This window comes from Bufo gargarizans, unplaced genomic scaffold (assembly GCF_014858855.1).
Source record: "Bufo gargarizans isolate SCDJY-AF-19 unplaced genomic scaffold, ASM1485885v1 original_scaffold_1538_pilon, whole genome shotgun sequence".
NCBI lineage: Eukaryota > Metazoa > Chordata > Amphibia > Anura > Bufonidae > Bufo > Bufo gargarizans.
The window spans coordinates 1-56,877 of record NW_025334404.1 but is presented as its reverse complement, the minus strand read 5'-3'; the positions used below and the strand labels follow the sequence as shown (position 1 = coordinate 56,877).

General features: G+C 45.6%; 1 protein-coding gene and 1 long non-coding RNA gene across 2 annotated transcripts; both read left to right on the top strand.

The window, feature by feature from the left end:
- Positions 1-1,995: 1,995 nt before the first annotated feature.
- On the top strand, positions 1,996-3,035 carry LOC122923382. The gene is made up of 3 exons (XR_006387280.1): positions 1,996-2,134; positions 2,218-2,327; positions 2,982-3,035. It is a non-coding gene; the product is annotated as an uncharacterized LOC122923382 (long non-coding RNA).
- A 46,252-nt stretch (positions 3,036-49,287) lies between these two features.
- Positions 49,288-56,644, top strand: LOC122923383 (zinc finger protein 260-like). Its single transcript, XM_044274179.1, has 3 exons — positions 49,288-49,303; positions 51,652-51,772; positions 54,648-56,644. Exons 2-3 carry the CDS (start codon positions 51,652-51,654, stop codon positions 56,399-56,401), a joined length of 1,875 nt encoding a protein of 624 aa, XP_044130114.1. The 5' UTR covers positions 49,288-49,303; the 3' UTR covers positions 56,402-56,644.
- Positions 56,645-56,877: the final 233 nt, after the last annotated feature.

The following is a 56,877-nucleotide window of genomic DNA, read 5'->3' as shown; positions in this document are numbered from 1 at the left end:
AGACTATGGACTCTATTACTGTAAGAGCAGTGAGACTATGGACTCTATTACTGTAAGAGCAGTGAGACTATGGACTCTATACTGTAAGAGCAGTGAGACTATGGACTCTGTACGTAAGAGCAGTGAGACTGTGGACTCTATACTGTAAGAGCAGTGAGACTATGGACTCTATACTGTAAGAGCAGTGAGACTATGGACTCTATACTGTAAGAGCGGTGAGACTATGGACTCTATACTGTAAGCAGTGAGACTATGGACTCTTTACTGTAAGAGCAGTGAGACTATGGACTCTGTACTGTAAGAGCATGAGACTATGGACTCTGTACTGTAAGAGCAGTGAGATTATGGACTCTATACTGTAAGAGCAGTGAGACTATGGACTCTTTACTGTAAGAGCAGTGAGACTATGGACTCTATACTGTAAGAGCAGTGAGACTATGGACTCTATACTGTAAGCAGTGAGACTATGGACTCTTTACTGTAAGAGCGTGAGACTATGGACTCTATACTGTAAGAGCGGTGAGACTATGGACTCTGTACTGTAAGAGCAGTGAGACTATGGACTCTGTACTGTAAGAGCAGTGAGATTATGGACTCTATACTGTAAGAGCAGTGAGACTATGGACTCTTTACTGTAAGAGTAGTGAGACTATGGACTCTATACTGTAAGAGCAGTGAGACTATGGACTCTATACTGTAAGAGCAGTGAGACTATGGACTCTATACTGTAAGAGCGGTGAGACTATGGACTCTATACTGTAAGAGCAGTGAGACTATGGACTCTTTACTGTAAGAGCAGTGAGACTATGGACTCTATACTGTAAGAGCGGTGAGACTGTGGACTCTATACTGTAAGAGCAGTGAGACTATGGACTCTATACTGTAAGAGCAGTGAGACTATGGACTCTATACTGTAAGAGCAGTGAGACTATGGACTCTATACTGTAAGAGCAGTGAGACTATGGACTCTGTACTGTAAGAGCAGTGAGACTATGGACTCTGTACTGTAAGAGCAGTGAGATTATGGACTCTATACTGTAAGAGCAGTGAGACTATGGACTCTTTACTGTAAGAGTAGTGAGACTATGGACTCTATACTGTAAGAGCAGTGAGACTATGGACTCTATACTGTAAGAGCAGTGAGACTATGGACTCTATACTGTAAGAGCGGTGAGACTATGGACTCTATACTGTAAGAGCAGTGAGACTATGGACTCTTTACTGTAAGAGCAGTGAGACTATGGACTCTATACTGTAAGAGCAGTGAGACTATGGACTCTATACTGTAAGAGCGGTGAGACTGTGGACTCTATACTGTAAGAGCAGTGAGACTATGGACTCTATACTGTAAGAGCAGTGAGACTATGGACTCTGTACTGTAAGAGCAGTGAGACTATGGGCTCTATACTGTAAGAGCAGTGAGACTATGGACTCTATACTGTAAGAGCAGTGAGACTATGGACTCTATACTGTAAGAGCAGTGAGACTATGGACTCTTTACGGTAAGAGCAGTGAGACTATGGACTCTTTACTGTAAGAGCAGTGAGACTATGGACTCTGTACTGTAAGAGCAGTGAGACTATGGACTCTATACTGTAAGAGCAGTGAGACTATGGACTCTATACTGTAAGAGCAGTGAGACTATGGACTCTATACTGTAAGAGCGGTGAGACTATGGACTCTGTACTGTAAGAGCAGTGAGACTATGGACTCTATACTGTAAGAGCAGTGAGACTATGGACTCTATACTGTAAGAGCAGTGAGACTATGGACTCTTTACTGTAAGAGCAGTGAGACTATGGACTCTATACTGTAAGAGCAGTGAGACTATGGACTCTATACTGTAAGAGCAGTGAGACTATGGACTCTATACTGTAAGAGCAGTGAGACTATGGACTCTATACTGTAAGAGCAGTGAGACTATGGACTCTTTACTGTAAGAGCAGTGAGACTTGAGATGATTTTTCCCTATCTCTCACTGTTTTTCCACAGGATTACACATTAGTGGACTTCTGTTACTCCCATCTTCCATCTCCATGAGTCAGGTGGGTGGAGCTGGACCCCTCATCCTCTGGTACATGAGCAGAAGATCCTAGGAGTCCCCCACAAGATCACTGAGCTGCTGACTGGAGAGGTGACACTGCTGGGAATGATGGGAGGATCTCCAGTAACAGCACTGGGGGGATCTGGGTGATGATGGTGTCCTTGTGTTGTCAGGTTCCTGTAAGGTGTCAGGATGTCCATGGCGAAGTGGGAGTATATAGATGGACACAAGGATCGGTATGAGGACGCCATGATGGAGGACCACCGACCCCTCACATTAACGGGTAAGAGGAGTCTATATATGTATATGGGCACAGGCTGGCACTGGGGGGGTGTTATTACCCCCATGTGTATAATGTACACAGATTAATACTTCTATACTGTAATGTATGGAGATGACACGGTATAACAGGTCACTCCCCTTTCTGGTAATGTTATTGGTTATCATGTATTTATAAGATAGTGTGGGCAAGAACTGGGGCCATTCAATCAAAATGAAGAAGACGGGGCTACTAGAGGAAGCAGGAGCATTGAGTGGCTTGGCCACACCCTCAGTGCACTTAACACCTCATGGTATTGCGCTCACCAGTATTACTGAATTTACTGACTGTATTGGACGTGTCTGAGTTGGCAGTTCTCCTGCTGTTTTCTCTCTGGTTCCCTCCTTCATGATGTCATTGGACCCCCATCCTAGGACATAACTTCTACACTGAGGAAAGAGGGAAAGCCAAGTCTCTGGATGGAAGAGCAGCTCCACGCCTGGAGTTTCCATGTGGGTGACTGGATTAGCTTGGGGTTCAGCTGGTGAGGAGCAGAACGTTGTTATCTAGGCCCCAATCGCTAAACCTAGAAGTGAAGGAGCTGAGAGAAGTGTCTGATCCATAGACAGATCTACAGGAGGCCATGTATTCAGTCACTGTGTGCTTGTGTCTCCACAGATGGATCCAGGAGGAGAAATCCCCCCGAGAGATGTCCCCGTCCTCTGTATTCCCAGGACTGTCCAGAGGAGAAGTTCCCAGAGAACCATCAGGTAGATGGAGCTGAGCCCTATACACATCTATATAGGGGGTCCTGCAGTCATGGAGGGGTCATAGATTGTGGGGGTCTCTTATGTGGATCTGTTAGATGTCCCACCTGTCTGCTGTATTGTTACAGATGACAAATCAGGGGGAAGATGTGACTGATATTAAAGTGGAGGATGAAGAAGAGCGGATGATGGGCGATCCCCCTTGTAAGAGTGAGGTGGAGGAGGACCTTGCAGTCCATGTGACCACAGGTATGTGATACTGGATGGAGAAGGTGGATTCAGAGGTCCCATCTTGGAGCTACACTAAGGCTGAGGATGGAGGCAATTATCAGGAATGAATGTTTGTCCGATCGCCTGTTCCTGATAATTGCCCGGTGTAAAGGTGCTGCAGTCACTCCTTTGTGGTATAATCGTATATTCATCCGGCGCCTATTAACGTCATTTATCGGCCGCACATCTCTCTGTGTAAACCGGGGGCAGTGCTGAGAAATAGTGCTGCTCAGAGTCGGACTGGCCTGTCTAGGGCCCAGCAGTTAAATCTATTTTGGGGGCCCACCATACAGATACATCCAAATATTACCTGCTCACAGAGCAGCAAGACGCTACAAGATGATTGGGGTCCTTGCAGCAACTTTGAGAAGGCAGGTCCCTGTGAAAGAAGGACACTGGATGTCCTGTCTCTGGACCTAGAAGACATCTCAGCCACATGAACGATTCCCTAATAAACTGGGGAGTTTCCTAAATATGACGCCCAGTTTATTATATGAACTTAGGCTGGTTGAGGTGCGGCGCTCTGCCCATCTATATGTAGTGCAGTAAGTATGTACCACTGGGGCAGAAGGGGCCCGGCCTGCTCAGGGGCCCACTGGGGGATTCACATATACCCCTGTTGGCCAGTCCAAGCCTGATAGAGCTGTGTGGGGAGGAATGGTCGTAGTTTTAGAGAGCTCAGGTTCTGCCGGAACTTCACGGTGACTCGGTTCACAGCGGAGATTCTGTCTTGTCTTTGCATCTTTTATCGTTTTTCTCAATCTCTTGGACACACAGACGCGTTGGTAATCTCCGAGTGACAATGACATGCAGAGCAGTGGGTGACCGTGGTAACAAGCAATGGCGGATTATAATCGGGGCGTTTGGGTCGCCAGCCCCGGCCCAGTGTCAATGAGGGGCCCATTGCCAACCCAAACGCCCCAGTGCCATTACATATTTACATTCTCATTTATCACTATGGCAGCTGTGAGAGTTATAGTCCATGTATAAAGTAGTATAAAGTAATATACTCACCATAGGAAATGATACTGCTCAGTGTTAGCTTTGCACCGAGGTTGAACGTTCTCATACTTCCCTGTCTCTTGGCATGTTAACCTGAGAATGGCCCCCGAAGGCCGTCTGTGATTGTGCTATACTTGCATTATCTACTGAGGGGTTACACAATAGTGAAGGCTGAAAAGCCGCAATGTCGACAAATCGATTTCTCCAGAAGGTCTCGACGTGTTTTTCAAGGATAATTATCCCAAGTGTCCGGTGCACAAGTCCAAAGGAGGCCCGTGTTTGGGAACATGAACTTTTACCTTGATTACTGTCCAAATGACATAAATCCTAGTTACATAATGATGAGATGTATTATCTGCTCCTAATTATCCAATCATAGATATTGTAACCACCCTGGAGACCCCCAGTTACTCCCATAATAATAAAGGTTTGGAGATGGTCCTCAGATCTCCTCAGATACAACTCATATGATTGTGTCTGTGCTATCGGACGATATAATTAATTAATATTGATTACCTTGTACCTGAACATTTTCTGGAGGCCCCAGCGAGAGATCCAACCAGCCGGTCTAGGACTGAACCACAGGGGAGCAGCACCCACGGATTGGGGAACGCACTCGCTGCTTTGTGGGCTGTGCCTCAGGATCAGTCCGACGCCTTGCCGGTTTCGGATATCCTTCAGGTAGAAGGTGATTAATTGGATATATTTATGTCGATGTATTTGACTGATTTAAAGTGTTATTATACTATACATGATTCTGCTACTTACCTGCTCAAACTGTAGAAAGCGTGTGTTTGATGATACGAATTTAGTTTTGTACTCTGGTGTCCTGTGAAGAGTTAACTGAACTCGGGGGGGGGGGGGGGCTGCTTTTGGAGTAGGCAGAACACGTGTGTCTTCTAAAGTACTAACATACTATCCAGTAACTTACTATACATAGTAACATACTATCCAGTAACTTACTATACATAGTAACATACTATCCGGTAACTTACTGTGCATAGTAACATACTATCCAGTAACTTACTATACATAGTAACATACTATCCAGTAACTTACTGTGCATAGTAACATACTATCCAGTAACTTACAATACATAGTAACATACTATCCTGTAACTTACTATACATAGTAACATACTATCCGGTAACTTACTATACATAGTAACATACTATCCTGTAACTTACTATACATAGTAACATACTATCCAGTAACTTACTATACATAGTAACATACTATCCGGTAACTTACAATACATAGTAACATACTATCCTGTAACTTACTATACATAGTAACATACTATCCGGTAACTTACTATACATAGTAACATACTATCCTGTAACTTACTATACATAGTAACATACTATCCAGTAACTTACTATACATAGTAACATACTATCCGGTAACTTACAATACATAGTAACATACTATCCGGTAACTTACAATACATAGTAACATACTATCCTGTAACTTACTATACATAGTAACATACTATCCTGTAACTTACAATACATAATAACATACTATCCAGTAACTTACTGTGCATAGTAACATACGATCCAGTAACTTACTATACATAGTAACATACTATCCTGTAACTTACTGAGCATTGTAACATACTATCCGGTAACTTACTGTGCATAGTAACATACTATCCGGTAACTTACTATACATAGTAACATACTATCCGGTAACTTACAATACATAATAACATACTATCCAGTAACTTACTGTGCATAGTAACATGCTATCCGGTAACTTACTGTGCATAGTAACATACTATCCGGTAACTTACAATACATAATAACATACTATCCAGTAACTTACTGTGCATAGTAACATACTATCCAGTAACTTACTATACATAGTAACATACTATCCGGTAACTTACTGAGCATAGTAACATACTATCCGGTAACTTACTATACATAGTAACATACTATCCGGTAACTTACTATACATAGTAACATACTATCCGGTAACTTACTGAGCATAGTAACATACTATCCGGTAACTTACAATACATAATAACATACTATCCAGTAACTTACTGTGCATAGTAACATACTATCCAGTAACTTACTATACATAGTAACATACTATCCGGTAACTTACTGAGCATAGTAACATACTATCCGGTAACTTACTATACATAGTAACATACTATCCGGTAACTTACTATACATAGTAACATACTATCCAGTAACTTACTGTGCATAGTAACATACTATCCAGTAACTTACTGTGCATAGTAACATACTATCCGGTAACTTACAATACATAATAACATACTATCCAGTAACTTACTGTGCATAGTAACATACTATCCAGTAACTTACTATACATAGTAACATACTATCCGGTAACTTACTGAGCATAGTAACATACTATCCGGTAACTTACTATACATAGTAACATACTATCCGGTAACTTACTATACATAGTAACATACTATCCAGTAACTTACTGTGCATAGTAACATACTATCCAGTAACTTACTGTGCATAGTAACATACTATACATAGTAACATACTATCCAGTAACTTACTATACATAGTAACTGTGACGAAACCAACCTCGCCACGGTGTTTTGGAGGGGGCTGTTTGCCAGCCTCCTGCCCCAGGATTACGGCCCTTTAAGATACTTTTACTAACTTTTAAACCCCTGAACCTATTCAAGTGAATTTTGGATAGGTTTGTCCGCAAATTATACTGGTTAAATTGATATAAGTATATGTATGTGGGAGTCTTTTGAAGACATTGACTTTGGGAGCACAGAAGAGTTTAGATTTTGGGACATTACTGACTACAGGTGGGACTTGCACAATTGGCCTACAACTTGTGGGGTGAGGGCAGATCTCACCTTTCTGGTCCAAAGGGAGTGGGAGCTGGAGCAAGATTATCAACAGTTGCTTCGCTCCATTCAAGCCCAGCACAAGATACAAGACAGTTGGATACCAGGCCCAGACCTGCAGCCCTACCCCTGGCAAGTCACAGCTGAGGTATCCCCTACTTCCTCACCAACTGTGGAGGTAGGGGACTGTGACGCTTTGCGATCCACAGCGATACTAGGAAATCACAAATGCGCCATATTTCTCAATCACAAAGACAAAAGAGCCTCCACTAAGAATCTTCTCTTTCACTAAAGGAGTAACTCACAGATCAGAGGTACAATTAGCACCTTCTTGCTAAAGAATCTTCCTGCCCCATGCCAGGTTTAAGTACCCATCAATCTGGTATTCTCTTGACAGAACCTCATAAACCTGGTCTCTCTGCAGCCATAGTGTCTCCAATACCAGCAGGGGTCTCACACCTTTAGCCTGGGCAGCGAGCTTCAGAAGAAAAGGACAGATCCTTATCACACAGCTGGCTGGTACAGGAGGGAAAATGACCTGAAAGTCACCTCCAATCCATAAACTTCATATTCTTCCCATATTTTCCTAATATTTTATGGGTTATGGAAATGGGAAAGGAACCATCTTTTCAGAGATGGTTTTGGTTCTCCTAACCCACCTTCTAGGAAACCCGCGGACAAATAAGAGATTCCCGCTCTGAGATATAAAGGTTCTCGGGCACCCTGTATTATCTTCTAGTCGTATTTGTTATCAGATGATGCGTAAAATTGTACTGATTATCAATATCTACTATATTTCTTGATTGGACTTACGGGATATGGAGAAATGGGCAAAGCAAAGATGCTGCCAGGTTTTCTCCCTATGGGGCAAAGGACTGCCCCTGTTCCAATTACCCAAGGCTGGACCTGAACGTGTCATAACCACTCCCCGCTTCAGAGGAGGTAAAAACAGTGACACACTCAGGTCCTGCGTCCTTCATCTACCATCTGACGTCGTCTAACATCCCGACCGCCCGCAGGGACACAGGCACACCCCCCATCTTGGATTATTATTTCAAAGACTTTGCCTATTACTGGACACTACCACGGTAATTCTGAACTTACAGACATTCTATTCCCTTCCACCTCTTACCTATTTCTATCCAAACCAATCTGTTCACCGGCCGGTATATTTATCTGTCAGCTTTAATATATATATTTTTGTGTGTAGTTTTAGAATAAAAACTAACGATTTCATCGTTCCAGTTTTGCCCTTGTTACTTGATGACCTGATCTATGCTAAGAACGCTGTCCTCCGAAGACATCCTACCAAATTGTGTTATTCTTATAAATTGTTAATGTACTAGCTAGGTTGCAAATAACCGTTTCGTCCCTTTAGGATTAGCTAGCCGGGGTCTCTTCGCCCCGATTCAATACGAAGAGTGGTGGCAGCAAATTAATTTGATTTCCAGCGTGAAATCAGTAATTTTATTTTTACCGATTGTACATACAATCGTGATTGCATCCTGTCTGGGCCCACCAACCAATCTTACACGTCTTCTGTGCTCACAGTGGATTCGCCTTCAGGAGTCTCTAGTGGAGACCTGTATGGCAACTGTGGCATAGTACGACGGGATTGGCGGGTGGTCGTCACATTGTTGGCAGCTAGTCGGATAGCAGAACCCAAAACCAGGCAGAAGTCAGCTTTTGGGAGATCAGAGCACAAAGAACTGACAAGTGCAGCTTTTTGTGCAATCATAACAATAGGACAGCGGTTACTTAGTATCCTGTCCTGCGGAACTTGTGTTCCGGGCGCAAAACGGTGCACATTGATAGGAATAGATTGGTTTACATTTTCCACCTTTTCCTTGCTATATCCTATTCTTTTCCTCTTCTTTTCTGAATGTCTGATTCAGTTCCAAATTACCTAAGTTGGTCTGTCGCCGACTTACAAGCCGTGTGTGAGTCGCAAGGCATTGCCATTCTGAACAAAAATCGATCACAGCTGATCAAAGCTTTGACGGAGAGAGACGGCCAAGCGATGGAGGATTCCAATCCCGTGCGGGAGGCTTCGCTGCCCCTTCATTCAACGTCACCCAGCACCGCCAGCTATGGGAGTGCTGATGTTGCTACTTCAGCTCCGGGTGATGCAGGTACCCAGGATAACAGCATGTCCACAGCTCCTGCTAACCCTCAGCAAGGAACAAGCAGCTCTGGACTGAACTTCACTGCCTTGGGCCCTATGAGCCAGCAGTTGTTACCAGGCCTGACTGGCGCGGATTTACGTTTTTACCTGGAGATGCAGCTCGAAATAGAGGAGCGACAGCAGCAGTTCCAGCTTCAGAGAGAAGCGCTGCAGCACCAGCGTGCACCAGAACTGGCCCAAGTGAGGTCGTCCTCTCCTAACACTCCTGCTGCAGGAGGCATTCCTCTACCCGGGGTCCCCAAAGCAAGGTTTCCAGTTATGGAGAAAAACGGGGACATTGATTTATATTTACGCTCGTTTGAGAGAGCGTGCCGCCAGTTCTGCATCCCTGAGGATCAGTGGGCTCTACACCTGACGCCTCAGCTGACTGGTAAAGCGCTGGATGCTTTTGCGGAACTACCCACAGACCAAGATTGCGATTATCAGACTATCAAGGAGGCCATAATTGCTAAGTTCCAATTAACCCCTGAGGTTTACCGGAGAAAGTTCCGTGCCATCCAGAAAGGATCCACAGACTCTTACGCGGATGTGGCTAGCCGCTTAGGCACCACATTCCGCCAATGGACTAGAATTCTTAAAGAAAAGACTTATGCTACCCTTGAGGATTTGATGATCCATGACCAACTCCTTGCAATATGCCCTACAGATGTGAGACAGTTTGTGCTGGAGCGCAAGCCCCAGTCTGTGAAAGAAGCTGCTGAGCTGGCAGACATGTTTGTCGCAACCCGGGTACCGGACATTCGCAAACCTGTGATGACGGACATCCGCAGGCCGGTGGTATCAGACATCCGCAAACCCCTGGTACCTGACAGCCGCAAAACTCCAGTACCCAACCAGGACAGAGCCATGTCCCAGAACTGGAGAGAAGGCAGGCCCACTGGCCCTGTGAACCGTGAGACAACCAGGCCCTGGTGTGAGCTGTGTCGCAGGCCCGGTCACACCAAGCAAACCTGTTACGCAGGGAAGCCGGCCCAACCTCCTAGCATCGCGACGACGCCAAGCCCTAAGGGGGCCAACGCTTCCTCACCTACCTCATCTGCTGTATTGCTGGTCGGAGGACCCGAGGTGCACCGCGGATCCCAGAATCACCAGCCTGTCACTGTGAACGGCCAGACTGTCATCGGATTCCGTGATACCGGTGCAGATGTAACCTTGGTCCGTTCACATCTTGTTACGGAGAAGGATATCCTTCCAGGAAAGTACCTCGCTCTGACCGGAGTTGGGGGCACTCGCACTCATGTGGCCCAAGCCCAAGTCACCATTGATTGGGGAATGGGACGGCAAAAGCGGGTTGTTGGGGTCCTGGATGATATTCCTGTTGCCACAGTGCTTGGCACTGATTTGGGCACCCTTGTTTCCCATTACGAATACCCTGCAAGCACGCAGGAGGCCCAAGCAGGACTCCCTGACCAAAACCAGGTACTGTACAGCCCTTTGGGGAAACAGGGAGACGGGGACACCTTGCCTGCTATTTCTACTGTCCCTAACGCACCTAGGGAGGTATCAGATTTAAATGTACAAGCAACCGAATGTCATTTGCCTACTTCTGCACCTGTCATTGCTGATCCGAATGCGTGTGTTAGTGTTAGCAATGGTGATATAAATGATGCTGTACCTGTTCTGGCCATTACACGTTCTATGGCCAGCCGCCTGAACTCAGAACCGACCGAAGGGACCCCCTCGGGCGATTCTGACCCTCAGGTGGATAACAATGCGAGAAAGACCTTTTCATGTGATGATGATGATGATTGTGTCACTGCGCTGGTAGACGCTTCCAGTGTCGCCAGTAACCTGGGCTCAGATGGGGCTGCGGGGACAGAACCAGCCGTCCCTCCACCCACCTCTGACCCCAGCATTGAAGGTAACTCTCCACAGCTGACCTCATACGTCACTGGTCAGCTGGAGGAGACCGGTGGCGCTGCATTCGTGCAGGCCTTAAAGGGTGACCCTAGTCTGGGGGCACTTAGGGCCCGAGCCGGCCAGCCCCCAGGTGAGGGCACTCCATATAAAATCTATTGGTAGAACGACCGACTGTACTGTGAAGCTGTACAGCCTACAAAAGGTGGCGCAGGTGAGAACACGAGACAGCTGGTACTCCCTAGGGAATTTCGGGCACAGGTGCTCAAAGCAGCCCACGACATTCCACTTGCAGGACATTTGGGTATCAGAAAGACCCACAAACGTGTTCAGAACCATTTTTACTGGCCCACGATGGGAACGGACATAACGAAGTACTGCCGATCGTGTACCACTTGCCAGAGGGTTAAGAAGGCTGGAGGACCCCGCAAAGCTCCGTTGCAGCCACTGCCCGTGATCACAGAGCCCTTCCAGAGAGTGGCAGTGGATATAATTGGTCCCCTTCCCATTCCTAGCAGTTCTGGCAAGCGCTACATCTTAACGGTCGTGGACTATGCCACCCGTTACCCAGAGGCGGTAGCACTGTCTTCCCTTAGGTCGGCCACGGTGGCAGATGCCTTGATCGGGATTTTCTCGCGTGTAGGTTTCCCCGCCGAGATGATCTCTGATCAGGGCTCCTGCTTCATGTCGGAGCTAATGGAAGCCCTCTGTGAGAGGATGCAAATCAAGCACACCACTTCCAGTGCGTATCACCCGCAAACCAGCGGCCTTTGCGAACGTTTCAACGGAACGTTAAAGCAAATGCTGGCCACGTTTGTGGAATCGCAGGGGAAGGACTGGGAGCGGCACCTGCCTCATTTGCTGTTCGCTTACAGAGAAGTGCCACAGGAGTCCACTGGGTTCTCGCCCTTTGAACTCCTATATGGACGAGACGTTCGAGGGCCCTTAAAACTGATTCGGGAGACCTGGGAGGGAAAAGGTGACCCCTCAGAAGTCTCTGTGGTTGAATATGTCCTAAAATTTCGGGACAAGATGGAGTCCCTCATGACCATAGTGACGGGAAACCTTGCAAAGGCACAGGCCAAACAGAAGGCTTGGTATGATCAGCATGCCAGAGAGCGGTCATACGCAGCAGGTCAGAAGGTATACGCCCTACTCCCTGTCAGGCAGAACAAATTGCAGGCTGCCTGGGACGGGCCATACCCCATTCTGAAACAGGTGAACCCAGTCACTTACCTAGTGAGTCTCGGGGGTAAGCGACAGAAACTGTTCCACGTGAACATGTTAAAAGCACATGAGGAGAGAGAGCAGTATGTGTTAGCAGTGTGTAGCCAGCTAGAACCCGAAGAGCCAGATCCACTGATAGACTTGCTAGCAGAGCTACGAGACGTGGCAGATGATTGGAACATCAACCCCCACCTCTCGTACCCACAGAAGCTTCAGCTCACCACTCTCCTGAGTGCGCACAGCGCCACATTCTCAGGCATCCCTGGCCAAACCAACCTAGCAGCTCACCGAGTTGATACAGGGACCCACAAGCCCTTACGGCAGGGCCCCTATCGCACCTCACCCGAAGTGCAGGCTGAAATCAAACGAGAGATTGATGAGATGCTACAGTTAATGGTCATCCAGAAATCCTCTAGTCCATGGGCCGCCCCGGTTGTTTTAGTCCCCAAAAAGGACAAGACAACCCGGTTCTGTGTCGACTATCGGAGACTGAATGACATCACCATAACCGATGCGTATCCCATGCCTCGAATTGATGAATTGCTGGATCAGCTGGCGTCCGCCAGCTATCTAACAATCATGGACTTGAGCCGTGGATACTGGCAGATTCCGCTTGCGCCAGAGGCGAGAGCGAAATCCGCATTCATCACCCCTTTTGGCCTCTATGAGTTTACTCGTATGCCCTTTGGGATGAAGAATGCGCCCGCCACCTTTCAGCGGGCCATGAATGAACTGTTGGAAGGAATGCAAGGTTATGCCCTAGCCTATCTGGACGATATAGCCATATATAGTCCAACCTGGGAAGATCACCTTGATCATCTGTCACAGGTATTGGGAAGACTGTCCGCTGCCAATCTGACCATTAAGCCCAACAAATGTCAGATTGCCATGACAGAGGTTCAGTACTTAGGACACAGAGTAGGCAGCCAGTCCCTGAAACCTCAGATAGGGAAGGTCGATGCCATTGTAGCATGGCCACGGCCTAACACCAAAAAACAAATACAGGCATTTCTGGGAACGGCAGGGTACTATAGGAAGTTTGTTCCATCCTATAGTACTCTGGCTAAACCGCTGACCGATGCAACGGGCAAAAAACAACCCAACACGGTCACATGGAACTCGGAACTAGAACAGGCATTTCAGGCCCTGAAGGAAGCGCTAGCTAGCGCTCCTGTCCTTCAAGCTCCCGACTTCTCCCGTCAGTTCCTAGTACAAACTGACGCCTCAGACCACGGTCTGGGAGCCGTCCTTAGTCAGGTGGACGCAACCGGGAATGAGCACCCTGTCCTCTACCTGAGCCGAAAACTACTCCCGCGGGAAACCGCATACTGCACCACTGAGAAAGAGTGCCTAGCGATCGTATGGGCCCTACAGAAACTACAATCGTACCTATACGGACGATCCTTCATGGTCATCACAGATCACAACCCTCTCAGCTGGCTGAAACGTACTTCTGGTACCAACGGAAAACTTCTCCGCTGGAGCTTAGCGCTCCAACAGTACGATTTCACGATTCAGCACAAACCGGGAAGTCGCCATCAGAATGCTGACGGACTTTCCCGCTGTAACTAGCTCAAATAGGGAGTTGGGATTGCTTCAGTCCCAGTCTTGCTAACCACTCCTTCCCCAATCTTCCAAAGGGGGGAGGTGTGACGCTTTGCGATCCACAGCGATACTAGGAAATCACAAATGCGCCATATTTCTCAATCACAAAGACAAAAGAGCCTTCACTAAGAATCTTCTCTTTCACTAAAGGAGTAACTCACAGATCAGAGGTACAATTAGCACCTTCTTGCTAAAGAATCTTCCTGCCCCATGCCAGGTTTAAGTACCCATCAATCTGGTATTCTCTTGACAGAACCTCATAAACCTGGTCTCTCTGCAGCCATAGTGTCTCCAATACCAGCAGGGGTCTCACACCTTTAGCCTGGGCAGCGAGCTTCAGAAGAAAAGGACAGATCCTTATCACACAGCTGGTTGGTACAGGAGGAAAGATGACCTGAAAGTCACCTCCAATCCATAAACTTCATATTCTTCCCATATTTTCCTAATATTTTATGGGTTATGGAAATGGGAAAGGAACCATCTTTTCAGAGATGGTTTTGGTTCTCCTAACCCACCTTCTAGGAAACCCGCGGACAAATAAGAGATTCCCGCTCTGAAATATAAAGGTTCTCGGGCACCCTGTATTATCTTCTAGTCGTATTTGTTATCAGATGATGCGTAAAATTGTACTGATTATCAATATCTACTATATTTCTTGATTGGACTTACAGGATATGGAGAAATGGGCAAAGCAAAGATGCTGCCAGGTTTTCTCCCTATGGGGCAAAGGACTGCCCCTGTTCCAATTACCCAAGGCTGGACCTGAACGTGTCATAACCACTCCCCGCTTCAGAGGAGGTAAAAACAGTGACACACTGAGGTCCTGCGTCCTTCATCTACCATCTGACGTCGTCTAACATCCCGACCGCCCGCAGGGACACGGGCACCCCACCATCTTGGATTATTATTTCAAAGACTTTGCCTATTACTGGACACTACCACGGTAATTCTGAACTTACAGACATTCTATTCCCTTCCACCTCTTACCTATTTCTATCCAAACCAATCTGTTCACCTGGCCGGTATATTTATCTGTCAGCTTTAATATATATATTTTTGTGTGTAGTTTTAGAATAAAACTAACGATTTCATCGTTCCAGTTTTGCCCTTGTTACTTGATGACCTGATCTATGCTAAGAACGCTGTCCTCAGAAGACATACTACCAAATTGTGTTATTTTTATAAATTGTTAATGTACTAGCTAGGTTGCAAATAACCGTTTCGTCCCTTTAGGATTAGCTAGCCGGGGTCTCTTCGCCCCGATTCAATACGAAGAGTGGTGGCAGCAAATTAATTTGATTTCCAGCGTGAAATCAGTCATTTTATTTTTACCGATTGTACATACAATCGTGATTGCATCCTGTCTGGGCCCACCCACCAATCTTAAACGTCTTCTGTGCTCACAGTGGATTCGCCTCCAGGAGTCTCTAGTGGAGACCTGTATGGCAACTGTGGCATAGTACGACGGGATTGGCGGGTGGTCGTCACAGGGACTTCATAGACTGGTACTGGGAGGAACCCCAGTCGGCAGGTGCAGATGGGACCGCAGTCTCTGCACCAGGCCTACCGGGATGCTGGACGGCCGGTACGGATCCCCCACCAACCCTGCAGGAATGCCAGGAGGAGGAGGTAAACGATCCCTCCTCTCCACAGTTGATCCGCAACAAGGTCCTGGGGGCGGGATTCCCTGAACCCATCCCAGCGGAAGAGCTGGCATCTGGGCAGAGCGCAGTCGGCCTCTGCCCTCCCCTATCCTTTTCTTCAGAGCCGGACTTCACACAGGCTACCCCAGCGGAAGAGCTGGCATCTGGGCAGAGCGCAGTCGGCCTCTGCCCACCAAGTACCTACAGCTCCAAGCTGGAGAACTACAAGGAAGCAAGGAGTAGCAGATGCCCACTCAACAGCTGGGGACATACAGAACAGAGCCAGGCCCCAAGATTTAACAGGTCCAGTATTGGGTTGTGGTTGGGCTGCCAGACTAACTCAGGTACTGACCGTGAGGTCAGGTATCTGGTTAGTCTTCCCTGGGAGGGGGAGATGTGTGGCGAAACCAACCTCGCCACGGTGTTTTGGAGGGGGCTGTTTGCCAACCTCCTGCCCCAGGATTACGGCCCTTTAAGATACTTTTAAACCCCTGAACCTATTCAAGTGAATTTTGGATAGGTTTGTCCCCAAGTTATACTGGTTAAATTGATGTAAGTTATATGTATGTACAATGTAAACTCACAAAGTTGTAACAATTTATAAGAAGTGTAACTTTTCAGCTTGGGAGATAGTTAAGTGGATACAGAAATTGACTCAATTATCTCCTAGACAGAGGAGAGGAATATGCTGGTGGGTTTCTATTGTCCCATTGTGCCATTGTCCCATTGTGTATTTAAATGGTGATTCTGTCCTGTTGTCTCCACATGTGTATTGGCGATTTCCCTTTGTCCTGAGAGATAATGGGATTGCTCCTCGAGTGTCTCCAGGGCAGAGAGGAGGAAACCATGATGAATTGTGGGGATATGTTGTGTCTGTATCCTGAATTGCTACATATCTGTCCTGTGTCGCAGTCTCCCTTCTGGTCCCCTAGGGGTGTGTCCAATTGGTTGTTGTACTTACATTGTATGTGTTGTAATATATTGATTGGTTGTATTTCAAAACCCCGTGGGCAGTACTATGTTTTGTGGTTTGTGAATAAAAGAGGCTGTACGTGCAAGTACAGTCAGAGAAGCTGCTTTTATACTTTCATGAAGTTTTGGCTCATGTTTGGGGAATGCGATAACTACACTCTTGGGGATTGCTATATCACAATACTCCCCTGAGTATAAGCTCTTGTAAGAGCCTGGTCCTGGTTCCTGTCTCTGCATTTAGGAGAGGTTCACCCACTGGAGCCTGGAGCCTTGTCGTAGGTCCAGGGTGGGTAGGAGACGGCGAGACCTCCACCAAGCTTTGGCGGATCGTGGGGTCTGCAGTGCTGATGGTGTCAAGTGGAGTGCTTGAAATCCTCTGGAAGCACTAGGAGCATCTATCGACGGAGGTACCCGGTCGGGGTGCTAGGCGTTCCGTTACAGTAACATACTATCCAGTAACTTACTATACATAGTAACATACTATACATAGTAACATACTATCCGGTAACTTACTATACATAGAAACATACTATCCAGTAACTTACTATACATAGTAACATACTATCCGGTAACTTACTATACATAGTAACATACTATCCAGTAACTTACTATACATAGTAACATACTATCCGGTAACTTACTATACATAGTAACATACTATCCAGTAACTTACTATACATAGTAACATACTATCCGGTAACTTACTATACATAGAAACATACTATCCAGTAACTTACTATACATAGTAACATACTATCCAATAACTTACTATACATAGTAACATACTATCCGGTAACTTACTTTACATAGTAACATACTATCCGGTAACTTACTATACATAGTAACATACTATCCAGTAACTTACTATACATAGTAACATACTATCCGGTAACTTACTATACATAGAAACATACTATCCAGTAACTTACTATACATAGTAACATACTATCCAATAACTTACTATACATAGTAACATACTATCCGGTAACTTACTTTACATAGTAACATACTATACGGTAACTTACTATACATAGTAACATACTATCCGGTAACTTACTATACATAGTAACATACTATCCAGTAACTTACTATACATAGTAACATACTATCCGGTAACTTACTATACATAGTAACATACTATCCAGTAACTTACTATACATAGTAACATACTTTCCTGTAACTTACTATACATAATAACATACTATCCAGTAACTTACTGTACATAGTAACATACTATCCGGTAACTTACTATACATAGAAACATACTATCCAGTAACTTACTATACATAGTAACATACTATCCAATAACTTACTATACATAGAAACATACTATCCTGTAACTTACTATACATAGTAACATACTATCCGGTAACTTACTATACATAGTAACATACTATCCGGTAACTTACTTTACATAGTAACATACTATCCGGTAACTTACTATACATAGTAACATACTATCCAATAACTTACTATACATAGTAACATACTATCCGTTAACTTACTATACATAGAAACATACTATCCAGTAACTTACTATACATAGTAACATACTATCCGGTAACTTACTATACATAGTAACATACTATCCAGTAACTTACTATACATAGTAACATACTATCCGGTAACTTACTATACATAGAAACATACTATCCAGTAACTTACTATACATAGTAACATACTATCCAATAACTTACTATACATAGTAACATACTATCCGGTAACTTACTTTACATAGTAACATACTATACGGTAACTTACTATACATAGTAACATACTATCCGGTAACTTACTGTGCATAGTAACATACTATCCGGTAACTTACTTTGCATAGTAACATACTATACGGTAACTTACTATACATAGTAACATACTATCCGGTAACTTACTTTACATAGTAACATACTATACGGTAACTTACTATACATAGTAACATACTATCCGGTAACTTACTGTGCATAGTAACATACTATCCCGTAACTAAACGAGTGGCCATCATTACTTTAAGAAATGAAGGTCAGTCAGTCCGAAAAATTGGGAAAACTTTGAAAGTGTCCCTAAGTGCAGTCACAAAAACCATCAAGCGCTACAAAGAAACTGGCTCACATGCGGACCGCCCCAGGAAAGGAAGACCAAGAGTCACCTCTGCTGCGGAGGAGAAGTTCATCCGAGTCACCAGCCTCAGAAATCGCAGGTTAACAGCAGTTCAGATTAGAGACCAGGTCAATGCCACCCAGAGTTCTAGCAGCAGACACATCTCTAGAACAACTGTTAGGAGGAGACTGTGTGAATCAGGCCTTCATGGTAGAAGATCTGCTAGGAAACCACTGCTAAGGACAGGCAACAAGCAGAAGAGACTTGTTTGGGCTAAAGAACACAAGGAATGGACATTAGACCAGTGGAAATCTGTGCTTTGGTCTGAGGAGTCCAAATGTGAGATCTTTGGTTCCAACCACCGTGTCTTTGTGCGATGCAGAAAAGGTGAGCGGATGGACTCTACATGCCTGGTTCCCACCGTGAAGCATGGAGGAGGAGGTGTGATGGTGTGGGGGGGGTTTGCTGGTGACACTGTTGGGGATTTATTCAGAATTGAAGGCACACTGAACCAGCATGGCTACCACAGCATCTTGCAGCGGCATGCTATTCCATCCGGTTTGCGTTTAGTTGGACCATCATTTATTTTTCAACAGGACGATGACCCCAAACACACCTCCAGGCTGTGTAAGGGCTATTTGACCATGAAGGAGAGTGATGGGGTGCTGCGCCAGATGACCCGGCCTCCACAGTCACCGGACCTGAACCCAATCGAGATGGTTTGGGGTGAGCTGGACCGCAGAGTGAAGGCAAAAGGGCCAACAAGTGCTAAGCATCTCTGGGAACTCCTTCAAGACTGTTGGAAGACCATTTCAGGTGACCACCTCTGGAAGCTCATCAGGAGAATGCCAAGAGTGTGCAAAGCAGTAATCAAAGCAAAAGGTGGCTACTGTGAAGAACCTAGAATATGACATATTTTCAGTTGTTTCACACTTTTTGTTATGTATATAATTCCACATGTGTTAATTCATAGTTTTGATGCCTTCAGTGTGAATCTACAATTGTCATAGTCATGGAAATAAAGAAAACTCTTTGAATGAGAAGGAGTGTCCAAACTTTTGGTCTGTACTGTACGTAGTAACATACTATCCGGTAACTTAGTATACGTAGTAACATACTATCCGGTAACTTAGTATATGTAGTAACATACTATCCGGTAACTTTGTATACGTAGTAACATACTATCCGGTAACTTAGTATATGTAGTAACATACTATCCGGTAACTTTGTATACGTAGTAACATACTATCCGCTAACTTAGTATACCTAGTAACATACTATCCCGTAACTTAGTATACGTAGTAACATACTATCCCGTAACCTAGTATACGTAGTAACATACTATCCAGTAACTTACTATACATAGTAACATACTATACATAGTAACATACTATCCGCTAACTTAGTATACCTAGCAAAATACTATCCCGTAACTTAGTATACGTAGTAACATACTATCCCGTAATTTACTATACATAGTAACATACTATCCCGTAACTTAGTATACGTAGTAACATACTATCCCGTAATTTACTATACATAGTAACATACTATCCCGTAACTTAGTATACGTAGTAACATACTATCCCGTAATTTACTATACATAGTAACATACTATCCAGTAACTTACTATACATAGTAACATACTATACATAGTAACATACTATCCGGTAACTTAGTATACGTAGTAACATTCTATCCGGTAACTTAGTATACGTGGTAACATACTATCCGGCAACTTAGTATACGTAGTAACATACTATTCGGTAACTTAGTATACGTAGTAACATACTCTCCGGTAACTTAGTATACGTAGTAACATGCTATCCCGTAACTTAGTATACGTTGTAACATACTATCCCGTAACCTAGTATACATAGTAACATACTATCTCGTAACTTAGTATACGTAGTAACATACTATCCGGTAACTTAGTATACGTAGTAACATACTATCCAGTAACTTACTATACATAGTAACATACTATACATAGTAACATACTATCCGGTAACTTAGTATACATAGTAACATTCTATCCGGTAACTTAGTATACGTAGTAACATACTATCCGCTAACTTAGTATACCTAGCAAAATACTATCCCGTAACTTAGTATACGTAGTAACATACTATCCCGTAATTTACTATACATAGTAACATACTATCCCGTAACTTAGTATACGTAGTAACATACTATCCCGTAATTTACTATACATAGTAACATACTATCCAGTAACTTACTATACATAGTAACATACTATACATAGTAACATACTATCCGGTAACTTAGTATACGTAGTAACATTCTATCCGGTAACTTAGTATACGTGGTAACATACTATCCGGCAACTTAGTATACGTAGTAACATACTATTCGGTAACTTAGTATACGTAGTAACATACTCTCCGGTAACTTAGTATACGTAGTAACATGCTATCCCGTAACTTAGTATACGTTGTAACATACTATCCCGTAACCTAGTATACATAGTAACATACTATCTCGTAACTTAGTATACGTAGTAACATACTATCCGGTAACTTAGTATACATAGTAACATTCTATCCGGTAACTTAGTATACGTAGTAACATACTATCCGCTAACTTAGTATACCTAGAAACATACTATCCCGTAACTTAGTATACGTAGTAACATACTATCCCGTAATTTACTATACATAGTAACATACTATCCAGTAACTTACTATACATAGTAACATACTATACATAGTAACATACTATACGGTAACTTAGTATACGTAGTAACATTCTATCCGGTAACTTAGTATACGTGGTAACATACTATCCGGCAACTTAGTATACGTAGTAACATACTATCCGCTAACTTAGTATACCTAGCAACATACTATCCCGTAACTTAGTATACGTAGTAACATACTATCCCGTAATTTACTATACATAGTAACATACTATCCAGTAACTTACTATACATAGTAACATACTATACATAGTAACATACTATCCGGTAACTTAGTATACGTAGTAACATTCTATCCGGTAACTTAGTATACGTGGTAACATACTATTCGGTAACTTAGTATACGTAGTAACATGCTATCCCGTAACTTAGTATACGTTGTAACATACTATCCCGTAACCTAGTATACATAGTAACATACTATCTCGTAACTTAGTATACGTAGTAACATACTATCCCGTAACTTAGTATACATAGTAACATACTATCTCGTAACTTAGTATACATAGTAACATACTATATCGTAACTTAGTATACGTAGTAACATACTATCCGGTAACTTAGTATCTGTAGTAACATGCTATCCCGTAACTTAGTATACATAGTAACATACTATATCGTAACTTAGTATACGTAGTAACATACTATCCGGTAACTTAGTATACGTAGTAACATACTGTAACGGACCCGTTTCAGCAGACAAAGGGTTAAAATCCGTTTAGACGATATGCCCCTTTCCGAGAGACAGGCACAGCTACTGCAGAACACCAACCTCCCGAACTGGATACAAAATAGCACTCCAAACTGGAACCTCGCAAATAGCTGCCAGCAGACGAACAGGAAAAGCGTACAGTCAGCTTACACTCCTAGCAATCAATCTCCAACAGCATACAGGGAATCCCCCCAATAACGAGACAAGGCTCTGTGTTGAGGGTCAAGCAGTGGTCTGACTGTACTTCAAGTACAGCCTCTTTTATTGATAAAAACCAAACATAGTACTGCCCACAGGGTTTTGAAATCCAACCAATCAGTAATTCACAACACACACAATGCAAATACAGCAACCAATCGTTCCCGCCCCCTAGAGGACCAGAAGGGAGACTGCGACACAGGACAGATACAACCAGGGGCGGATTAAGTGCCTCATAGGCCCGGGGCTGTTTCCCAAACTTGGGCCCCTTTTCTCTATTTATCAATGACCCCCCCCCCCCAATTCGGTGTTCTGCCCCATATTTATAGTAAATATTTAAAGATAACTACACAACATGAAATTATTTGCAAACGTCGAACCTTTATTGAAGTTTTTATAACAATGGTAAATGGTCCTTCAAATAATATATGAAATGTTTTTTTTTTTTTTTTTTATTACAGGGAAAGATTTATCCAAACTAAATAAAAAGGAAAAGTGACTTGGTTACTTATAGCAAACAATCAGATTCCATCTTTCATTTCCCAAATGAGATCTGAAAAATGAAAGGTGGGATCTGATTGGTTGCTCGGGACAACCAAGTCAGTTTTCTGTACAACCAGTTTGGAAAATGTACAATAGTGCCATACTGTATACAATAGTAAGTGTCAGGACATACAGACCACATACATGTATAACATCCCCCATAATCATGTTCAGAAAATGAGCAATCTAGAATCCAAAAATATTACCAAAAATATTACAAAATCATATGTGCACTCTCCACCCAGTAAATGTGCCTTGTGTATAATGAGACCCCAGTATAAGGCTTTGTCTCACTTCAGTAAGTGGCATTTATGATGTAGAGAAAGTTAACACAAGGCACTTACTAATGTATTGTGATTGTCCATATTGCCTCCTCTGCTGGATGCATTTTTCCATTACATTATAACACTGCTCATTTTCATGCTTATTATGACCACCCTGCAATCCATCAGTAGTGGTTATGCTAGCACGCTATAGGAAAGATCGTGCACTCATGTGGTCTCGGCCACCAGCGAGTCTGGAACTTTCTCCTATAGTGTGCAAGCACGACCACCGCTGCTGGATTATAGGGTGGTCGTACCTATGGAAACTAGCAGTGTATAATGTGATGTAAAAATGAATCAAGCCAGGAAAGGAGACAATATGGATAATCACTATACATTAGTAAGTGGCTCATGTTAACATCGTCTACGAGATAAATGCCATTAGCTGAAGTGAAAACCGCTTAAGTATAGAAAAAGCAGAGGGTTATACATGTATAAGTTACACGTTTGGATGAATATTTAACCAAAAAACGTATAAAGCTCCTTTTGCTATATAAAAGTTATGTCTACAGTTGAGGACGAGTTGAAGAAAAGCCAAGTTTTATTCTGTTGATATTTTATATCAATCCTTCATACAGCAGATCTGAACTTTACTACCTGGCGGCAGGTACTTTATTATAATGGGTTATTCTGCACTATATAGGCCCAAAAAATAGTACGGAGTGCTTCTTTAAATGGTTTTTAAAGGGCTGATTTTAACAAAGGCTCTGGATTTGGTTTTCTGATTTACATATGCTCCATATATAAATATATCTAACTTCTCACCTTTGAAATGAATGGCTTGTGATTCTCTTGTAGGACTGCCTGCCCTCGTCTTGTAGGACTGCCTGCCCTCGTCTTGTAGGACTGCCTGCCCTCGTCTTGTAGGACTGCCTGCCCTCCTCTTGTAGGACTGCCTGCCCTCCTCTTGTAGGACTGCCTGCCCTCGTCTTGTAGGACTGCCTGCCCTCGTCTTGTAGGACTGCCTGCCCTTGTCTTGTAGGACTGCCTGCCCTTGTCATGTAGGACTGCCTGCCCTCGTCTTGTAGGACTGCCTGCCCTCGTCTTGTAGGACTGCCTGCCCTCGTCTTGTAGGACTGCCTGCCCTCGTCTTGTAGGACTGCCTGCCCTCGTCTTGTAGGACTGCCTGCCCTCGTCTTGTAGGACTGCCTGCCCTCGTCTTGTCTTGTAGGCTTCTGTGAGACGTATTTCGGAGGCGATAATGATATCTGTAGAATAAATATAACATATTCTAGCTGCATGCTAAAATTCTTAAAGGGGTTGGACACTTTCTGGCTACTGTTGATCAATGTGTTTGTGAGATCATTATACAGGTCCTTCTCAAAAAATTAGCATATTGTGATAAAGTCCATTATTTTCTGTAATGTGCTGATAAACATTAGACTTTCATATATTTTAGATTCATTACACACAACTGAAGGAGTTCAAGCCTTTTATTGGTGTAATATTGATGATTTTGGCCACAGCTCATGAAAACCCAAATTTCCTATCTCAAAAAATTAGCATATTTCATCCGACCAATAAAAGAAAAGTGTTTTTAATACAAAAAAAGTCAACCTTCAAATAATGATGTTCAGTTCTGCCCTCAATACTTGGTCGGGAATCCTTTTGCAGAAATGACTGCTTCAATGCGGCGTGGCATGGAGGCATCAGCCTGTGGCACTGCTGAGGTGTTATGGAGGCCCAGGATGCTTCAATGCGGTGTGGCATGGAGGCCATCAGCCTGTGGCACTGCTGAGGTGTTATGGAGGCCCAGGAGGCTTCAATGCGGCGTGGCATGGAGGCAATCAGCCTGTGGCACTGCTGAGGTGTTATGGAGGCCCAGGAAGCTTCACTGCGGCGTGGCATGGAGGCCATCAGCCTGTGGCACTGCTGAGGTGTTATGGAGGCCAGGATGCTTCAATGCGGCGTGGCATGGAGGCAATCAGCCTGTGGCACTGCTGAGGTGTTATGGAGGCCCAGGATGCTTCAATGCGGCGTGGCATGGAGGCCATCAGCCTGTGGCACTGCTGAGGTGTTATGGAGGCCCAGGAAGCTTCACTGCGGCGTGGCATGGAGGCAATCAGCCTGTGGCACTGCTGAGGTGTTATGGAGGCCCAGGATGCTTCAATGCGGCGTGGCATGGAGGCAATCAGCCTGTGGCACTGCTGAGGTGTTATGGAGGCCCAGGATGCTTCACTGCGGCGTGGCATGGAGGCGATCAGCCTGTGGCACTGCTGAGGTGTTATGGAGGCCCAGGATGCTTCACTGCGGCGTGGCATGGAGGCGATCAGCCTGTGGCACTGCTGAGGTGTTATGGAGGCCCAGGAGGCTTCAATGCGGCGTGGCATGGAGGCAATCAGCCTGTGGCACTGCTGAGGTGTTATGGAGGCCCAGGATGCTTCACTGCGGCGTGGCATGGAGGCGATCAGCCTGTGGCACTGCTGAGGTGTTATGGAGGCCCAGGATGCTTCAATGTGGCGTGGCATGGAGGCAATCAGCCTGTGGCACTGCTGAGGTGTTATGGAGGCCCAGGATGCTTCACTGCGGCGTGGCATGGAGGCGATCAGCCTGTGGCACTGCTGAGGTGTTATGGAGGCCCAGGATGCTTCAATGCGGCGTGGCATGGAGGCAATCAGCCTGTGGCACTGCTGAGGTGTTATGGAGGCCCAGGAGGCTTCAATGCGGCGTGGCATGGAGGCCATCAGCCTGTGGCACTGCTGAGGTGTTATGGAGGCCAGGATGCTTCAATGCGGCGTGGCATGGAGGCCATCAGCCTGTGGCACTGCTAAGGTGTTATGGAGGCCCAGGATGCTTCAATGCGCCGTGGCATGGAGGCAATCAGCCTGTGGCACTGCTGAGGTGTTATGGAGGCCCAGGAGGCTTCAATGCGGCGTGGCATAGAGGCAATCAGCCTGTGGCACTGCTGAGGTGTTATGGAGGCCCAGGATGCTTCAATGCGGCGTGGCATGGAGGCAATCAGCCTGTGGCACTGCTGAGGTGTTATGGAGGCCCAGGATGCTTCAATGCAGCGTGGCATGGAGGCAATCAGCCTGTGGCACTGCTGAGGTGTTATGGAGGCCCAGGATGCTTCAATGCGGCGTGGCATGGAGGCAATCAGCCTGTGGCACTACTGAGGTGTTATGGAGGCCCAGGAGGCTTCACTGCGGCGTGGCATGGAGGCAATCAGCCTGTGGCACTGCTGAGGTGTTATGGAGGCCCAGGATGCTTCGATAGCGGCCTTAAGCTCATCCAGAGTGTTGGGTCTTGCGTCTCTCAACTTTCTCTTCCCAATATCGCACAGATTCTCTATGGGGTTCAGGTCAGGAGAGTTGGCAGCCAGTTGAGCCCAGTAATACCATGGTCAGTAAACCAGTTACCAGTGGTGTTGGCGCTGTGAGCAGGTGCCAGGTCGTGCTGAAAAATGACATCTTCATCTCCATAAAGCTTTTCAGCAGATGGAAGCATGAAGTGCTCCACAATCTCCTGATAGCGGCTGCATTGCCCCTGCCCTTGATAAAACCCAGTGGACCAACACCAGCAGCTGACATGGCGCCCAGACCATCACTGACTGTGGGTACTTGACACTGGACTTCAGGCATTTTGGCATTTCCCTCTCCCCAGTCTCCCCCAGACTCTGGCACCTTGATTTCCGAATGACATGCAACAGTCCAGTGCTGCTTCTCTGTAGCCCAGGTCAGGCGCTTCTGCCGCTGTTTCTGGGGAATGCGGCACCTGTAGCCCATTTCCTGCACACGCCTGTACACTGGGGCTCTGGATGTTTCTACTCCAGACTCGGTCCACTGCTTCCGCAGGTCCCCCAAGGTCTGGAATCGCTCCTTCTCCACAATCTTCCTCAGGGTCCGGTCACCTCTTCTCGTTGTGCAGCGTTTTCTGCCACACTTTTTCCTTCCCACAGACTTCCCACTGAGGTGCCTTGATACAGCGCTCTGGGAACAGCCTATTCCTTCAGACATGTCTCTCTGTGTCTTACCCTCCTGCTTGAGGTGTCAATGATGGCCTTCTGGACAGCAGTCAGGGCGGCAGTCTGACCCATGATTGCGGTTTGGAGTAATGAACCCGGCTGGGAGTTTGTAAAAGCCTCAGGAATCTTTTGCAGGTGTTTAGAGGTAATTAGTGGATTCAGATGATTAGGTTAATAGCTCGTTTAGAGAACCTTTTCAGGATATGCTCATTTTTTGAGATAGGAATTTGGGGTTTTCATGAGCTGTAGCCAAAATCATCAATATTACAACAATAAAAGGCTTGAACTCCTTCAGTTGGTGTGTAATGAATCTAAAATATATGAAAGTCTAATGTTTATCAGCACATTACAGAAAATAATGGACTTTATCACAATATGCTAATTTTTTGAGAAGGACCTGTATAGCACTTACTAATATAGTCCTTGTTGAAATTCTGCACCATTTTCTATATTTTATCAAGTATGCTTCCTTATTTCCATAGAGATCCTGTCCATAAAATAGCAGCTGATGGTCCTGTGACCAGGGAAATCACCTCCATTTGATGGCTCATCCATTCAAACACACTGCACCTGTACTAAACTCCCAACAGAACAAGTACAGATGGCAGATGCAGTGTCTTTGAATAGAGGAGACATCACATCAAGGTGATTTGCCTGGTCACATGACCCTCCATCAGCGGCCATCTTATGGACAGGATCTCTGTGTGGACAGCACAAGAGACTTTGTAAACGGGCGCATACCTTATGAAATATAGAAAATGGTGCAGAATTTCACCAAGGACTATTAGTAAGTGTCATATCATCTCAGAAACACATTGGTCAACAATTACCAGAAAGTGGCCAACCTCTTTAAAGGGAATTTCTCACCAGCGACCTGCCTACCAAACAGTTTGCATAGACACAGCTTCTTACCGTCGAAATGAATGGCTTGTGATCCTCTTGTAGGACCGCCTGCCCTCGTCTTGTAGGACTGCCTGCCCTCGTCTTGTAGGACTGCCTGCCCTCGTCTTGTAGGACTGCCTGCCCTCGTCTTGTAGGACTGCCTGCCCTCGTCTTGTAGGACTGCCTGCCCTCGTCTTGTAGGACTGCCTGCCCTCGTCTTGTAGGACTGCCTGCCCTCGTCTTGTAGGACTGCCTGCCCTCGTCTTGTAGGACTGCCTGCCCTCGTCTTGTAGGACTGCCTGCCCTCGTCTTGTAGGACTGCCTGCCCTCGTCTTGTAGGACTGCCTGCCCTTGTGTTCTTTGCTTCTGTGAGATGCTGGATTTCACAGGAGGTAATGATAGTGGAATAAGCAGATCTGTAGAATAAATAGAACATGATGGTGGATTAGTAATCTCTATATTTGAGGAGGAACCACTCTGGAGCTTTGGCTCGGTTCTGACTGAACCGGCGGCTGCTGGCCAATGTCTCTGTGCCACTGCTCTGTCCCTCTCCTCACGGGTGCCCAGTAGTGTTGAGTGAACTTCTGTTTTCAAGCTCGGTATATAAGCTATGGGTTATCTAAGAATTCCGTTATGGATTCTGCAATCAGGAACCATAATTTAGGGTCCGTGGTAGCGGAATATCCATAACGGAATTCTTAGAACACCCGAACTTTATACGCCAAACTTGAAAACAGAAGTTCGCTCATCCCTAGTGCCCACCAAGTGTTTGAACATCAAAATGGTGGATTACTATTGATCATTCTCCTCACACGTGCCCAGACCAGCACACCAAGTGTTTGAACATCAAAATGGTGGATTATTAATCCCTGTATCATATACAGGCTAGGCACCTGTAAAGAGAAAGATCAATTGTAATCCACCATTTTAATATCAAACACTTGGTGTAATAAATAATCCATAATTTTTATAGTCAAACACACTTTGTGATGGGCAGTGGAACCTGTGGTGAAAAAAGAGGCAGAGCAGAGGCCAGACAGCAGCAGCCATGTCAGTCAGATTAGAGGCAGAGCTGCAGAGGCCAGACAGCAGCAGCCATGTCAGTCAGATTAGAGGCAGAGCTGCAGAGGCCAGACAGCAGCAGCCATGTCAGTCAGATTAGAGGCAGAGCTGCAGAGGCCAGACAGCAGCAGCCATGTCAGTCAGATTAGAGGCAGAGCTGCAGAGGCCAGACAGCAGCAGCCATGTCAGTCAGATTAGAGGCAGAGCTGCAGAGGCCAGACAGCAGCAACCATTTCAGTCAGATTAGAGGCAGAGCCAAAGCTGCAGAGTGGCTGTAGCCTGTAATCTGACTAAAATGGCCACTGCTGCTCTTCCTCTCACTCACAGGCAGCCCACAGTCCCACGGCCCTGCTGCCCAGGTCATTACCATTCATTAAAATGTACTAGCTTTGGCTGCTGCTGCGCCTGCCCACTGGAATGCTGGACGTTAACTCCGACGAAGCAGGTCCTCCATGCTGCTTTCTCTCAGACAGTGGTGGCACTGAGAAGACTGGGGGCGGGAACATCGGTGGTGGGAATAAAACACTGCAGCGTGCCTTCTGTGACGGAGGAGGCGGAGCTACAGTAAGTGAGTGACTGAGTCACGTGCCCCCCCCCCTCTCCTCTCCTCAGCACTCTGTCTTTCGCCAAATCCGTCCTGCTTCATTTTTACAGCCTTCGGTGCTGACGGGGGCGGGATCAAGCAAGCCGGCCGGCTGTTACTGTCTGCACTGCAGCAGGCGGCGCTGGCTGTGCATCGCTACTGCAGATATATTTTAGTAAATTGGAGTCTGGTGGTGGCGCAAAATGGAGCGTTTAGGATGGCAAATTGGCGATGGGCCCTTCACTCACCCTGGGCCCGGGGCTGCCGACCCAAACACCCCAATTATAATCCGCCACTGGATACAACACATCCCCACAATGCATCATGGTTTCCTCCTCTCTGCCTGGGAGACGACCGAAGACAATCTAATTATCTCTCAGGACAAAGGGAGATCGCCAATACACACGTGGAGACAACAGGACAGGAATCACCACCCAAACACACAATGGGACAATAGAAACACACCCAGCATATTCCTCCCAAGCTGACAAGTTACACTTATTATAAGTTGTTACAACTTTGTGAGGTTACATTGTCCATACATATAACTTACATCAATTTAACCAGTATAACTTGGGGGACAAACCTATCCAAAATTCCCTGGAATAGGTTCAGGGGTTTAAAAGTTACTATGGGCCATAATCCTGAGGCAAGAGGCTTTTAAACAGCCCCCTCCAAAACCCAGCGGCGAGGTTGGTTTCGCCACACATACTATCCCGTAACTTAGTATACATAGTAACATACTATCTCGTAACTTAGTATACGTAGTAACATACTATCCGGTAACTTAGTATACGTAGTAACATACTATCTCGTAACTTAGTATACGTAGTAACATACTATCCGGTAACTTAGTATACGTAGTAACATACTATCCGGTAACTTAGTATACGTAGTAACATACTCTCCGGTAACTTAGTATACGTAGTAACATGCTATCCCGTAACTTAGTATACGTAGTAACATACTATCCTGTAACTTAGTATACATAGTAACATACTATCTCGTAACTTAGTATACGTAGTAACATACTATCCGGTAACTTAGTATACGTAGTAACATACTATCCGGTAACTTAGTATCTGTAGTAACATGCTATCCCGTAATCTAGTATACCTAGTAACATGCTATCCCGTAACTTAGTATACCTAGTAACATGCTATTCGGTAACTTAGTATACGTAGTAACATACTATCCGGTAACTTAGTATACGTAGTAACATACTATCCGGTAACTTAGTATCTGTAGTAACATGCTATCCCGTAATCTAGTATACCTAGTAATGTCCCCCCCATCCATGTAACATGCTCCTGATGCGATCCCCCCTCCCCCCCATCCATGCAACTTGCCCCCATCTGTGCCCCCTCAATGCTGGCAGTACCCCCCCTTTCCAGCGCTGCCCCCATTTGTGCCCCATGGCCCCCGATGCAGCCCCCCTGCTGTATGCTGACACTCTGCTGTATCCCCTTTTTGGTTAAAAAAATATATTATTGTGTAAAACTTAAATAAATAATAAAAAGTATACATATTAGGTATTGCCACTTCCGTAACGATCTGCTCTATAAAACGGTCACATGACCTAGCCCCTCAGGTGAACGCTGTAAAAATAAATAAATAAAAACTGTTCCAAAGCAGCCAATTTTGGGGTCACCTTGCCCCATAAAGTGTAATAATGAATGATCAAAAAATCCTATGTACCCAAAAATGGTACCAATAAAACCCTCAACTCTTCCTGCAAAAAACGAGCCCCTGCACAAGACGATCGGCAGAAAAATAATGGCATTCAGAAAATTGAGACACAAAAACATAATTTATTTTTCAAAAATGCTTTTATTATGTAAAACTGAAACAAACAAAGAAAGTAAATATATTTGATATAATTGCGTCTGTGACAACCTGCTATAAAAATGGCGCATGATCTACCCTGTCAGATGAATTAGGAATAACAAAACGGTGCTAAAACGTAACATAGATCGCAATATAGAGCAATAAAAAATCATATGTACCCCAAAATAGTCACCTTATCCCCTAGTTTCCAAAATAGGGTCACTTTTTGGGAGTTTCTACTGTAGGGAGCATCAGGGGGGCTTCAAATGGGACATGGCGTCTAAAAACCAGTCCAGCAAAGTCTGCCTTCCAAAACCCATATGGCGCTCCTTCCCTTCTGCGCCCTGCCGTGTGCCCGTACAGCAGTTTACGATTACATGTGGGGTGTTTCTGTAAACCGCAGAATCGGGGTAATAAATATTGAGTTATGTTTGGCTGTTAACCCTCAATGTGTTAAAGAATTTTTTTTTATAAATGTTAATGCCATTTTATTTTTGGGGGACGTTAGAGGCTTAGAAGTTTAGAAGCAATTCTTAAAATTTCCTAAACCCACTTTTTAAGGACCAGTTCAGGTCTGAAGTCACTTTGTGGGGCCTACATAGTGGATACCCCCATAAATGACCCCATTATGGAAGCTACACCCCTCAAGTTACTCAAAACTGATTTTACAAACTTTGTTAACCCTTTAGGTGTCCCACAAGAATTAAAGGAAAATTGAGATTACATTTCTAAATTTCACTTTTTGGGCAGATTTTCCATTTTAACCCATTTTTTTCTTTAACACATTGAGGGTTAACAGCTAAACACAACTCAATATTTATTACCCTGATTCTGCGGTTTACAGAAACCCCCCACATGTGGTCGTAAACTGCTGTACGGGCACACGGCAGGGCGCAGAAGGAAAGGAGCGCTGCATGGTTTTTGGAAGGCAGACTTACCTGAACTGGTTTTTAGATGTCCCATTTCAAGCCCCCCTGATGCACCCTACAGTAGAAACTCCCAAAAAGTGACCCCATTTCGGAAACTAGGGGATAAGGTGCCAGTTTTATTGGTACTATTTTGGGGTACATATGATTTTTAATTGCTCTATATTATGTGTCAAGGTAAAAAAAAAATCCCTGTTTGTATCTCCATTTTCTGAACACCTTATTTTCTTATTTTTCTGCCGATCGTCTTGTGCAGGGGCTCGATTTTTGCAGGAAGAGTTGACGTTTTTATTGGTACCATTTTTGGGTACATATGATTTTTTGATCATTCATTATTACACTTTATGGGGCAAGGTGACCAAAAAATTGGTTGTTTTGGAACCGTTTTTATTTTTTTATTTTTACAGCGTTCACCTGAGGGGCTAGGTCATGTGACATTAGGCAGATCATTATGGACGTGGCGATGCCCAATATGTATACTTTTTCTCATTTATTTAAGTTTTACACAATAATAGCTTTTTTGAAGCAAAAAAATGATGTTTTAGTGTCTCCATAGTCTGAGAGCCATAGCTTTTTTATTTTTTGACTGTCTTATGTAGGATCTCATTTCTTGTGGGATGAGGTGAATGTTTAATTGGTACTATTTTGGGGGCATACACCTTTTTGATCACTTGGTGTTGCAATTTTTGTGATGTAAGGTGACAAAATGGCTTTTTTTGGCACTTTTTTATTTTTTTTACGGTGTTCAGCTGAGGGGTTAGGTCGTGTGATATTTTTATAGAGCTGGTTCTTACGGATGCGGTGATACCTAATATGTATACTTCTTTTAATTTACCGTATTTATCGCCCGATAAGACACACTTGCAAATACTAATGAAGCACTTCCAATATGGAGGCGCTTCATTAGTACAGGAGGACCAGGAAGCGGTGAAGGCTCTGTACTCACCGCTTCTTTGTCCTCGGCTCGGCTATCGGCTGTGCAGAGCTGCACACATCATGAGGGCGTTCTGTGACCTCACACTATGCGCCACGATGCACAGCCGACAGCAGAATGAAGAGGATCTCGATGGTGAGGAGCGGTGGCGTCCAGGAGCAGGAAAGGTAAGTGAGTTGTTTTTTCTTTTATTTGCAATAGGGGCACTGGCTGACATATGGGGGCTGGTAACTGACATATAGGGGATACTGGCTGACATATGGGGGCTGCTGGATGACATATGGGGGCTGCTGGCTGACATATGGGGGCTGCTGGCTGACATATGGGGGCTGGTAGCTGACATATGGGGGCTGGTAGCTGACATATAGGGGATACTGGCTGACATATGGGGGCTGCTGGCTGACATATAGGGGCACTGGCTGACATATGGGGGCTGGTAGCTGACATATCGGGGCTGGTGGCTGACATATGGGGGCTGGTGGCTGACATATAGGGGATACTGGCTGACATATGGGGGCTGCTGGATGACATATGGGGGCTGCTGGATGACATATGGGGGCTGCTGGATGACATATGGGGGATACTGGCTGACATATAGGGGATACTGGCTGACATATAGGGGCTGCTGGATGACATATGGGGGCTGCTGGATGACATATGGGGGCTGGTAGCTGACATATAGGGGATACTGGCTGACATATGGGGGCTGCTGGCTGACATATGGGGGCTGCTGGCTGACATATGGGGGCTGGTAGCTGACATATGGGGGCTGGTAGCTGACATATAGGGGATACTGGCTGACATATGGGGGCTGCTGGCTGACATATAGGGGCACTGGCTGACATATGGGGGCTGGTAGCTGACATATCGGGGCTGGTGGCTGACATATGGGGGCTGGTGGCTGACATATAGGGGATACTGGCTGACATATGGGGGCTGCTGGATGACATATGGGGGCTGCTGGATGACATATGGGGGCTGCTGGATGACATATGGGGGATACTGGCTGACATATAGGGGATACTGGCTGACATATGGGGGCTGCTGGATGACATGAGGGGGCTGATGGCTGACATATAGGGGCTGATGGCTGGCATATGGGGGCTGCTGGATGACATATGGGGGCTGCTGGATGACATATGGGGGCTGCTGGATGACATGTGGGGGCTGATGGCTGACATATAGGGGCTGATGGCTGACATATGGGGGCTGCTGGATGACATATGGGGGCTGGTGGCTGACATATGGGGGCTGGTAGCTGACATATAGGGGATACTGGCTGACATATGGGGGCTGCTGGCTGACATATAGGGGCACTGGCTGACATATGGGGGCTGGTAGCTGACATATGGGGGCTGGTGGCTGACATATGGGGGCTGGTGGCTGACATATGGGGGCTGGTGGCTGACATATAGGGGATACTGGCTGACATATGGGGCTGCTGGATGACATATGGGGGCTGCTGGATGACATCAGGGGGCTGCTGGATGACATATGGGGGCTGATGCCTGACATATGGGGGCTGGTGGCTGACATATAGGGGATACTGGCTGACGTATAGGGGATACTGGCTGACATATGGGGGCTGCTGGATGACATGAGGGGGCTGATGGCTGACATATAGGGGCTGATGGCTGGCATATGGGGGCTGCTGGATGACATATGGGGGCTGCTGGATGACATATGGGGGCTGCTGGATGACATGTGGGGGCTGATGGCTGACATATAGGGGCTGCTGGATGACATATGGGGGCTGCTGGATGACATGTCGGGGCTGATGGCTGACATATAGGGGCTGATGGCTGACATATGGGGGCTGCTGGATGACATATGGGGGCTGGTGGCTGACATATGGGGGCTGGTGGCTGACATATAGGGGCTGATGGCTGACATATAGGGGATACTGGCTGACATATGGGGGCTGCGGGATGACATATGGGGGCTGCTGGATGACATCAGGGGGCTGCTGGATGACATATGAGGGCTGATGGCTGACATATGGGGGCTGGTGGCTGACATATAGGGGATACTGGCTGACATATAGGGGATACTGGCTGACATATGGGGGCTGCTGGATGACATGAGGGGGCTGATGGCTGACATATAGGGGCTGATGGCTGACATATGGGGGCTGATGGCTGACATATGGGGGCTACTGGATGACATGTGGGGGCTGCTGGATGACATGTGGGGGCTGCTGGATGACATGTGGGGGCTGATGGCTGACATATGGGGGCTGGTGGCTGACATATGGGGCTGGTGGCTGACATATGGGGGCTGATGGCTGACATATGGGGGCTGGTGGCGGACATATAGGGGATGCTGGCTGACATATGGGGGCTGATGGCGGACATATAGGGGATGCTGGCTGACATATGGGGGCTGATGGCTGACATATGGGGGCTGGTGGCGGACATATAGGGGCTGGTGGCTGATATATGGGGGCTGATGGCTGACATATGGGGGCTGGTGGCTGACATATGGGGCTGGTGGCTGATATATGGGGCTGATGGCTGACATATGGGGGCTGGTTGCGGACATATAGGGGATGCTGGCTGACATAAGGGGGCTGATGGCGGACATATAGGGGATGCTGGCTGACATATGGGGGCTGATGGCTGACATATGGGGGCTGGTGGCTGACATATGGGGGCTGGTGGCTGATATATGGGGGCTGATGGCTGACATATGGGGGCTGATGGCGGACATATAGGGGATGCTGGCTGACATATGGGGGCTGATGGCTGACATATGGGGGCTGATAGATGGCTGACATATAGGGGCTGATGGCTGACATATGGGGGCTGGTGGCTGAGATATGGGGGCTGGTGGCTGATATATGGGGCTGATGGCTGACATATGGGGGCTGGTGGCGGACATATAGGGGATGCTGGCTGACATATGGGGGCTGATGGCGGACATATAGGGGATGCTGGCTGACATATGGGGGCTGATGGCTGACATATGGGGGCTGATGGCTGACATATGGGGGCTGGTGGCGGACATATAGGGGATGCTGGCTGACATATGGGGGCTGATGGCGGACATATAGGGGATGCTGGCTGACATATGGGGGCTGATGGCTGACATATGGGGGCTGGTGGCTGACATATGGGGGCTGGTGGCTGATATATGGGGGCTGATGGCTGACATATGGGGGCTGGTGGCGGACATATAGGGGATGCTGGCTGACATGGGGGCTGATGGCTGACATATGGGGGCTGATAGATGGCTGACATATAGGGGCTGATGGCTGACATATGGGGGCTGGTGGCTGAGATATGGGGGCTGGTGGCTGATATATGGGGCTGATGGCTGACATATGGGGGCTGGTGGCGGACATATAGGGGATGCTGGCTGACATATGGGGGCTGATGGCGGACATATAGGGGATGCTGGCTGACATATGGGGGCTGATGGCTGACATATGGGGGCTGATGGCTGACATATGGGGGCTGGTGGCGGACATATAGGGGATGCTGGCTGACATATGGGGGCTGATGGCGGACATATAGGGGATGCTGGCTGACATATGGGGGCTGATGGCTGACATATGGGGGCTGGTGGCTGACATATGGGGGCTGGTGGCTGATATATGGGGGCTGATGGCTGACATATGGGGGCTGGTGGCGGACATATAGGGGATGCTGGCTGACATGGGGGCTGATGGCTGACATATGGGGGCTGATAGATGGCTGACATATAGGGGCTGATGGCTGACATATGGGGGCTGGTGGCTGAGATATGGGGGCTGGTGGCTGATATATGGGGCTGATGGCTGACATATGGGGGCTGGTGGCTGACATATAGGTGCTGATGGCTGACATATGGGGGCTGGTGGCTGAGATATGGGGGCTGGTGGCTGATATATGGGGGCTGATGGCTGACATATGGGGGCTGATGGCTGACATATAGGGGCACTGGCTGACATATGGGGGCTGGTGGCTGATATATGGGGCTGATGGCTGACATATGGGGGCTGATGGCTGACATATAGGGGCACTGGCTGACATATGGGGGCTGGTGGCTGACATATGGGGGCTGGTGGCTAAACATATAGGGGATGCTGGATGACATATGGGGGCTGGTGGCTGACATATGGGGGCTGCTGGATGACATATGGGGGCTGCTGGATGACATGTGGGGGCTGATGGCTGACATATGGGGGCTGATGGCTGACATATAGGGGCTGATGGTTGACATATAGGGACTGATGGCTGACATATGGGGGCTGATGGCTGACATATGGGGGCTGATGGCTGACATATGGGGGCTGGTGGCTGACATATGGGGGCTGGTGGCTGACATATGGGGGCTGATGGCTGACATATAGGGGATGCTGGCTGATATATGGGGGCTGGTGGCTGATATATGGGGGCTGATGGCTGACATATGGGGGCTGGTGGCGGACACATAGGGGATGCTGGATGACATATGGGGGCTACTGGATGACATGTGGGGGCTGCTGGATGACATGTGGGGGCTGCTGGATGACATGTGGGGGCTGATGGCTGACATGTGGGGGCTGATGGCTGACATATAGGGGCTGATGGTTGACATATAGGGACTGATGGCTGACATATGGGGGCTGATGGCTGACATATGGGGGCTGATGGCTGACATATGGGGGCTGGTGGCTGACATATGGGGGCTGGTGGCTGACATATGGGGGCTGGTGGCTGACATATGGGGGCTGCTGGATGACATATGGGGACTGATGGCTGACATATGGGGGCTGATGGCTGACATATGGGGGCTGATGGCTGACATATGGGGGCTGGTGGCTGACATATGGGGGCTGGTGGCTGACATATGGGGGCTGCTGGATGACATATGGGGACTGATGGCTGACATATGGGGGCTGATGGCTGACATATGGGGGCTGATGGCTGACATATGGGGGCTGATGGTTGACATATAGGGACTGATGGCTGACATATGGGGGCTGATGGATGACATATGGGGGCTGATGGCTGACATATGGGGGCTGGTGGCTGACATATGGGGGCTGGTGGCTGACATATGGGGGCTGGTGGCTGACATATGGGGGCTGCTGGATGACATATGGGGACTGATGGCTGACATATGGGGGCTGATGGCTGACATATGGGGGCTGATAGCTGACATATGGGGGCTGGTGGCTGACATATAGGGGCTGATGGCTGACATACAGGGGCTGATGGCTGACATACGGGGGCTGGTGGCTGAGATATGGGGGCTGGTGGCTGATATATGGGGCTGATAGATGGCTGACATATGGGGGCTGCTGGATGACATATGGGGGCTGGTGGCTGACATATGGGGGCTGGTGGCTGACATATGGGGGCTGGTGGCTGACATATGGGGGCTGCTGGCTGACATATGGGGGCTGCTGGCTGACATATGGGGGCTGGTGGCTGACATATGGGGGCTGCTGGATGACATATGGGGGCTGCTGGCTGACATATGGGGGCTGGTGGCTGATATATGGGGCTGGTGGCTGACATATGGGGGCTGCTGGATGACATATGGGGGCTGCTGGATGACATATGGGGGCTGGTGGCTGATATATGGGGCTGCTGGATGACATATGGGGCTGCTGGATGACATATGGGGGCTGCTGGATGACATATGGGGGCTGCTGGATGACATATGGGGGCTGGTGGCTGACATATGGGGGCTGGTGGCTGACATATGGGGGCTGGTGGCTGATATATGGGGCCGATAGATGGCTGGCATATGGGGGCTGATGGCTGATATATGGGGGCTGCTGGATGGCTGACATATGGGGGCTGATGGCTGAATATATGGGGCTGATGGCTGACATATGGGGGCTGATAGATGGCTGGAGGTTGGGGGATTGATCTGAGGCATTGGGGGTCTGATCAGAGGTCTGATAAACTTTGGGGGTCTGATTGCTTGTCTGACCTGAGGTGTAATGGAAAATATTTTTTTCTTATTGTTCTCCTCTAAAACCTAGGTGCGTCTTATGGGCCGGTGCGTCTTATATGGTGAAAAATACGGTATTTCACTTTAATAAAATAATAGAATATATGAAACAAAAAAACTATGTTTTAGTGTCTCCATGTTCTAAAAGCTATAGTTTTTTTTTTATTTTTTAAGCGATTTTCTTATGTACAGTCTTATTTTTGGCAGGATGAGGTGACACTTTTATTGGTACCATTTTGACCTGAGCCTTTTTGATCGCTTGGTGTTGCACTTTTTGTGATGTAAGGTGACAGAAATAGCTTTTTTGACACAGTTTTTATTTTTTTATGATGTTTATCGAACTGGGTGGATCATGTGATATATTTATAGAGCCGGTCATTACGGACGCGGTGATGCATAATATTTGTAGTTTATTTTATTTTTTCTCATTTTTTAATATCTTATAAATGAGCGGATATAGGAAAAGGCAATTTATTTTATTTTTTATTTACATTTTTATTTATTTTTCCAACTTTTTTTTTTTTCACACTTTTTTATCAAGTCTCTCTTGGATCTTGAAGATCCGGGGGGCTGATGGCTGTACTGTACTCTGCTATGCTCTTGCATTGTAAAGTATAATACTATCAGATGTCCTGATAGGTGGCAACACCAGCCGCCTTTGCAAAGCGTCCAGTTGTCATGGCAACCATCGGGCCACTGCCATCGCAGCGTGGCAGCCTGATGGTTGAGAGAGGGAGCCCCCTCCCTCTATTAACCCCATGTATGCCGCTGCTGCAGCATCTAAGGGGTTATAGCAGAGTGTCAGCAATACAGCAGGGGGACCGCATCAGGGGCAGGGGGCACAAATGGGGGCAGACTACATGGATGCCGGCAGGGCTCACAGGGGTGGTTGAAGGCAGGGCGCACTGGGGAGGGCACAGATGGGGCCCACAGATCGGGGGGCACGGAGGACACACTACCTGATTTCAGGCTCCCATCTGCAGAGCGCAGATCAGAGCCTGGAACAGGCACCTTTACACTGCCGCGATCTGATTGGTGAGTCTGCGCAGACTAACCAATCGGATCGATCGCCGGCAGGGGACCACTCTGATTGGCCCCTTGCCGCCATTACTGCACTCTGCACTGTCCTGACAGCAGCAGGGCTCGGGCAGGAGCTTCAGTCCAAGCGCTTTGCAGAGCTTGGATTAAAGAGCTGCCTGACGTCTATACATGTGCTAGCTGCACGGGGTATGTGCGAATAGCACGTACATAGCCATGTACGTCAGGAAGGGGTTAAAAAGGGGGTTTGTTTCTAAGCCTTCTAAGGTCCCAATAAAATAAAATGCTTTCACAAAATGACCCAAACATGAAGTAGACACATGGGGAAAGTAATGACTATTATAGGCGGTATCGCTATCTGTTCTAACAGCTGAGAAAATTAACTTTGGAAAGTTGCAAATTTTTTATTTTTTTTTGTACATTTGGGATTTTGTAAAAAAATAAATAAAAATATTGACAGAAATTGACCACTATCATGAAGTACAATATGTGACGAGAAAACAATCTCAGAACGGCCGGGATAAGTAAGTGTTCCAAAGTTATCACCACATGAAGTGACACCTGTCAGATTGCCAAAAAACGGCCTGGTCCTTAAGGTGAAAAATGGCAGGGTCCTGAAAGGGTTAATATTTGCTAGAAAAAAAATGGGGTGGAACGCAAAAGGGGGGAAGGTCAGGGCAAATGGAGAGAAGGGGCCCAAGATGCAAATTTTGACTTAAAGTTACTTTTTTTCAACCAGCAAGTAATTTTTTGATGAGAAATGACATCGGTGTCTCCCAGAAGATAATCAGACGATGTACGAGAGGCATTATTATTGTGGGGAAAACATTTCTCAGCTTTTATTTACATTTGAGCAAAAAGTGTCCCGTCCAAAATGATTCCCCCCCTTCTCAATAGAAAAGCCTTTATTGGCTGTTACAGCGATCAGACGCTTCCTGTAATCGCAGAGCAGCTTTTTGCAGGTCTCCAGGTATTTCTGCCCATTCATCTTTAGCAATGAGCTCCACATCTTTCCGGTTGGAGGGTCTTCTCGCCGTCACCCTGATCTTTAGCTCCTCCACAGATTCTCCATTGGATTCCAGTCTGGACTCGGGCTGGGCCTCTCCAAGACGTTAATGTTGTTGTCTGCTGACCATTTCTTCACCACTTTTGCTGTGTGTTTTGGGTCATTGTCCTGCTGAAATGTCCACTGGTGCCCAAGGCCACGTTTCTCTGCAGACGGCCTGATGTTGTCGGTGAGAATCCTCATGTATTGCTCTTTTTCATGGTGCCGTTTACTGTGATTATGTTCCCTGGTCCATTGGCTGAAAAACACCCCCAAAGCATTAGGTTCCCACCACCATGTTTGACAGTGGGGATGGTGTTCTTTGGGTTGAAGGCTTCTCCTTTTTTACGCCAACTGGACACTTTTTGCTCAAATGTAAATAAAAGCTGAGAAATGTTTTGGGAGACACCGATGTCATTTCCCGTCAAAAAATGACTTGCTGGTTGAATAATGTGATGTGGCCACTTCCCTGCCGTGCTTCTGTGAGACGACTCTGGAGGATGAGCAAGAAAGAACAGAGAGGGCATCCTGGGCTGGTTCCAGCCACTGTTCCAGTCTGCAGCCCCAGAAGTCCATGTGGTCAGGGAACAGGGAAGGGGCACGGTCCAGGTAGGACTGAACCTAGTTGTTCAGGCAGTGCACATCTGTGTGCTGATTATCGTCAGGTTGGCGTGGCACATGAGAAGACTATTCCATCATGTTGATGATACTGACCTGCTGCTGCTGATACTTGTTGTAGGGTTGTCAGAGACTGTGGGAAAGCGTTGACTCAGAGTGGGGCCCCCTGGTCAGACACGGAGGTTGCAGGCACCCGCTCGCTGAAAGCTGCAGTAAGCTGGGCCCAGAGCGTGTCCTGGTAAGACAACAATTTTGCCTCCCTTTCAATATCGGGAAAACTTTCCCCCATTTCCTTTTCTTGCGAGGGTCTATAATCATGGCTGTCCAGTAATCGCTGTCCTTTAGGGCCCATTCACGCGGCTGTATGAATGGGTCCGCACCCGTTTGCAATTTGGTGGAACAGGTGCGGACCCATTCATTTCAATGGGGCTGCAAAAGATGCGGACAGCACACAGTGTGCTATACGCATCCGTGATTCTGTTCCGCGCCCCTGCAAAAAAAAAGATAGAACGTGTCCTATTGTTGTTGATAGTGCTGGCTATGTGCGGTCTGCAAATTACGGAATGCACATGGGCCGGTATCAGGACCGACGGAGACCTATATTTAGAATGTGCCGTTGCGTACTGCTGGTAGCATTCTGCTGCACCTGGTGGCCTGTTATAGGGGGGCTTACAGCCTTATCATCTCTCCCACTGAGTGATGTCACTATGGAGGTATGTGGGGCCTTGACGGTGAGTTGGATCTTAGCACCTCTCAGACCGTGTTCACACACCGTAGGGAGTCTAGTGGTAGGACCCATGCCACGCTGAGATACCTTAACAGTGGTGCAAAAGGGCTCCGATGTGTTTCTGGCTGGAATACATTGGCTAAAGTCTCTGTTCCTAACATCAGCCTGAGGGATTAGCCCGTGTTGTCAGTTGCATATCATTGTGGGGCACCTTTCGCAGTGATTTATGTATTTTTAGATTTGCATCCACACATTACCCCATCTTGTGTAGGATGCTTTTGTGGTGCATGTGGTCCGCTGCCGACATCCTCCATTGTATGCGTTTTTGCTGGGGATTGGCGCTAGCAATTGATAACATGCGGAGGAATTGCTCCCCCGGTTATAAACACGCCACAGGGTTTGGAGTTTTTGAGCATTTCCTCCCAATCAGGCCACTTTTTTCCCGTTATTTTTCTTGTATTTGTTTGTCCTTGTATCTTTACCTTGTGATAACTGTATTCTTTTTGTATGTAGCATCCTTAGATATTAGAACTTCACTTTAATAGGAGCCTTCTTGTGTTCTAAATGATTTCACAACCTCCGGAGAAGTATTTTGTATGTTTGTGTGTTATTTCTGTGAGTGCTAGAGAGAGCAGGTAATTGGAGTTACCTAGTTTAAGGCATCTTATCCGCTTAATATGACAAGTGGCGGCAGATTATTTTCCTTGGATGTGGATGTCCGATAGCTGAAGGGGGAAGATTTAGCGTAACTCTGTGGCTCAAAGTAGCAGTGTGGAAGATTGATCCTTTAGGCTGACAACATCCTAAGTCTAAGTCGTGACCCTGACGGGAAGTATAAAGACTCGAGAAGTGTAGCTGAAGAGAGTTGTATAAAGTTAGACAGAAGGAGGCCAAACATATTATCAAGGCATAAAAGGAAGAAGAAACTCTGTTAAGAAAGGAGATAAAAACTTCTTCAGGTATATTAGTGATAGAAAGAAGAAAAACTGTGGGATTACTAAAATTAGAAATTGGGAAAAAACCTCTGTGGATGGGGATGAGGCTGTTACATGAGAGAAGAGAAAGGGAGGACACGATGGAGACCTTTATATATGTTACATGAGAGAAGAAGAGAAAGGGAGGACACGACGGAGACCTTTATATATGTTACATGAGAGAAGAAGAGAAAGGGAGGACACGACAGAGACCTTTATATATGTTACATGAGAGAAGAAGAGAAAGGGAGGACACAACGGAGACCTTTATATATGTTACATGAGAGAAGAAGAGAAAGGGAGGACACGACAGAGACCTTTATATATGTTACATGAGAGAAGAAGAGAAAGGGAGGACACGACAGAGACCTTTATATATGTTACATGAGAGAAGAGGAGAAAGGGAGGACACGACGGAGACCTTTATATATGTTACATGAGAGAAGAAGAGAAAGGGAGGACACGACGGAGACCTTTATATATGTCACATGAGAGAAAAGGAGAAAGGGAGGACACGACGAAGACCTTTATATATGTTACATGAGAGAAGAAGAGAAAGGGAGGACACGACAGAGACCTTTATATATGTTACATGAGAGAAGAAGAGAAAGGGAGGACACGACAGAGACCTTTATATATGTTACATGAGAGAAGAGGAGAAAGGGAGGACACGACGGAGACCTTTATATATGTTACATGGGAGAAGAAGAGGACACGACAGAGACCTTTATATATGTTACATGAGAGAAGAAGAGATAGGGAGGACACGACGGAGACCTTTATATATGTTACATGAGAGAAGAGGAGAAAGGGAGGACACGACGGAGACCTTTATATATGTTACATGGGAGAAGAAGAGGGACACGACGGAGACCTTTATATATGTTACATGAGAGAAGAGGAGAAAGGGAGGACACGACGGAGACCTTTATATATGTTACATGAGAGAAGAGAAAGGAAGGACACGACGGAGACCTTTATATATGTTACATGAGAGAAGAAGAGAAAGGGAGGACACGACGGAGACCTTTATATATGTTACATGAGAGAAGAGGAGAAAGGGAGGACACGACGGAGACCTTTATATATGTTACATGAGAGAAGAAGAGAAAGGGAGGACACGACGGAGACCTTTATATATGTTACATGTGAGAAGAGAAAGGGAGGACACGACGGAAACCTTTATATATGTTACATGAGAGAAGAGAAAGGAAGGACACGACGGAGACCTTTATATATGTTACATGAGAGAAGAAGAGAAAGGGAGGACACGACGGAGACCTTTATATATGTTACATGAGAGAAGAGGAGAAAGGGAGGACACGACAGAGACCTTTATATATGTTACATGAGAGAAGAAGAGAAAGGGAGGACACGACGGAGACCTTTATATATGTTACATGAGAGAAGAAGAGAAAGGGAGGACACGACGGAGACCTTTATATATGTTACATGAGAGAAGAAGAGAAAGGGAGGACACGATGGAGACCTTTATATATGTTACATGAGAGAAGAGAAAGGGAGGACACGACGGAGACCTTTATATATGTTACATGAGAGAGGAGAAAGGGAGGACACGACGGAGACCTTTATATATGTTACAGTAGAGAAGAAGAGAAAGGGAGGACACGATGGAGACCTTTATATATGTTACATGAGAGAAGAGAAAGGGAGGACACGACGGAGACCTTTATATATGTTACATGAGAGAAGAGGAAAAAGGGAGGACACGACGGAGACCTTTATATATGTTACATGAGAGAAGAAGAGAAAGGTAGGACACGACGGAGACCTTATATATGTTACATGAGAGAAGAAGAGAAAGGGTAGGACACGACGGAGACCTTTATATATGTTACATGAGAGAAGAGAGAAAGGGAGGACACGACGGAGACCTTTATATATGTTACATGAGAAGAAGAGAAAGGTAGGACACGACGGAGACCTTTATATATGTTACATGAGAGAAGAGGAGAAAGGGAGGACACGACGGAGACCTTTATATATGTTACATGAGAGAAGAGGAGAAAGGGAGGACACGACAGGAGACCTTTATATATGTTACATGAGAGAAGAAGAGAAAGGGAGGACACGACGGAGACCTTTATATATGTTACATGAGAGAAGAAGAGAAAGGGGAGGACACGACGGAGACCTTTATATATGTTACATGAGAGAAGAGAAAGGGAGGACACGACGGAGACCTTTATATATGTTACATGAGAGAAGAAGAGAAAGGGAGGACACGATGGAGACCTTTATATATGTTACATGAGAGAAGAGAAAGGGAGGACACGACGGAGACCTTTATATATGTTACATGAGAGAAGAGAAAGGGAGGACACGACGGAGACCTTTATATATGTTACAGTAGAGAAGAAGAGAAAGGGAGGACACGACGGAGACCTTTATATATGTTACATGAGAGAAGAAGAGAAAGGTAGGACACGACGGAAACCTTTATATATGTTACATGAGAGAAGAGAAAGGGAGGACACGACGGAGACCTTTATATATGTTACATGAGAGAAGAGGAGAAAGGGAGGACACGACGGAGACCTTTATATATGTTACATGAGAGAAGAAGAGAAAGGGAGGACACGACAGAGACCTTTATATATGTTACATGGGAGAAGAGGAGAAAGGGAGGACACGACGGAGACCTTTATATATGTTACAGGAGAGAAGAAGAGAAAGGGAGGACACGACGGAGACCTTTATATATGTTACAGGAGAGAAGAAGAGAAAGGGAGGACACGACGGAGACCTTTATATATGTTACAGGAGAGAAGAAGAGAAAGGAGGACATGATGGAGACCTTTATATATGTTACATGAGAGAAGAAGAGAAGGGAGGACACGACGGAGACCTTTATATATGTTACATAAGAGAAGAGAGAAGGGAGGACACGACAGAGACCTTTATAATATGTTACATGAGAGAAGAAGAGAAAGGGAGGACATGACGGAGACCTTTATATATGTTACATGAGAGAAGAAGAGAAAGGGAGGACACGACGGAGACCTTTATATATGTTACATGAGAGAAGAGAAAGGGAGGACACGACGGAGACCTTTATATATGTTACATGAGAGAAGAAGAGAAAGGGAGGACACGACGGAGACCTTTATATATGTTACATGAGAGAAGAGAAAGGGAGGACACGACGGAGACCTTTATATATGTTACATGAGAGAAGAAGAGAAAGGGAGGACACGACGGAGACCTTTATATATGTTACATGAGAGAAGAGAAAGGGAGGACACGACGGAGACCTTTATATATGTTACATGAGAGAAGAAGAGAAAGGGAGGACAGGACGGAGACCTTTATATATGTTACATGAGAGAAGAGAAAGGGAGAACACGACGGAGACCTTTATATATGTCACATGAGAGAAGCGAAGGGAGGACACGACGGAGACCTTTATATATGTTACATGATAGAAGAGGAGAAAGGGAGGACACGACGGAGACCTTTATATATGTTACATGGGAGAAGAGGAGAAAGGGAGGACACGACGGAGACCTTATATATGTTACATGAGAGAAGAGGAGAAAGGGAGGACACGACGGAGACCTTTATATATGTTACATGGGAGAAGAGGAGAAAGGGAGGACACGACGGAGACCTTTATATATGTCACATGAGAGAAGAAGAGAAAGGGAGGACACGACAGAGACCTTTATATATGTTACATGAGAGAAGAGGAGAAAGGGAGGACACGACGGAGACCTTTATATATGTTACATGAGAGAAGAGGAGAAAGGGAGGACACGACGGAGACCTTTATATATGTTACATGAGAGAAGAAGAGAAAGGGAGGACACGACGGAGACCTTTATATATGTTACATGAGAGAAGAAGAGAAAGGGAGGACACGACGGAGACCTTTATATGTTACATGAGAGAAGAAGAGAAATAAAGGTCTCCGTCATGTCCTTCCTATTAGTTACATGAGAGAAGAGAAGGGGAGGACAGGAGGAGACACATTTGCACGCAGCGATCTCCTTCACGGTATGAGAACGAGGGGTTACTATTGCCATAGCTCGTCATCATACAGAATCATTGTTTCTGGGGAGCAGATCGCTCTTTAGACCGCACAATCTGCTACGAGAAGCCATGATTGTTGGTGCCTGCATGAATGACAGGATCACAAGATGAACAAGCGTTTTGCTCATTCATCAGGTGATCGGCGGAACATTTACATTGCCAGATTGTTGGTAATGGCCGTTTGTAGGAACAGTTGTTCCCGATAATCTGCCCGATTCTTGGGCCATTAAAATGCACCCTAAGAATCAAATACACAGACACTTTGCTGTGTGCAATGTATTCTCTCCTTGATGTGGCCCATTGAGTCGTTCTGTTGTCCATGGCCTGGTGAGGGTTCACCCGTCTTATGTGCTGAATGTTAAAGGTGCCAATTAGAAATGCATGACAACAGGAAATATTCTGAATAGATACGCGCTCATGGACAGTATCTCTGGAAGACACCTTCTCCTCAGATTGCCTCCGCAGTTCCCTACTTGCCAGTACAGCGCAATCACCAGTGGAAGCATGAGTAGAAATCATGAGAGATAAAGAATCCAGTTGGTCATAGAGGGAAGGAAATACAAAATGGAGGCTAGTGCACTTGTGTGTTTCTCGCAAACTTTCCTTCTCTTATTTACAATAGGGTTTGTGCGTCCCGTTCAGACTGTCCTACTACTGTCCATACATTCCTGCTTCAGTATAGTTCTGTACACATGTTGTACCGCTCACATACGGCTGCACTCAGGTTTATCCCTTGGCAGGGTTTTACAGGCAGCTTCCCTCTGTTCGATCAATATATTCTACGGCACATGGCATTGTCTACATTGTATTGACAGCAGTGTAAGGTTGAAACGTCTCCTTGAGAGCACATGAATATTCTCCACATACTTCAGACACGCATGTCTCGGTTTAGGGCTATGCTTATAATAATGTGATCACATGCAGATAACCAGCAGTGGGCATTCCCTCGGGATGTGGTCATGCTTTTTACTTTTACTCCATTGGTTGCTTTTGTTTTTAAATGGCTTTCCCCTTGATCCTCCTTTTAGCTTTGATAACACACATTACATTGCCGGAGGACGTCATGGAGATTTGAATATATTACATTAAAAGTTAGATTTTGTCGATAAGGAGCTGGATCAGTCAAATTTTTCTTTTGAAGTCATTCTGAATCCACAGCCCAGGGATTGATCCGTGCTACCTGAATTAACCAGGGGATTGTGAACCTCTATTCACTTTCTTGTGAGCTGTGCAAAGCGTTTATTTTATGTTTGTACATTGTTATCTAGGCCCCGATCACTAAACCTAGAGGTGAAGGAGCTGAGAGAAGAGTCTGATCCATAGACAGATCTACAGGAGGCCATGTATTCAGTCACTGTGTGCTTGTGTCTCCACAGATGGATCCAGGAGGAGAAATCCTTCAGAGAGATGTCCCCTTCCTCTGTATTCCCAGGACTGTCCAGAGGTGAAGGTCCCAGAGAACCATCAGGTAGATGGAGCTGATATTAAAGATGAGGTTAAAGATGAAGCAGAAGAGGAGATGGATTTATGGACCGATCAGCAGTGTAAGGAGGGGGGCTATCATGTCTGTTTTGAGGGTCACATAGATGCTACTCCGATTATCATATTTAAGTATTCTATTCTTTCATTGTCCCACAGATGGGTCCAGGAGGAGAAATCCCCCTGAGAGATGTCTCCGTCCTCTGTATTCTCAGGACTGTCCAGAGGAGAAGTTCTCAGAGAACCATCAGGTAGATGGAGCTGAGGTCTCACCAACATTTGACCAGAAAGTGATTGAACCAAAGATCATTCTACATTTTTCTGGTTTAGGATGAAAATCTGATTGATATTAAGGTTGAGGTGAAAGATGAAGCAGAAGAGGAGACGGATTTATGGGGCGATCAGCAGTGTAAGGAGGGGGGCTGTCATGTCGGGGTCACCTGGTACTACTCCCATTATCAGATGTAATGATCTCTCCTGTCCCTGTGTGTCTCCACAGATGGACTCATAGAAGGAAATCCCCCCGAGAGATGTCCCCGTCCTCTGTATTCCCAGGACTGTCCAGAGGAGACGCTCCCAGAGAACCATCAGGTAGATGGAGCTGAGCCCTATACACATCTACAGTCATGTGAAAAAATGAGGACACCCTTTGAAAGCATGTGTTTTTTTGTAACATTTTTAATAAAAGGTTATTTCATCTCCGTTTCAACAATACAGAGAGATTAAAGTAATCCGACTAAACAAAGAAAACTGAAGAAAAGTCTTTTCCAGATCTTCTGTAAATGTCATTCTACAAAAATGCCTATTCTAACTGAGGAAAAAGATAGGACACCCTCACATGTATTCCCTCTTAAATTGGCTCAGATCTCACACAGGTATATCACACCAGGTGCACATAATTAGTAGATCGTTACTCTGCATGTTGAATGAGGCTTGCCCTATTTAAACCTCAGACATTTAGTTTGGTGTGCTCCTGGCTGTTGACGTGAGAGTGAGCACCATGGTGAGAGCAAAAGAGCTGTCAGAGGACTTCAGAAAAAAGATTGTAGCAGCCTATGAGTCTGGGAAGGGATTTAAAAAGATCTCAAAAGATTTTGAAATCAGGCATTCCACTGTCCGGAAGATAGTCTACAAGTGGAGGGCTTTCAAAACAACTGCCAACATGCCCAGGACTGGTCGCCCCAGCAAGTTCACCCCAAGAGCAGACCGCAAGATGCTAAAAGAGGTCTCCAAAAACCCTAAAGTGTCATCTCGAGAACTACAGCAGGCTCTGGCTACTGTTGATGTAGAAGTACATGCCTCTACAATCAGAAAGAGACTGTACAAGTTTAACTTGCATGGGAGGTGTGCAAGGAGGAAACCTTTGCTTTCCAAGAGAAACATCGAGGCCAGACTGACATTTGCCAGAGATAAAGTTGACAAAGACCAGGACTTCTGGAATAATGTTCTTTGGACAGATGAGTCCAAAATTGAATTATTTGGACACAACAGCAGAGGACATGTTTGGCGTAAACCAAACACAGCATTCCAAGAAAAGAACCTCATACCAACTGTGAAGCATGGAGGTGGAAGTGTCATGGTTTGGGGCTGCTTTGCTGCAGCAGGACCTGGTCAGCTCACCATCATAGAATCCACGATGAATTCTACTGTGTATCAGAAGGTGCTTGAAGAACATGTGAGACCATCAGTTAGAAAATTAAAGCTGAAGCGGAACTGGACCATGCAACATGACAATGACCCAAAACATACTAGTAAATCAACCAAAGATTGGCTGAAAAAGAAGAAATGGAGAGTCCTGGAATGGCCAAGTCAAAGTCCAGATTTGAATCCCATTGAGATGCTGTGGGGTGACTTGAAAAGGGCTGTACGTGCAAGAAACCCCTCAAACATCTCACAGCTGAAAAAGTTCTGCATTGAGGAGTGGGGTAAAATTTCCTCAGACCGATGTCGAAGACTGGTAGATGGCTACAAGAACCGTCTCACTGCAGTTATTTCAGCCAAAGGAGGTAACACTCGCTATTAGGGGCAAGGGTGTCCTATCTTTTTCCTCAGTTAGAATAGGCATTTTTGTAGAATGACATTTACAGAAGATCTTGAAAAGACTTTTCTTCAGTTTTCTTTGTTTAGTTGGATTACTTTAATCTCTCTGTATTGTTGAAACGGAGATGAAATAACCTTTTATTAAAAATGTTACAAAAAACCACATGCTTTCCAAGGGTGTCCTAATTTTTTCACATGACTGTATATAGGGGGGTCCTGCAGTCATAGAGGGGTCATAGATTGTGGGGGTCTGTTAGATTTCCTACCTGTCTGCTGTATTGTCCTGTATTGTTACAGATGAGAAATCAGGGGGAAGATGTGACTGATATTAAAGTGGAGGATGAAGAAGAGCGGATGATGGGCGATCCCCCGTGTAAGAGTGAGGTGGAGGAGGACCTTCCAGACCATGTGACCACAGGTTTGTGATACTGGATGGAGAAGGTGGATTCAGAGGTCCCATCTTGGAGCTACACTAAAGCTGAGGATGGAGGCAATTATCAGGAATGAATGTTTGTCCGATCGCCTGTTCCTGATAATTGCCCGGTGTAAAGATGCTGCAGTCACTCCTTGGTGTTATTTATTGTACATTCATCCGGCGCCTATTAACGTCATTTATCGGCCGCACATCTATGTAAACCGGGGGCAGTGCTGAGAAATAGTGGAGCTGTATGGGGAGGAATGATCGTAGTAACGATGATGCAGCCAATGAACAGCAGTGACTGGGAATAAACGTCCTAATTTCCGACCATTGTCCGCTCTGTCGCCCCTTGTAATCGGTCAGCTCAGCGCTCCGCTGTGCAGGGGATCCACTTGTCACAGAGCAGTCAGAGATCAGACTTTACATAGATTTAGAGCAGAGGAAGCGCAGAGATAAAGTCCTGATCGTATCCAGAAGATTGTTAGGCAGGGCCTGTAGAATCTGTTCCCGGCACTCGCCCATGTAAATCCATCTCCACAATCGGGTACATAACGAGCATAACCTGCTCCCCCCTATGATGGAGTGCCGGATTTGCATCGGGGAGTGTATTTTCTTCATCTGTGGTGTGTGGATATGACTTGGACTCTTGGACGCTGAGCTTTCATTGGATATCCCGGTGATGGATGGTGGGTGTAGTCTGGAGTTCATGAGAAGGACATTGCTGTAGAGTCCATTAACCTGTTCTGTTTGGACCAAACTTCAAAATCCATTACATGTGATCCGAGCAGCCGACGCATTTCAGACTTAAGGCTATATGATTGTTGGGAGGAGCGTTCCTGCTTGCTAGCAGAGGAGATCACTGCTATTACATGCAGCGATCTCCTCCTCAGTAAAGGGAGGAGCAATCACTATGCCATCGCTCGTCCCCATCCTGTATAGTAGTTTGTCGGAGGCAGATCATTATTAGACTCCATAATCTGCAGCCTCCAAATGATAATTCTTTAACATGTCAACAGATTTGGATTGCCCAATGATGCTCGTTCATCGGGTAGTTGGCGGCACTATTACACTGCAAGAAGATCGCTAAGCAGCATTCATATGAACACTCGTTAGTGATCATCTGCTGAAAAATGGCCCGGGGTAATCCAGGCTCCACACCTGCAGATGATACATGGCGTACACGAGTCCATAGAGATATGATGGGGATAGATGAGATCCTGCTGCATCTTTGAGCCTCGTGGATGTACTGAATGTAAATCATCTGGCTTTCTATGGTAATCACCCCACTGGATGGTCTGAAGGCTCCCCTAAACTCCTAGGTGTTAGTAATGTCTCGTGAGTGTGCCGTTCTTAAAGAGAATATGCCATGATTGGTATCGGACACATATAGTACATGACAATACCAGCCCTTTACCTCACATGGATCCAGAGGTCTCCACATTCAGTGCTCCAATTATCTTCAGCCAGGCAGCTCAGGCGGCGTGTCCTTTCTGCTACTGCTCTCTCCATGTAACTGCCACAGCTTCTAACAGAAGATATGGCTGGTGACAATTGAAGATTTTAACTGAGCACAAACTTATTCAGATCCAGGTGCGGGTTTGAAAAATGTAGAATATGTTTTATCACAAAACCCCTTTTAAGTACTGTGATGATGGCATTTGAAGGAAGGTCCCTAGAGCTACTCACGGATAAAGCCAATGAAAGTTAAAACCGAAGTGATAAAGCAACGCGTTTTGTAGACTGACCTGAGGAAGCAAGTTTTCTGGTCTGAAATGCGTTGTTACTGCTGTTGGTGTTTTATTATAATCTGTCTTTATCCGCACGTAGAGTCGGCTTTTATTGATCCAAGACTTACCTCACATGCCATTTGGACATCAGCCTCCCCAGTGGATATTCCACCGCACACTCCCCATTCCAAAAGCTCTCGAGTGTTGTGCAGCATATGAGGTGCTGTTTCCCTAATTTTGTAAGTCCTGGATCCATTCATAGCACCAAATTAACTTCCCTGTGACTGTGTGGAAACTGAATATACGTAAACTTGAGGCTTAATGCTCAATTTCACCTTAATACACACTGGTAGATTGCTGCCACACCTCAGGTATTGTTGCAGTAATCATGTATGTATGCAGCTTGTTTGCAGGTAGCTGCTTTTGAGGTCTGCTGCTCTGCAGGATCTGCACTTCTGATATCGGGCACAGCCACCGGTCCTGCCCTCTCTTTTCCTGTCTGTCAGCTGCCCTGCCTGTCCCTGTTCTACACAACACACACAATTCTTCTTTGGAAACCAAGCCTTTCACTTCACTCTCCCTAACAATAAGCTTGATTGATTTTGGACTATCCATGAGTGTAACACCCATCCACACCCATCCACAGCCCAGCACAGAATGACGTTCTGCTAAGGCTCCTCCCTGCCTGTTGCAGCACTGATTGGCTCAGCCTGGGAGCCAATCAGGGCAAGCCTCCCCCCTCCACTTCCTCTCGGCGTCATGCGAGACTCCTTCATCTCCCCTTTACAGATTTTTTTCCCTCCGACATATGCACGGCGCTGCGCACCGGTTTAGTGGATCCGTCCAAAACTAACCTGAAAATACTCTGGTTCGTCTGCCGTCTGGACAATGGCAAAGTTCGGACGGAACCCAGTTCGGTCTGAACTTGTTTGCTCCTGCTTAGCTCAATATATCAATGACAAACCCAGAAGTGGATTATACAGAAGTAGGACACATAAAGCAATGATTTCTCTATCCTGATAGATCCAATTCTGTTATTTTAAAACTGCAGAAAACCATAACTTGCGTTTCCAGCCTCATAGAAATGTAATAAATTGTTGTCTTTTTTTGCTTTAAAAGAAATCACGAAATCCATTTTTTACTTACAGGAAATCTCAGTAAGAACATCATATTATCTCTCCATTATAAAGTAGATGATGAAGGTATCGTGCAGCGCTCTTCAGGAGAAATCCTCACTACCCATAATGTACACCCAGGACCTCACAGTACAGATCTATCACATGATCATGAGGAACCTGCTGACCAATCACAGATTGCTACCACAAGTACCAGGCAGAATGGGGGTGAAAGGTTTCAATGTGATGAATGTGGGAAACAGTATTCATGCAGATCAGTCCTTGTCAGACACAGAAGACTTCACACTGGAGAGAAGCTGCATTCATGTTCAGAAAGTGGGACATGCTTTACAAGGAGATCCGATTTTGTTGCACATAAGAGAATCCACACAGTAGAAAAGAAATATTCATGTCCTGAATGTGGGAAATGTTTTCCAAGAAAATCATTTCTTGTTATACATGAGAGAAATCACACAGGAGAGAGGCCATTTTCATGTTCGGAATGTGGAAAATGTTTTATATGTAAATCAAATCTTGATAAACATCAAAGAATTCACACAGGAGAGCAGCTGTATTCATGTTCAGAATGTGGAAAATGTTTTACAAGGCGATCAGATTTTGTTAAACATGAAAGAATCCACACAGGAAAGAAGCTGTATTCTTGCCCAGAATGTGGGAAAGGCTTTATCTTTAAATCACAACTTATAATGCATGAGAGAATTCACACAGGAGAGAAGCCATTTATATGTTCAGAATGTGGGAAATGTTTTACAAATAAATCTGATCTTGTTAGACATAAGCGATGTCACACCAGAGAAAAGCCATATTCTAGTTTAGAATCTGGGAAATGTTTTACAGAAAAGTCAAATCTTAAACTGCCTGAGCGAAACCACACAGGAGAGAAGCCATATTCATGCCCAGAATGTGGGAAAGGTTTTAGAGATAAATCGGGTCTTAAAATACACGAGAGAAGCCATACAGGAGAGAAGCCGTATTCATGCCTGGAATGTGGGAAATGTTATGTGCTTAAATCACAGCTTATAATACATGAGAGAATCCACACAGGAGAGGAGCCATATTCATGTTCAGAATGTGGGAAATGTTTTAGAGATAAATCAAATCTTAAAATGCACAAGAGAAGCCACACAGGAGAGAAGCCATATTCATGTCCAGAGTGTGAGAAATGTTTTATGTATAAATCAAATCTTGTTATACATAAGAGAAGTCACACAGGGGAGAAGCCATATTCATGTTTAGAATGTGAGAAAAGTTTTAGAAACAAATCAAATCTTATTAAACATAAGAGAAGTCACACAGGAGAGAAGCCGTATTCATGTCCAGAATGTGGGAAATGTTTTAGAGATAAATCTAATCTTATTAAACATGAGAGAAGTCACACAGGAGAGAAGCCATATTCATGTCCAGAATGTGGAAAATGTTTTAGAAATAAATCAAATCTTGCTAGACATGAGAGAATTCACACAGGAGATAAGTTATATCCATGTTTCAAATGTGGGAAATGTTTTACGCATAAATCAAGTCTTAAAATACATCAGAGTTGTCACATAGGAGAGAAGCCGTATTCATGTTCAGAATGCGGGAAATGCTTTAGAGATAAATCACATCTTTTAATACACGAGAGAATCCACACAGGAGAGAAGCCATATTCATGTTCAGAATGTAGGAAATGTTTTACACAAAAATCACATCTTGTTAAACATGAGAAGTCACACTTAAGAGAAGTCATATTAAAAATAAGAATCCTAATTGCAAAGCTTGTAGTATAATGACAAGTTAATCAGGTATCAGCCATGGATTACTTATCCAGCATACTGTGCCTTATTTAGACTGAGTGTATATATGTATACCCGTTACACGCAGTCTTAGTCATTTGCCATTACATTTATGCATATTTTGCTTATCTATTTTTTTTGTTTTTCTGTATATTTGTTGGTGGCCAACCCCTGAGTGTCTTCCAGTAATCAGAACCGTGTGATCTTCTCTCTTGTTATAAATAAAGGGACTGAGAGGACCTCCCTCAGACTTGATTATTTGCCGCTCTAGTCTCTGCACATTACTTGTCTCACCGCCGGTGACTTCTTTTTCAGCTAATTCCCGGTTAAATTATTCTGACATTTCTTTGGTGCTGAAACCAGGGAGCTGATGAGACCCAAGGAGCGATACCAGTTCATGACCGAACTCGATGCAGTCACTTAAACCGCAGTAAGTTGGACCATTTCTTGGTGAGTGCTCCCTCTTTTCC

Bases quoted from the DNA above. Each gene is read 5' to 3' on its own strand.
- LOC122923383 (XM_044274179.1), top strand. From the start codon at position 51,652: ATGAGAAATCAGGGGGAAGATGTGACTGATATTAAAGTGGAGGATGAA. The intron at 51,773-54,647 runs GTTTGTGATACT...TTTTACTTACAG, and splicing joins TCCAGACCATGTGACCACAG to GAAATCTCAGTAAGAACATC.